General features: G+C 39.7%; 1 protein-coding gene across 1 annotated transcript; it reads left to right on the forward strand.

The window, feature by feature from the left end:
• Positions 1-4,414: 4,414 nt before the first annotated feature.
• Positions 4,415-27,669, forward strand: trmt9b (tRNA methyltransferase 9B; the record flags this gene model as incomplete). The annotated part of the gene is made up of 3 exons (XM_080845303.1): positions 4,415-4,568; positions 7,998-8,171; positions 26,714-27,669. The coding sequence occupies 3 exons, from the start codon at positions 4,415-4,417 to the stop codon at positions 27,667-27,669; spliced, it is 1,284 nt and encodes a 427-aa protein (XP_080701429.1).
• Positions 27,670-62,868: the final 35,199 nt, after the last annotated feature.

A 62,868-nucleotide genomic window follows, 5' to 3' on the forward strand; every position in this document is an offset into this window, starting at 1 on the left:
TCATTCAAATGGCGACGGATAGTGCAAGCTGACACCGTTTGTCTGCAGGGTAGCTTGAATTTATTTGGAAGTTGTTCTAGGTTATTTATCCACCATTCAAACTATATTTTGTTGCATTCTGTCATCAATTTTTCTCTTCCTTCCACATCCAGGGAGGTTAGTGACAATGCCATACTTGTTGATGACACTGCGCACAGTGGACACAGGAACATTAAGATCTCGAGATGAACTTGTAGCCTTAAGATTGTCCATGCTTTTCTACAATTTTGGTTCTCAAATCCTCAGACAATTCTTTGCTTTTCTTTCTTTTCCCCATGCTCAGCGCGGTATACACAGACAAACACCACAAAGGTTGAGTAAACTTTGCTCCATTTTAACTGGTTGCAAATGTGATTTCTATATTACCATTATCTGTGGCTCACCACAGGTGAGTTTAAATAAAGATTAAAGGACATGCTTAAAATACAATTATTTCTTAAGGGTGCCAATAATTTTGTCTGGCCCTTTTTTGAGTTTTATGTGGAATAAAGTCAGATTTGGCATTATTTCTCAGATTTTTTGAGTTTTTCCAACGCAAACTAAGTAAATAAACATGTGAATACAAAAGCATTTGTAATTGCAACACTTTTCTGGGAGTATTGGTGCATTATCTGACAGAAGTGCAGGGGTGCCAATATTTTTGTCCATGACTGTATGTTCAAACAGCAGTGGCTTGCGAGCAAACTAACAAATGAGACAATTCATTTTTCAAGTTATTTTGTAATCTTGAATAGCCACAAAGAAAATATCCACTGAAAAAAAAGTCTTTAATTATCCACAGAAGATTAAGTCCCGATACAGAGCATTTCCAGCAACCATATTGGATGTTCTTGAATTGTGTCTACTGACGGAAGTCCGGATGTTCTTGTAAAAAACTGTAGATAAGTTTCTGAAGTGCTCCACAGTGTCCCGTATTTATTTCAATGGGGAAAAGGGGAAGAAAAACAAGAAAAGGAGGAGAACCACTGGGGGGGATTGGAAACATTTTTACAGAAGCACTGCATGGGATCAGGACAGATGAATCAGAGTTGGACCAGTGTCGATATATCTAAAAAGCGGCACCAAAAAATGGGTGGAATAAAGAAAACAAAAAGAGCAGTAGTCATGCAGATGCAATCACACTTATAATTCTTTTCAAGATTTGCTTGTGAAACCGTATACTTACAAAACAATGTGCTTTACAATACAGTAATCTCTGGTCATTCCACCACTCCCTCACCACTTGCCTTTGAGTTTTCCCCTGAACAGACTTAGCGTAGTAGTAGTAGTAGTAAAGGTGACTGTCATGGTCATCGTGGATATTATTCAATTTGATTTGATGTATATAGCGCTAATAACAATTTAAATGGTCTCTAGGCACTTTACAGAGCCCAGAGTCTGAACCCCCTAGAGTAGGCACTAAAGCAAGGATAAACTCCTTCCTTTTTTTACAGGAAGAAACCTTGAGTAGAACCTTGGCTCAAAGAAGGGGGTAGCCTACTCAGTTGAAGGGAGTTTTTTTCATACCTTTCAGTTATTGCATGACATGAAAAGTTTTGTAATGATGTTGTCATTATATGGTATTTATTACTATCTTTAACTTCACTATGACAGTAATCAATATCATGTTTGCGGTTTCCTTACATGACCATTGTCAGTCAAGATGAGTTTTGTCATCTAATTTTAGACTGTAGTCATTATCATTTTGATGGCTGTAGGCCATGTGCTGTGTTTCTTACAGCTGCTATAATGTCAAGTTTTGCAATTCAGTGAACAGAGAATTCATGCAGAACTGAATGTTCACCCAGAAGGAGAAGCTGGGTTAGTATTATGTGTGTTCTGCAAGGCCGTTCTGCCCTCCATTTTAACCTTGAATGTTGTGCTTGCGGTGGTGGTGTCGTATGTACTGTAAGATTTTCTCATTATGGCAGGGAAGCATAACAATGTTAGTACATCTCCTTTTTGTCTTTCAACTGAAGATGGCAACACCAGGGACAATTGTCTAATGAATGATTGACATGATGAGTTGTATTCTAAGAGAAAATGTCTGAGTAGATCATATTTTTTGTGACACTGTAGGATGCATTAATCTTTCTTTTCTTTTCTTTCTCTCTCTCTCTCTCTTCTGTCCTCTCCTATCTCTTTCTTTCTCTCTCCTCTCCTCCCCTTTCCTCTATGTAACTGACAGGCTTTGCCTGTGGCCCTGTTCTATTTATGAAGCCCACAGGTCCTCCCTGAATACCCAGGCAACCACAGCTGGCAGATCAGGTTAAGCATATCCATGTGAGGTGTGCCTCATTAGAGCCTTGCAAAATGTCTAAATCCCTGGTAGCCAGATGCCAGGCATTCTTTGTTGGCATTTGATTCCAGCATATTTTGGTTGCCTGAAATTAGTTTAACTAGTGCCACAACAAATGCAAATATAAGGCCTATACCAGGGCTATACAGACATTTGTTATTAAGTTGAAATTGCAAATGAAATATTTTGCTCATCCTAAGATTCTTTGCTGACTTTGTGTATGTTTTAAAATGTTCAGTTAATAAGTAATGATGACAGCATTATGCTGTTTGATGATTTAATTGAATTGTCACTTTAAGATATTTAAAACGGTGTTCTCATATTTTGACTTTTTATTAAGATGATACATGGGAGGACAGCTTTTTGCTGTGTATGGTTGAAGCATAGTTGAAGTTATGTGAACCTGATTACAAAGTGATATATCAATTAAATACTGCAGTAGGCCTAAACAAAATGGAGCTGTGTCTTTGTTGAGTTTAGGAGTGCTACACATCATTCTATACTTTGAGGAATGACAGATCAGATGAGATGGTGAAGTTATGTGAAGAAGGAGAAAGTAGTGTGTTATTTCTGATAGCCCGTCAGCCAGGGTGTTGTTACATTCTGGTAGCCCAATGGGAACACTTGATTGTCCAAGGATGTCAGGTTAACGATTTTGCGAGCCCTGCACAGGTATGTTAGTGAGGGGCAACTTACATTTGAAAGGAAGCATTTTGTGGTTGTGATGGATTTGTGTAATCCTGATAGAACCATGCAAATGTGTGGTCTGCTCTGTAGTACCCTGAGATATATACAGAACGTGATGTGTGAACTTAAAGCAGAACTTAAATCGCATAATTTTAATGGTTGTTAATGGCAATGGCCATTAGTTCAGGTAAATGTATCACACAATATTGTATAGAGTCTGTAATAATACCTGTCTGTGTACTGTAGGCTACTTCTGACCAGTGTACCAACACTACCCTTCAAGCCATTCGCTAAGAGATAACAGATGAAAAGTTCTGCAACATCCCTGGCTCCTCCACAAAGTTCATGTTACAAAAATAAAAGTAAACCTTTGTATGGTAATCACTATTAGACTCAACTGCCACCAGAGATTAACTTATTGTAAAAATGCTTTGCCACAGAAGTGTGTTGTTAAAGGTTCCTGGTACCTTCCAAGCTTACTGCATTCTACATGGGTTGGAGGCCTGTGGTTAATCTTTGAGGCCGCCCACTGCTGTTCATTAAAGACCTGTTCACGTGTAGTGCTCTCAGGAAGACTGGATGCTGCCTCTGTGTCTAAGGGGTATTTTTTACAGGTTTAACCAGATTTAAAGATGTTTTTGATGGTAACTCAAATCATTTTTCTTATATTATTCTTGTCATGTTAAGGAGAGATGAACTTGGCTGTTCCAGCTGGCTGTCCAGGCTATACACTACGTAGTTTTATGCTCTGGGCTCGGAACCCTGCAAATATTGTAACTAAAAGCAGAAGTAGTTCTGTTCCAAAACTATCAAGCTATTTACCCAAACCAAATGCAAATTCCTTGCAAACACCACCAACAGCCCAGTTAGCACTGATAGAAGCTTGCCAACACACTAACATGTCTTTTGGCAATATAGCTGGCAATGTCATGCTGTGAGAGCTTTTCTTCAATTTTTGCAGGGTGTACCAGCCCAGAACACAGAACTACATAGTGCATATCCTGGATGGCTAGTGGGGAAGACACAGGTGTTTATCTGTCCTCCACATGACCATATGCTACCAAAATTAATTTCAGGATGGTACCAAAACAAGTTGTCCATAGAACCATACCACAAAAAGTGTCAAATTGATACATAATGTTGCTTTAACAGTTAGCAAGCTAGGTAGATTTGATCAGTGTCAACTGTCATTTGACCAAAATGCTATAATGCCTTAATACATTAAAAAGCATAAAGTAATTTGGTGTTTAACTCAGGACAGTCTGACCTAAAATATAAAGTTGTGTTTTGTCAGCAAAGATTGACTTTGGGTGTTATTGATGTGATGCTGGCTTATTGAGTAGTTGTCCCTTTATTGTTCTTCAGAGGTGGCTGTTCAGGGCTGATTTGTGAAAGCGTCAGGAGAGCGTGATGGAGGACGCAGCCTGTCAGCTTGAGAGAGACCATGTGCACAATGTTTATGAGAAGATTGCGCCTTTCTTCAATGACAACCGTTACAAAGCATGGCCTAAAGTGCGCAAGTTTCTTCTGGAGCAGGAGCCAGGTAGCATTGTTGCCGATGTGGGTAAGTAAGTCAGCTCCCTCTATTTTGAACACAATTTGTTTAAAGCCTTCATGCTAAAGGTTTTGCCCCCAATACAATGATTAATGGTTATCCACTGTTCTTCAGTCCTCCACAAAGGATGTCTCAATGCCACAGGGGCCCATATGGTCTTCAACCAGCTGTGCGCTATAGGTTTGTTCCCTTAGACCTTACAGTGGCTTGAAAAGGCTTGGGCACCCCCCGGTAAAAAATTATGTTACTGTGAATAGCTGTCAGCAAGTAAAAGATAACCTGTTTTCCAAACATAAAGCAAATGTTTGGGCATCCTAAATGGTCAGTACTCAGTAACAGCCCCTTTGGTAAGTATCGCAGCTTGTAAATGTTTTTCGTAGCCATCTAAGGGTCATTCCTTGCCTGGGGGATTTGTGCGCATTCTTCCTTGCAGAAGGCTTCTAGTTCTGTGAGATTCTTGGGCTGTCTTGTATGAATTGCTCTTTTGAGGTCCATCCATAGATTTTCGATTATGTTTAGGCAGGGGACTGTGAGGGTCATGGCAAAACCTTGCTTGCCCCTCTTGAGGTAGTCCGTTTTTGAAGTGTGTTTAGGATCATTATCCTGTTGTAGTATTCATCCTATTTCATATTCAGCTTTTTTGTAGACCGTGTGAAGCTTGCTTACAGAATTTGAATTGCATTAAATATTCTCTCTTCCAATGAAATGTTCCCAATGTCACTGGATGCAACCCAAGCCAAAAGCATGATTGATCCACCCTGTGCAGTTGGAGAGGTTTTCTTTTTCTCTCCAATTATACCTTGGTTCATCATTGCAGCCAAAAGTAAACTGCTAAGTATTGTGCTAATGATTACAACTTAAATAAACAACAAAGTGACTTATTTGCAGGCATGAGAATCACTCACCTTTCAGCGAAATTCGCCGTTTTGAAAACAAAATAGGTGACCTACGTGAATCGTGTAGATTCGATGAGTTTTGTTTTTGTGGGGGGGGGGGGGGGGTTGGACATATTTTTCATATTCAGATGACATGTACATTTGTACTGAACTAGTGCTGGCGGCGGCAAGGTGCTCAGTGTTGCCAGATTGTAAATTGCGTATCATATCAAAGGCTCAAAATGATCGTATTTGGAGGATAATGAATTATATCTGTCAACACTGGGAAAGTTTGACCAATGACAGAGCTCGCGCAAGAAGGTGGAACGTAAGTGATACCCTTTCCAAAACGTGTAAAGACGTAATAACTCATTTGTGAAAGACCCAGAGAAACAATAATATGCGACGAGGCAAAATCCCGGACAATTTTGGAATCCCTGCTGGACGCATTTTTTTTGTGTGACCGTAATGTTAGCATATAAAACGTTAAAACATGTGTTCGGTCACTTAACGGGATGATTCATTTCAAGGGGCATAACCTTCAGATACAAGTATGAAAAAGTTAGCAATGATGTGATTAGCCTGGTTACGAGACGGCTACGGTGTGAATAACTGATGGAGTAAGATAATTTAGCTACATTAACTCAAACGCCATGGAGACTCCCTGTTCTAACTTTTAATCGCTCTGTTGGGGCAAAGTGACCATTGTAAAAGTGTTTGACTACAGACTGTTAACGTAGCAAATAATTCCTACTATTTCAGCCAGTCAACTTACAAGCCTTGCAGGTATAAAACAAATCATGACGTCAGATGACCATTTTCAGTCTCGTTACCATAAACAAGACAACAACACTGACATGATAAGCACTTTGGTGACAAGAAAGGTGAGCATGGCTGCAAAGGGGACTCTTGTCACATGGAAGGCTTCAGTGATGCTCTGCTCAAAAAGGCCAAGTCGCCAAGCTATGAGGCAAAGCAGTCAAGAGCAAGTGCCACTGGAAGTAGATAGATGGATACTTTAATAGGAGCTTAACATATTTTTAAATATATATATATATCCAGTTATTCAACATAATAAATCAGCGGCGAAAAAAACAATAGAATCATATTTTCTTGACAAGAATTCCATAAATGAAAAGAGATCCTTACATTTTGCATCATTTAGTACTTCTAAAGAATATATGATTGTATTGTTTTTTTCGCCGCTGATTTATTATGTTGAATAACTGGATGATGCGAGTGCATGGAAATATTAACGCGAAGGGCCTCGCCAATAAAATGTATTGAAATCTGAATTACATAACATTGTATTGGCTGTCAATCATGATGGAAGAGTAGACAAGTTAAGTTACGGCATCTCTCGTGGGGGCTATGCATTAAGCCATTTGTGGTGCCCTTACCACATTGTGCCTCATATACTGTAAATGATAGACCCAGTGACAGGCTGGCATGAAATGGCTTGCATAATACTAAGTAAGGAGGCCAAAATATTTTTTGACTCATGGCTGAAGCTAAGTTTCTCCAGCTCTCCCCAGGTTGGAAAAAAAGCATCTCAAACTGCATCAGATTGACGCTTTAAAATATGGAATATTTAAATTTTACTTACAGGGGGGGCACGCCCCCGGACCCCCCCAGAGGGGTAATATCCTCCTCACCTTTTTCAGCCCTTACCCGTTTTCATGCCTGTATTTGGGAACATTTATTTGGGGCATTTCATTGGGGTTCAGCAGGCACCTTCTATCACACATCAGTATATACCACAACCACCATACTGATACTTACTATATTTAACAGCAACAACAAAGACTCACCCTCATGAACAGTTTACTTGGGTTATCAATTTAGTTAAATTAAGCACACAACACCCTACAAAAGGCTCAACAGGGATGCCTGGTGACTTTATGGCGATGGGTTAAGGCACTTGTTCTTTAAGCCTCTAAATGTTTGCCTTCAAACACAACATCAGCGTTGTAGCAGCTACATGTAGGAAAGTGGATGAAGTAAGGAAGAGATGGCAAGACATGAAGAGGTAAACAAAATAAAGGGGCACTTTTAACATGGCACAATTGAGCAGTACCGGTGCTAGTACAACTGCTGCCATTGTTTCTGGAAGTTTCCCCTATGTATGCATCTAACGCCTAAGATGGCTTGCACCTGCTTTTAAGAGGCAAAAATAAAATCACACAAAAACTTTGTGCATGCTTGCCTGCCGTTTTCCTACATAATGAGGAATATACTGTATAATTAGCCATGTTGTGCACATCTCCTCACCTCCTGTTCTTCTGACCTCATCTCCTGCTGTGCACATCTCCTCACATTGTTTTGCCTCAAACTCCCACTTTTCCCTCAACCCGCCCATGAATGCAAATGCAGAAGTAGGAAAAGTGCAGCTACCCAATCTGCAGGACACAGAATTCTGTTTTAGCCATGTGTAGTCAATATGTATGTTTTAATGCACGTAAAGGTTGGGACGTAATTTCACCTAAAACATGTTAGTACATCTGCTCCTGAGTTATATTGATTACTTCTAAACTCAACATTTCCTTTCCCCCTGTCATTATAGGATGTGGTAATGGCAAGTATCTTCACATCAATGAAAATGTCTTCAAGCTTGGGTGTGACATATGCCGCCCACTTGTGGAATCTGCCTGGAACCAAGGGCATGAGGTCCAGCTCTGCGACAGCTTGCGCCTTCCCTACCGTGATGGCTGTTTTGATGCCATTCTCTCCATAGCAGGTACAATTCTCAGCCTCAGATCATTCACATTCATCATTCACGTTTTTTAAATATCTCATCATGAAAATTATGTGCTTATTGTTCAGAAGACTGGTTTAGCTCAAGCTGTAACATACTTGAATTTCTCAGATGATTTTAAAAAGCTTTAAAACTTTCCACCCTGTAACGTGGACGTGGCTTTATGTTAAAAGGTTAAAAAAAATTATGAATGCATTAAATATACACTACTAGTATGTGTTTGGAATCACCCATACAATAACAATTTCCTGGATTTTTTATTAACCCATCAACGAAGGTGCTTGAAAATGTAATTACAAATATATATTTTCATTTGTTCTCTGTGATGAAAACACCTCAAATTAAATTTTACTGTCCATATTTTTTTCATCATTTTCCAAACATTGTCTGTTTCTTTTGCCCATGTTAGTCAGTTCCTTTCATTGGCTATTATTTTCTTTGTAATTCTGACTAGAGGGCCAGCATTTCAGGCAAGGGCGTAGGTTTGCATAGGGTTGGTAGGGACTAGTCACGACCAAAGTTTGGGAAAGACAAAAAAGTCCCTACCAATATTTTGTTAATTTGAGAAAAAAAATATTTTTCACAATATATTTGCAAACTCATTTGTATTATTATCAATACAATGTTCGTCGCCCAGAAGAGTTAGAAATACATTTCTAAGTTTTCTAATGTGCCCTCGAGCCTGTGAGACAAGATGCTGTCATTTAATTGGCTGAAGTGGCAGAGTCAGAAACAGTATGTGTGAATCCTGAAAGAGTGCTGCTAGTAGTGTGATACGGTAAGCTACTAAATTCGCCAGGAAATAATAACGCCTCATATCAGTATTTCGTTTGGTCTCAGCATTGATATTTTGACCCTTTTGTGCTCTGTAGATAGGGAAAAGCCAACTAAAAAGAAAAGAGATGCCAGAAGTTTTTTCCACCCATTGAGCTATCCATAGAGCTATCAAAAAGCCCAGGTCGCTGTTAGTTAGCTAGTCGGAAAATGACCCACATTGCGAAGCTGCTAACCCTAAATCGCCACCCATTGTACAATGGAAACATGTTTTGAATGTTGAAAGTGTGTGGGGCATGTAACTTTTGCTTGCATTACATCTCGTCTTGTTGAAGCCAGAAGGATAAGCTACCCTACCCTGTTTAGACAATTTTACCCATGAATGTAATCAATCACACTGGCTATTTTGAGAATACATGTTATACTTGAAGGTAGTAAAAAGGTGCAATAAATTGGGATGCCCAAATGTATGTAGCATATAATTCATGAATACATTATTTCATTGCACTGCAATCCAGATGATGTAGGCTTAGTACAGCTCTATAAAACCTGAACCAATTACCTACATATTACAAATGAATTTCAGAACAAACAAATGCACTGCATGTACTTCTCATTAGGTAATTTTGTTCATTAAGGCAATATTTTGAAATGCATTCAGGAAACTAAGAAATCCAGTGCAGATGTAGTGCAGGTTGAGGAAGAAGCAGCTGGACCATCAGGGCTTCAGATGAGGTCTTACTCATGTTTGGGATATCCAAAAAGGACAACAAAAACATGTGATGTCAAGAAATGTGGAGAAGGTTTAGTTTTTAAAATTTAAACTAAGGGTTTATTATTCTTATTATGTTTAAATCAGTTCCAAGTTCCACAAGTTAGTACACAAATTTAAATATATTCTTATAAAGTTTGCCTGTTAAATATAACATCAACTATTTTTTTTAAATTATGGTGGGCAGTCTGCCGGGCATTGTCCCTACCAATGCTGAGACCAAACCTACGCCCTTGATTTCAGGGCCTGATCAGTGTTGAAGGTTGGTGAAGACTGGACTGGTGTCTGGATTGCTGAAAAGTAATCGAGTCGCCACCTGGTGGTAGTTCCTAATGCTGGGTGAAATCAATAGGATTCTCCATTGAACATTTTTTAGAAAAATCATGGTCATTGTTGAAAAAGTAGTGGAAGGCTTTCATGACATATGCTTTGAGATTTTGGACTTGGTTGAATCTTTTGATGATAATTTGAATTCAGCCGCAATTTGAATTGTTAGAAATATTTTTGTTACAAGGCGTACAGGAGCTACAATAAATATGTCATATGATGTCAGATGATGGTTCATGTGCCTCTCTGAGCTGATTAATATGCAGATTTGTATTGCTTGGCTGGCTGAATATTTTTGTAATAATACAAATGCATACAGCGTATTGATAACCATCATAACAACGCGATCGTGACCGGGGTGATAAAAGCATGCAATTTGGCACACAGTTAGCTTTTACCCTACCAAATGATATTAGAAGGGGTGCCCAAGTGAAACTGCTTGTTTTTTCGTTTTAAGGAGAATTTTAGTTTTGACCGATATCAAGATATGCGTTACCTGTGGTACGATTTTCAAAACTGTTTTTTTGCCTAGAAATGCTCACCAAATAAGTAATTAAACTGTTATTCATGCATGTTTGTGTTTTATAGTTTGTTTTTTATATGTATTGGTTTAAACAAAGTAGCCAAATTAAAATAAACAGACAAAAATACCATGCAGGACTGAAGAAGTCTGTCTGAGTCTTTGATCCAAGGTCAGGTTTGCAGATAATCAGGAAACTTGGGAAAGTGTCCAACAGGAGAAATAGGTTTATTTCAGCAGGACAATACAACTCAAATGTTGCACGAGAGGTTCTTTCAACATACTAACATGAGCTCACGTCTTTTATACAGTACAATTTACAGGTAAGGGATATGGGAGGGAATGGGTGTGTCTAGAGGTAGGTACTAGTTGAGTGGATGATTGCTAATTAGGACTTTGACCTTGATTAAATCTCATTGAATACAAAAAGGTCAGGAGGCCAGCTTGATCACGTTAAATATACTGATATCTAACAACTCCCCCCTATGATCATCGATCAATCTTACATCATGGTCACAATAAAACCTAACAAAACCATAACGAACATAATCAGACATAGTGATCAAACAATCCAACATTGTTACAAAATCTCAACAAACATGTGTTCCCATAGTGTAGTGGTAAAACGTTTTAAAACAGAACACATGTTCTTATAGTGTAGTGGTATCAATGTATGTTCCTATAGTGTAGTGGTATAAATATTAATGCACATTGAAAACCTGCGTTGACTGTGGACAAGGCTCCTGCGGTGTCAGTCGCAATCTTGTCCATAATTGCCCCACCAGTGCCCCACCAGACCCACGAGATGGCGCTGTTGAGCAGAAGGCTCAATCCATTCCTACTTCGTGGCAAACTATATATATATTTTTATATGCAAAGTAGCGTACATATTTGTGTGAATAAACTTGACTCACAAGCATTATAGTCTTGTTTTGGAGTAATTTAATTTGTGTGTTCTACTGCCTGAGTGCTTAGACATGAATGAACGTTATGTCTATATTTCCGTTTCCTGTTTCCGGGAGGGCAAAGACCCACGCTGCCCCTCCGTTACCATAGAAACACAAATGTGCGCGAACCACACAGGCCAAAGTTAACATTGAGACTAGGGGCAATTTCAAATTTGTCCTAGACGTAAACTGCGTAATCTACGTATTGTACGTAATATAGACTGGGATAATGCGAAACCCGCGAGAACTCTACCCCGAGACTAAGCAATAAAAACATACAGTGAGAGTGAGATCAGGAGTTACAGGAGAGTTTGCTATCGGGAGATTTTACACAATTTTGAAAGAGTTTTTTAATGAATGAATAAGAATGAATAACGTAGATTATTTGCTGAGGGTGCAATTCAGCACATTGCCGCAGGAAGAAAAATTGGTAAATAAAACGTTTGGGACCACACAGTTCATGCTTTCTATTGAAAACACCTTCATTAATGGACTGCTGGATTTTAACGACAAAGTAATCGAGAGGTTTTTTCTCAAGCAAAGAACCGTCGAGCCAATTTCCTTAAGTGATCTGCATTGGTCAAAACCTTTTTTTTTTTTTTTTGGAGCTTAAGGAGATCGTCTTTTTGTTTTTACAAAGTTTTGTTTAATAAATTATGCAAGTTATTGAAGCTATGTGTCTGTCTAATCTTTTTACTTTAATGCTATAGTATAGTTCGTACCATGTTGGCGCTCTGAGATTCTTTGGAACGAAGAGTGCGTTTAAAATATAATGCAATATTATTATTATTGGCAACATCTTTGTGTCGTGCTGAGCGGTAAAGCATGTGAAATGTATTTGAAATAGGATGTCTGCAGGGGTGCAGGTGGTGGCTGTCGCATAAGGAGGAAGCGTTTGGGATGAGGGACATCACCATCGGGATCATGGTCGCCATCCACTCGATACGTCTTGGCGACGTTGTTCTCATGTTGATGGCTGATGTCGTCAAAAAATAAAAATCTCGAAGTAAAAAATATCTCGTAGTCAAGTTCATAATTAAGTCAGCATCTAAAATTCCCATCCAATCATCATATAATTGCTAAAAGTAATTATATGATTAACAAAAGGCATGACTTAAATTATCCGTAATCATAAGTTTTTTCTTTGCGCCCCGCCAGAGGTGGTTGTTTTGGAGGCATGCTCTCTATGCGGTTGGTGAAATTGTCCAATTTGGTTTCCCCCTTCACCATGACTGCAGTGTGGGAAGGTGACGGTGCTCTGTGTGTTTTTACACACTTCAAATTCTTCCTGTCACATGGCTGTAGTTGTCGTCTCGTCACTGCCGGTATCTGCACTTCTCCAGTGTTTCCTGGACAGTCTTGACTCTCAAAAATGTTCAGGTTGTTAGGATTAAAGGAGCAAACATCTTGGCCCTCCAAACCTACAGTTCTCTTTATAACTTCATCAACTTCGCCTGCAGCTTCCACTGACTCTGGTTCTATGTGTGTTCCCACTTCATTAGGCACACACACATCACCTTTATCAAGCCGCTGGCTTTCAGCCGCCGTAAGAGACCGTAAGGAGGGCAGTTTCCCGGAATCGCAGACATAATGGTCTGTCTCTGATGATCCATTAACTTCGCAAACCTTCTGAATATGTCTTCATCATCATTACTCTCCTCATCACCCTCTTTCTGATGGTTATGGCAAGCAGTATATCTGCCACGTTTCTGAGTGTTGCATTGTTTTGCCCAATGGCCATGTTTTCCGCATTTATGACATGTATCATATGATCTGTCCCTGGGTGCATACTGTGATCTGTATTGTTGATGTTGTCTAGGCTTTTGTGCATTTAAAAGTCTCAACATGCACTCCTGTTCCAAATTCGAATCCCAGGTGTTGACACATCTGAGTTTGTGTTCGACATCCCGTTCCACCCTTCTTGCCACATTGAGGAGCATTTCCAAAGTAAACGTGGTGTCCTCCCATGTAGGTGTGGTCAGCTTGACAGCCTGTTTCACCTCTGGATTTAGACTGTGCAACAAATTAGCCTTGAGAGCACCATTGTCGCTTGTTCCAATGTTCTCCTTTGTCAAACCACTCATGCCTGAGTGTCTTAAAAAGGTTTCATGGATCTTTGTGAAAAGTCATCAACAGCCTCATTAGTCTTTTGTTTGCAGGCGGCTATCTTTGTCCAATCAGTGCTGGCGTTAGTGGAACTTTGGATGTAATCACGTAATGCCTGCCAGCCCTCATCCATCTTCTGTTGACTGTCTCCTAGCCCTCTTTCAACAGCCCGCCTTATTTTGCTTGATTCAGAGGCATTGAGTACTAGGGATGGGTATCGTTTGGGTTTTTTCCGATACCGGTACATAACCGATACTTTTAAAACGATACCGGTGCCTAAACAGTGCCTGAACCAATACTTAAAAAAAAAAAAAAAGCACCAAACGAGGATTGACGACATTAAAGAAAGGCTTTTTTTATTGCAGAGGCCAATTTTTTTCTTCAAATTGAACAATATATATTAACTGTTTAAAGTATACTATGAATATAATTACATACAAAAACTTTGCTTCAAACTACAGCTTCAAACTATGAATATTATATTAACTGTTAACAACAGTTTATAGTATGCTTAAATAAATATAAATAAATACAAAACACACACACACACAGACTACAGCTTCAAACTTATGAGCATATTTGCCTATGTAGTCAAACATGTATTATTTAGTTTGCATTTATTTCATGAAATTTCACAATTTTCTGATTTGTTTATACCTAGCTATCTTTTCTATCTTGTTTACTTGAACACACCGATTGCGTGAAAGTGTACTGCCCCTTTAAGAGACTATAGCTCCGGTAGCCTACCTACAGTTTAAGTTTGCGGTTGCAGATCTGACCAAACTCTTGCCTTCTCTCCACTCTTTACACGCAATTGTTTTGTTGCATTTGCTGCACGTCGCGGTGTTTGAATCTTTTTTTTGCTAAATACAGCCACACTTTTGACCGTTTACTAGGGAATCAAATGATTAATCGACTTTAGATTAATTGTCGATTAAGAGGTTGCTCGATCAAAATGTATTAATCACGATTAATCGCTAGAGGGCGCTAGCGCGAGAGACTGGTTGAAAACAAAATGAAGCGAGCGAAAAGAAGTGCGGTGTGGGACCACTTCAACATTGTTAATTCAGGCAAAGAAGTCAAATGTTCTCTGTGTAATGCGGTATTGAAATACAATAGTTCCACTAGCTCACTCAGTTATCATTTGAACACTGTGCATGCTGCTGTCCTGCATGGCACCACCAGTTCACCTGGTTACTGCCGCGAGTTAAGGCTGTAGTCTTAAAACTCAGGTTAGCTATTAGTTCGTTAGCGGGCTAGCTCACCTAGACTTCATAGAGTTAGCTACCTAGCTCGTTAGCGGGCTAGCTCACCTTGCTATGAATATGAATATCTCTGTCTCCTCCCGCGCTAACGTGTGCCCGCGAGTTTGGCTCATGAGAGTTAGTAAGTAAGTAAGAGTTGAGTTGGCTATTTAGCTTGATAGCGGACTAGCTCACTCAGGCTTAATGATATTAGATACCTAGCTCGTTAGCGGGCTAGCTTACCTTTGCCTGATGGCTTGCCATTAAGAATGTAACTACTCTATCCCTCACTAACGTGAGCGCGAGTTAAACTTCAGAGAGTTGTGTTGGCTATTTAGCTTGTAATAGCCTAGATGCAGTTTCTTCATAATCTATCCACAAGTTAGATACAAGATTACATATATAGTTACAAGATAGGCTCAATAATATTCTGTTTGGCTCTCTATTTAATTTCTTCTATTCTTTTTTTTTTATGTCTGTTTCAAATGCAAGAACTGAGCCAGTCCATAATTTATTTCTTTGTTTTAAATTAAAGAATGTATTTTGTTATACCATAAAAACAACTTTTCTGCTTTCTTTTCCTAATGCATAATTACTTGAGGAATGTATAATAGAATAGAATAGAATATAATTATCATAATGTAATGTAATATAATAACTCAACTATTTAGCTGATATTTGTAAAGGCCCTATTGAAGGACTGAAACTCAGGTGAAAAACGCCGCTTATCAATTAATCGAAAGTCGATCGATAAGATTATCAACTAATGATTAATGAATGAATCGATAATTTGCATCCCTACCGTTTACCTTTCGCTATTTTCTCTGTTAAAAGGTTGATGGCGAGCTCTGTTTGTGCTTGCGCTGTTAAATGCTGCCTGCTTCACTGTAATAAGACTGTTGCTATGAAAACACCAATGAGCGTGAGCAGTGGCGGATCTTCCGTTAGGCAAACCTAGGCAAGTGCCTAGGGCCCCAACCAAATCTGTCTTTATTAGGGGCCCCCAAATCTGACCCCCCCCCCCCCCCCAGCCATTACTTATGTAAAGTAAAAAAAAAAAAACCATAGCATTTAGAAAAAAATAACAAAAATATCAACGCCAAACTAATGCCTAAATAATAATTTTCCAGCACACATGCCCCCCTCCATTGTGCATTGGACTAGTCCAGAATATGATGATGTAGTAACGCGCACAGCGCGAAATAACGTTACTTCAAACCAAAGCAGAGGGATCTGTATGCGACTCGGTGAAAATGAAGCGGGATTATGATAGTGGTTGTGCTAAACGAAAGAAATGTGCTGAGAAGAAAAGAATTGCAGATACAGACGAAAGACCGCGCTGTTTGTTTCTGTTGTCGGCTGTTTGGCGATTGCAATAAGCAGCGGTTCTGCACTGAGGGCATGAACGACTCTCTCTCTCTCTCTGTCTCTCTCGCTCTCTCTCCTGTCACTCACTCACTCACTCACACTGAACCACTGCTTTGCCTGTCTCTCACTCACACACACAGCCACTGTTATTCCTGTCCACACACAAAATCTTCTCATTGGTCCTGTTTAAATGTAAATGGTGGTTTTCATATCCATTTTGTATTTTAGTTCTGTTAAGTGCAAGATCATTTTGTATCTCTGGCAGAGAATGGAAATTCTAATCTCTCTCTCTCTCTCTCACGTTCTCTCTCTCTCTCTCTCTCGTTTGATCTGAGTAATAAACATGTAATTTTGGCAAAGGCTGGAGAAATCTGAAACTGATTTTACTGTGGAGAGTTGAGTGGCAGTGCGCTATGGGTTTATTGCGATTCTAAGAGTATTGGGATGGTTATTTGTTTTGTGTACGTGTTCCAAAAATGAGGGCCCCATGTCTATATTTTGCCTAGGGCCCCAAAATGTCTAGATCCGCCCCTGAGCGTGAGCGCCACAGGACAAAGTTAACATTGGGAGATGGGGCAGTTTTAAATGTGACCCATGAAATATGCATGGCAACAAAATAAAAGAGAATTCATACAGATCATACATACATACGCCACTCACGTTACTGCTAGCTAGCTATCGCTAGTTTTCTACTGTTGCAGCCTGAAATAATTCCTGTTTATAAGACAACATTTTACGTACGTTTTGTTCATTTAACTGCATAATTTGTTGCGGTTATTCATTCCAATCAGCTCAGGCACCGAAAGGAAGCACCGAAATCTGCGTGACATTTCGGTCCGGGTAGGTATCGGTTGTATAGTCCCGGTGCCATATTGGTACCGGTTCTCGGTATCCAACCCTATTGAGTACTGTACACATCATTGCCACGCCATCCAATGGGTGGAGTTGGTAAATGTTTCGCAGACGGTTGATTTTGGACCACGCCTCCATGCCCAACTTACGAGGATGCTGTATGTCTCTAGACCATTGATCAATGTCCTGGGGTTTTGCCGGTTTATATCCATACGTCACATTTCCACCGGCATGCCTGGTCGTTAAAGGTCTCAGTCTGGTTGGACCTCCCAAGTCCGTTGCGTCATCACTGTCATCACACACGTCGCTGTCTGTGTGGGGAGCCATTGCTGACTGCAATAGTTTTCGTGTTTCTGTCTGAGCTGCTTCCCTCATTCCCTGAAAGGGTTATAAGGTCTCGCCAGGTAGCGTCAGTTGATCAGAAGCATTAATCCCAGCCTGAATCATTAAAAGCTTCTCCGCCTTCCACGATCTCACATCTTCCCTTCACGCTCTGACTTTGTTTTTCTCCACAATAAGTCTCAGACTTTTCGGCCTTCAACTTTGAAAGCTCTGCAGACAATTCCTCAAGTATCTTCTCTCTCTCAGCCTTCTGGACAGCTTTTTGCCTACGTGTGACTTGACTCAGAATTATCAAGGCATATGGCAATTTGCTTTTATCCGACACTCGCTGCATCTGTCCCCACGCACGCTTTGCGTCGTCAATATGCCACACATTTTCACTGTCAGGCACAATGTCATATTTGTCTTCTAACTTATTTTGTAGCACATCTAACTTCAGATGGTCATTAATGAAACCTTTTACTGATGTAATTATGGTTTCTTCATCAATTTCAGGTACAGCTCGTCCACCCCTTCTATTTGTGGGTTTCTGTTTTCCAATCATTTTGGCTTTTGCCAATGGATGAACGGCTACTAGATTCTCCTGAAGAATCTCAATGTCAACAGATGGTCGTTTGTGATTTCAATCGTAATTCTTAAATTAAACGGCTGATTTCGACAAATTATTCCTACTTAATACAAAACGTCTCTATTAATGCAACCAAAACCAGTTATCTCATCTATCACAGTCTCACACACTGTAAAACACGGGAAAACTGCGATATAATTCTACAAGACCTCTAAGCATTAATTAAGTTGATTGTCAAAAATCACTAAACACCAAGCTTTAACACAATAAAACAGCTGAAGCCTTCTCTTCACTGAGTTAAAATAAGCAATCTCTCAATTGCAATTATTTGCGGTTTACTCTGCGTTCAACCCGCGCACAAGTGAATACTGGAAGCTATTTGCGCCAGGACTCTGTATCTTCTGTCCGATTGGTTAAACCGAAGTGCATACAATTAAGGATTAAATAGTACCACTTACTCATAAATGATCTGTCTCGGAAAACCAGGTTCACTTATGGGCCCAACCTTTACAAGTATTCCTTATATCTGTTAAATGGATCTGACGAACACAGCTTTTTCCGTTCTTTTTTTTTCAGCAAAGGAAAGATGAAAATATTCCGTATCTTCTTCTTTGTCCTTCTTGAAACTGGGGGCAAACACCAACTGAAGAAGTCTGTCTGAGTCTTTGATCCAAGGTCAGGTTTGCAGATAATCAGGAAACTTGGGAAAGTGTCGAAATAGGTTTATTTCAGCGTCACAGGACAATCCAACTCGCATGTTGCATGAGAGGTTATTTGAACATACTAACATGAGCTCACGTCTTTTATACAGCACAATTTACAGGTAAGGGATATGGGAGGGAATGGGTGTGTCTAGAGATAGGTACTAGTTGAGTGGATGATTGCTAATTAGGACTTTGACCTTGATTTAATCACACTGAATGAATACCTTGATTAAATCTAATTGAATACAAAAAGGTCAGGAGGCCAGCTTGATCACGTTAAATATACTTATATCTAACAACGAGCTCATCCTAGATTGCGGAATGACGTCATGTGGTACAATTTTCAAAACAGTTATTTTACCACCATTTAAAAAAAAAAAAAGTTGCATTTGGTCTTGTATATGTATACATACTGTGAAAATGTATCACAGATTTGCATCAACATCATTAAAATACTCCATACAGCGTATCAGTGGCGGTCCGTGCATTTCACGACTAGGCCTTCAGCGATGTCCTACACGATGTTAAACTGAGTGAATCCACCTCTTAATACCATCATTATGACGCCATGGCTCTCCAACCATATATTTATACAGAAAGGCAGTATAAGTGAGCATTGCATCACCTTAACATAGTCGAGTACAACAGACTTTATTAATATTTCCGGAGCATTTAAAATCAATACACCCGTTTTAACAATACATTAAGAGTAGTAAACTCTCAGTTATATGATCGCTTGGATATTACTGTCACAACTTAAAAATAAAAGGTGATTTTCAGGGATTAGTCTAAAAAGTTTTATTAAGTCCACCGAAAGTAGCCTATGTGAGCTTTAACAAGTTTGTCCACTAAACATCGCATTGTCCCACCTGCAAAGCAGTTTCATTAAACTTACCGGATCCTCACGATATCAAGTTTTTCTTGAAAGTTCCGTCTTGAAAATGGCGTTGTAATTGTATCAAAAACTGGAATTATCAAGTTGGTGTAAACTAGTTTATTTGAGTTGGTTAATGTTATTATATTTAGTCTTACCAATTAAAACAACTAGCATAATAAGCATTGAAACTGATTAACCAGAGGACAGCCAACTAAACTGAGCACTGAAGCACTGCGTCGGTCTGCCTCAGTATCCAATCAAAGGACGTTTACGTGTCATGTTCGAAGCGAGGACAGAAATCTTCCCTGAGGCCTTCAGAATTGACAGTGAATGCCCGTGTATATCTGATTGGTTATCACAACTGGCTGTTTCAGTTAATTTAAGTCGAATGAACTGAAACAGACAGTTGTGATAACCAATCAGATTTCGAGTTTGCGAATTTGGGCCAGCTAGAAGGCCCCGGAAGATTTCTTTCCTCGCCTGGTTAATTCTGAAGGCCTGTGGGAAGATTTCTCTGAGCCTGGCAACACATGATAGCTGAAATATGATTGGATTAAAGCTCTAACATAAATAAACAACGCTGGAAACTATGAAATGAAGAGAATGGACTATGGGGAATAATTTAATACATATTTATGAAAAGAAAATATTAAAATTAAATGTATTCTATTACATTTATTTTCTGATGATGTTTAGGCCAGCAGAGAAGGCCTTGCTGGCCCTGACGGACCACCACTGCAGCGTATTGATAACCATCATAGTCAGGTGACTTAACAACGCAATCGTGACCGGGGTGATAAAAGCTTAAAAATTGGCACACAGTTGTCTTTTACCCTACCAAATGATATTAGAAGGGGTGCCCAAGTGAAACTGCTTGTTTTTTCGTTTTAAGGGGATTTTTTAGTTTTTACCGATATCAAGATATGCGTTAAAAAAAAAAGTTGCATTTGGTCTTGTATATGTAAACATACTGTGATAATGTATCACAGATTTGCATCAACAACATTAAAATACTCCAAAGGCACATTAGGCTACCAGTAGTCGGACTAGAAAAGCGGTAAAAATGGCCGCAGAATAAGCCCGTCTTTTCGTAGGCCTACATTAAAACATCATATGAGAAATGTGCTGCTATAAATTGCTCCACGATTTGATCTCCACGAAGCATTTCCACTTGGGCACCCCTTCTAATATCATTGTGTAACCTACATGTGGGTGACCAGATAGGAAATCGTGGAGCAATTTATAGCAGCACATTTCTCATATGAAGTTTTAATGTACGAAAAGACGGTCTTATTCTACGGCCATTTTTACAGCTTTTCTAGTCCGACTACTGGTAGCCTAATGTGCCTTTGGAGTATTTTAATGATGTTGATGCAAATCTGTAATACATTATCACAATATGTATACATATACAAGACCAAATGCAACTTTTCTTTTTAAATGGTGGTAAAATAACTGTTTGGAAAATTGTACCACATGACGTCATTCCGCAATCTAGGATGTGCTCGCGCATGGTATTTTTGTCTGGATATTTTAATTTGGCTACTTTGTTTAAACCGATACATATAAAAAACAAACTAAAAAACACGAACACGCATGAATAACAGTTTTATTACTTATTTGGAGAGCATTTATAGGCAAAAAAAACTGTTTTGAAAATGGTACCACAGGTAACGCATATCTTGATATCGGTCAAAACTAACAAATCTCCTTAAAACGAAAAAACGAGCAGTTTCACTTGGGCACCCCTTCTAATGTCATTTGGTAGGGTAAAACTTAACTGTGTGCCAAATTTCATGCTTTTATCACCCCGGTCACGATCAACCCTAAATTGTGCATTAAGCCACCTGACTATCATAGGTCAGGGGGGGATTGCCGCTTCAGAGAGAGCTGACAGGTGGCATCAGGGCTAGCAGGAAGGACAAGGCATATCAAGCTACAGTGAACAACGCATGTGACATGAGTTGTAGTGTGTTTATGAAACTAAATTAAAGGAGCTATCTCTGAATTATGAAAAAAGGAAAGATATTTTTATAGTTTGTAGGTTATTACTGTACAAACACTAAACAAATATGTCTGTTCAATAACTTCACTGATATGACTTGGTAGTATTTTGTCTTATAAATCTGGTTTATGGAATTTTACATGCAAACTGCTCTCTGAATGCAACCACTGGGGTTGAAACACTGATGGTTGCGCATATGTATATGTGTTTGTATTTATTCCATTCAACATCAGTCATTTGCAACATCAGCGACGTGTGCACTATATTTCTGACCGTTATTTTCATAGAAAACAATGAACTACAGTGTGCATTTTTGCAAATGCCATAGTGTCACTTGGTTTACATATACATTTAATAATGTTGATGACTTTCAAGGGGTTGTACATTAATCCAGCCGACGGGGCCATCTTGTGGTTATTTGAGGAATCGCATTTTTAAAAACTGGGTTAATGGCTGAATTTTGTGAGAAACCGTTGGTGATTGCGTTCACGTCAACTCTACAGACATCCTCGGATTAAAATCATTATAAAAATAATAAATACGAGAATATTTGTATCATTAACAATTACGTTTATAGTCATGATTCTACAAGGCATCGTGATGTCATTAAATAAATAAAACGACTACACCAGGATGCTAATCCAGACTATTCTCATTTGTAGATCCATGTTGGTGGAATGAACATTGCAAATGTAAGTGAGTTAATAAATAAACACTAACCCCAATCGCGTTAAAATAGCCCTTGTGGAATAGAATGGACACATAACGTCCTGCAGTAGCCTACCTCCATGTCTGCCCCGGTTAAGTTAAATCTGCGTTCTTTGCTCGCCTTACGAGGTGCTTTCGTGTGGATTCGGGAGATTCCGACAGCACACGCTTCTACGGTTGCGTGCCCTAACAAGGAGCTGGCGGGGCGTGTACGTATGCGAATCCACTTTCACGAGAACGCGCATCAATTTAGGAAACTAATCCGGGGGAACACAGTTTAGAAGACTTCGACTGTTTATGAACGCATTTTCAAGCGTGCAGGAATGCGGCGGAAGTGTTTCCCTCACGTTTTTTTTTAACGAAGTTGTGTAAAACACATTTCAGAAGAATATCAGAAAATGATCGAGGATGAGGCCCATTGGCTCAATCTTCATGTAGGGGCACCAAAATAATATAGGGACAGTAGGCACCATCTATTGATCATAATGTTGATACTTCCCTCATGAGGGCCACACATATGATGTAACTACTAATCTGACAACAGCATATAAAATGTTGATGTCACCCAATTAGATAGGCATCAATTATTAAACAGCAGATCAGTAAAGCTGAACACATGGAGGCGCCCCACAAATCAGTGTTATAAATCAGTCTTGGATTTCAACTGAAACTTGTTTCCGTTTTTTTTCTGTTGTGTTTACCCACACCCAAAATGAGCTGATACAGGCAAAATGAGCTATCGTCAGCTATCGTCAGCAATGATGGGTGGGAAAACCTCAAGTTGAAGAGGGGTAAAGGGGTCAGTCACAGGTGAAAGACTGTATGACCAACACAAATCCTCGTTGCGAAATAGAATTAGTTCAGTTTGTTCCATGATGGTGTGTAAACACAGAAATAAATTGCTGTCTAGTAAAGTAGGACATCGTAGGGGAACGGAACTGTGGAAGGGGTGGAAATATGGCACACGCATGAACACACGTGTGAGGTCGAAAACAAAGGAGTGTGTAAAGCAGGAGCTTTGAGTTTTGTCTCTGTGTGTGTAGCAGTTCAAAGTTTGTGTATGAGATCAGTGTAAAAAAAAATGGTGCCAGTATAGGAATGATGGTTAGTTTGCATGCAAGACACTGCGTCTGTATGAAGCATAACTAACATCAACTCACTTATGGTGTGGCAAAGCCAACTACTTCAAAGTCCAATGAACAAACAAATCATAAATGAACATTGCAGTAACTAAAATTAAAACATTTCTTGCTTAGCCATACTGTATACAAAAATATGCTATGCTAGCTAAACATACACCCAGTAATTCTGTTACCAGTCCTGGGGGGAAACTGGTGTGCTGCTCTGTTAACTGGCGATTCCAATGTTTGTTGATGAGCCAGCTGGGGAAGAGTTCTGATGTTGAATGCAGCCTTTGCTGTGCTTCCTGATGTTATAGATCCTGATGTTGTGAATGTATAGGCCTATAATGTAGGTAGATTGACGAATGAATGACGTGTCCTTAAATCAGTCGGACTTACCAGGATGTCATCCTGAGGTGGACAGTAGGATTTGTAGGGTGGGCAACTAAATTCAACATCTATAGCTAATGGCCAAATCTTCCATGCCTGCCAAGTACAACTTCGCAACATGATGATTAACACTAAATTATTCTACTATGATGCAATCGAAAACTGTCAAACTCCTGCTTAGCAACCATACAAGCTAAAAAAGTGAAACTTAAGAAAGACTTGGCTATGAAAAGACGGAAAGAACTATAGAAATACATTGTTTACTGTTGCTAGCTAGACACCATGGGCCGTATTCACAAAGAATCTTAGGGCTAAAAGTAGCTCATAAGTGGCGAATTTAGGAGAAACTCCTAAAAATAATGGGCGTGTCAGTCTTAAATTTAGGACTCCTATTTTTTTTTACTAAGAGCAATTCACAAAATATTTTATCCCTAAAAGTAGCACCTAAGTCTAGGACAGCTTAAAACTCCTCATGAGGACTCCTAAGTCACTAAGACCTATTCACAAAAAGTCTTAAAATGGCTGAAGCCAGACGTAACGTGTTGGAGACAATGAACGACTCTGAATTGTTGAGAAGATATCGTTTAAACCGTGAAGGCATCAACATTTTACTAGAATTAGTGCGGGATGCAATCACGTCTCCAACTATCCGAAACAACCCAATCAGTCCGGAAGTTAAATGTTTGATAACATTAAGATTTTTGGCTACGGGGAAAATGCAACTTTGCAACGCAGACGACTTCAGAATATCGCAATCAAGCCGATTCATTCATCAAACAATCACCGCACTCTGTAGACCACACATTGTACAACAGTTTATCCGGTTCCCTTTGGACAATCGCCTACTTCAAAGGTTCAAGGTCAATTTCATGGCGTTTGCAGGAATGCCCGGTGTCGTGGGTGCCATCGATGGAACACACATTAAAATAATTGCTCCATCCAGAGATGAGGACGTCTTTGTAAACCGCAAAAAGGTACATTCAATTAATACACAGATAGTGTTTGATCCAAATTTCACAATCATGGCTATTGTTGCGAAGTGGCCTGGATCTACTCACGATTCGCGCATTTTAATGGAGAGCGCGGTCTGCGCCAGCTTTTTGAGCGGCACCATGTACCTGCTGGATGCCACTTGTAGGCTGACAGTGGCCATCCATGCAAGACATGGCTTTTGACACCCTTCCTCAATCCACAACCGGGAGCACAGTTGAACTACAACATGCAAGTATACGCATGAGGCCTATTTTGGTGACACAATACCTGTAGCCGCGACGGCTCTTTTAAAGTCCACTCCGCAATCTCCATCCTACATTGTGACTGGAGCGCATACCACCGCTTCTCGCAGTCATCGACAGAGCGACACACGGCAGGGAATGAAGCATTTATGTTAACACATAAGTCCTCCCATGCCTCACGCATAGTTTGCAGGGTGCTTTAATCATTACTTCTTTGATTTCATGCAATTTCCGTGTTTTTTTCGGCAATTTCTCTTTCTCTTAACGTGCAAAGCGTCATTCTCGTTGGATGCACAAACTTGTCATCATGCGTGTGCATTCTGCTAAGTGCACTATCCATAACTATTTAATATGACTTCATTTGAAGCCTAGGTTATTCTCTTATTTTCTGTTGATTTAGTGGGATCGTTAGGGGGATGTTAGGACTGAGTTTTGAATGAGAGCGCCTGTCAGCAACCAATCACCGTACGCACCGCTTCTAAACTCGTGCATGAGAATGGACGTCATCCATAGCAACGGAGTTTTTATCTTAAGCTTAGGAGTTGGTATTATCCTTAGTATGAGTAGGTCTCAGAGCCGTTGTGAATCACTTTTAAGAAATTACTCCTACGTAAAAGGTTTTAGCGCGAGTTAGGAGCACTCCTAGTGGTAAGATAAAAGGCTTTGTGAATACGGCCCCAGATTTATAACATATTAATTTGTCAACATCAGCAAAACATTTGGGCGAACAGAACCTCCCAAGGGGAGTGAATTAGCTTACTTTACCTGCTAAGGTTGCTAGCATCTACGGTCACGATGTATCAAACAGACCCAGAGAAGGCTTTGGCCACTGATGTTTCCAATAGATTACACCCTTCTCGATGGAATGGAACCAACAGATATGCTTCCATTTTTTTGTCTTTGTTAAAACCGAATTCTCTGGAACACAGAACTCAGGACACATTTTATGTTTTGTATGAGCATTATAACCAGACATTTTGACAGGCTTGTTTGTAATTTATATAATTTAACCAGGCAAACACTAAGGGAGTGTAGTGGCCAATTCTAAGTATTTAACTATTTTCACAATCAGAAACTCAGACAAAGGACACGTTGTTCAAATGGATTTACTGTAGTAAATTAAGCCACAGTAAAGAGATGAATACCCGAAATTACATCTGCCCGTATACATTCGCGCTTAGACATTTAAACCTTAGCCTGACACTCCCACTTCAGCCCTGAATGGCTGACCCTGTAACCAACCAAATCCTAATTTCTAGCCTGATTCCACCCAATCAGAAGGCTCTAAAGTGAATCTAATGACCCACCCATTTTCTAGGTAAAACCCCTTTCTGACATTGTATTGTGTGTGTGTGTGTGTGTGTGTGACTAAACCTCATACTAATTAGATGAATTATCTAACATTCCTCCAGACTCATATTAAAATAGCCCACAGGAGCAACAATTTGATCTGAGGGGGCAGTTGTGTCTGACACAGTGATGAGAAAGACACAGTCAGGACATTTTACATTGGTCTTCAAATAAATGAGAAGGAGTTGTCATTAAGTACTAATAAAATGTACTTTTCCTTTTACTGTTTCATACAGATGATTGAATATAATATTGTTGTCTCTGTCCTGGAGTATATCTAATGGCAGATCATTTCTTTGTCTCTTTTCCTGTAGTCATACATCACTTTTCCACCAAAGAGCGGCGAATTCGAGCAATAAAGGAGATGGCTCGTACACTACGGATGGGAGGGCGCATGATGATCTATGTATGGGCCATGGAGCAGAAGAGACGGAAGTTTGAGAAGCAGGACATCTTTGTCCCCTGGAACCCCAACCTGCCCTGCTGTCCAAATTGTGACCAAACCCTCAGCAGGTACAGAGCTCAGGGAGAGGGCTTGCAAGGTGATGGCACTGACAAGCACAGGAAAGTGAAGAGCACATCCTCCATGTTGGACCGAGAAGAGTCTCCTGTTTCCACCCAACCTCGGATGCAGAGACTATGGTTTTTCTCCAGGTCTTTAGACTCAGTATTGGACTTCGGAAGCCCTACTGTTTCTCGGCCCAGTTCACAAGAGCTCAATGCAAAGTGCCCCCCAGCTGAGGAGAGGGATGGCAATGGGGCCAGGTCGGTCTCATGGGGCAGAGGAGGAAACTTCATACAGCAGGTGTCTAGTCTCTTCTCCTCCAGAAGCAGCCTGGAGGAAGACATCTTTGGATCTGTCACAGATCTCTGTGCAGGCCTAAGTCCAAAAAAAAAGAGTAATGATGGTTCTGCTATGACACAATCAGTCTCTTTAGTCCAAGAGTGTTCATCCATGCCACTGCCTGATCTAGTGTCTTACCAAAAGGATATTCAGTTAGAGGAAAGTGAAATAGCTGGCAACCAATGTCAAGAGAGCATACATCCCCAGCAGAAACTGGAGGACGGTACAGGGTGTGTGGAGACATGTTGTGAGTCAGAGGGAAGCGAGAGGTTTATGCGTTACTACCACGTCTTCAGACATGGGGAACTGACTGAGCTGATTGAAAATAATATAGAGGAACTTCATGTTATGCAGACCTGCTTAGACCATGCAAACTGGTGTGTGGTTGCAGAGAAGGTGAAAGCTTGCATAAATAAACCATTTTAAAATGTTTTATTGATGACAGTTCCAGCTCTGGATTTTGTATCGTAACCCGACCTATTTCCGCCATCTTGCGGGTACGTGTTACTTAATACTGATTTCTTTGAAAACCAGGATAATGGATTTTAAACAACATACGCTCCTCCCCAAAAGGGGTATTTAACTTGTATGTGCGCAGAAAAATTACACTTGTAGAGCGTAATTAGGTGTACTAGACAGCAATGTATTTCTGTGTGTACAAATCGTCATGGAACAAACTGAACTAATTCAATTTCGCAATGAGAACTTTTGAGGTTCATACAGTTTTCAACCAACAGTGAGACCTCTCTCCCTCTTTAAATTGAGGTTTTCCCGCTTATCGCAGCGACGACAGCTGACTACAGAGTAAGGAGATGTTCATGAGAGGTTACTGATCCTGATAGAGATCATACTTGATCATATTTGTAATGTTTTGCTTATTTTTGGCTAATCTCCTCACACCACTTGTATCACCGGTAAATCACGAAAGGGTGGAAATGGGCAAAACCTCCTGTATCAGCAAATTTTACATGTTGGTTTACACAAAAGAAAAACAGAAAACACATTTCAGTTGAAATCCAAACAAGTTACCAGTCGTTTTCTAGTCACCCACCACTAATGTAATATTGATTGATGAAGCCTTCTTGATCTTCGACTTTTTAATAAGCTACGGCGGAAATAGGTCTGGTTACGAGTGTTTTCATTCTTGCCACTATCAGATCAGCATCAAGTGGCAATGGCATTGGAATGATGAAAATGAACTGTTTGAAGACTTTTTTAACGCTGCTAAAAGATTGAAGTCCTTATACACTGAAGTCTTGCCTAATAAACTAAACTGAGTTTGAAACAGTTCAATGTGATTCTATTGATCTTTCCAGCTTGTTATTGTGTAGTTGACACTGTCCTTTGCTCTGCCTGCCTGCTGATAACTGAAATAGCACATATTAATTGTTCAGCATAGACATCAGGTATTTTAGTGTTGTTTGTGATCTCGCCTTCATAACATCAGGAATATTATCTGTAATGTGTGTGAGAACATCAAAATGTTTACATGTATTAAAAGATAATGACATCTAAACAAATGTGAAAAGTGTAATAACTCTGGATGTCACTGCTTCTAGGCTCTCTAGTTTCCATTAATACCTCACATGCTGAGAAAATAACACAATCTCAGTATGAACATTTGCATAGTCTTGATGGTAATTATTCAAGGGAATGGATCAACAAGATTGATATTTGATATTGATTCCAAGTGAAATAAATGGCCAGTATTTAATTCATTAAACACTGGTTGTGCCAATCGATCTTTATGAGAATTTTAAACCTGTTCAAATTTTGTCTGTTCCGACTTAATAGTAATCAATATGCCAAAGTATTTTTTTGCAGGAGATTCTTAAAATGAAATCGGTGTAAAACATAGTTAACAGATATTTGTCTCATTTGTCAGTAAAGAACAGATGTTTTTCACCTGCAATAACACAGTGCTAATTTTATTTCGTTTTTGGTTGCCGTGGTAAAGCTCATGTCACAGCCCATCTTCATTTCAGACCTGAAAAAAAATGGCATCATTCCTGCTTATAAAGATGAAAGGATTCTGTTCAGTGTCCACTATTAATAAGAATGATGTTACTCATTACTGTAGGATTTGTGTTGTGTCTTTGTTCCTAGTACGTTTGTTTGATCGTCAAGTCGTTTTCAATATCCCCTTTGACTCTGTTTGCCTGTTAACTCTTTCTGGCTGCCTCTGAATAAACTCTGTTACCGAAAAGTCGGTGTCTCGCCTGAAGTCCCTGACAGAAGGCCAAACCACTTAACATGGAGCTAGCCAGAGCTTCTTCTCCTCACGATGACCATTCCAAGGCTTGGTGGAGGAACCTCGCCGTAGTCTTACTCCACCTCTGAGCTCCGCTCCTCCTACCACCAGCTTGGCCCCGGTCTACAGCCCCTCTCCCAGCTCAAGGGTAAGGCCATCCAGTGGGCCAAATTTGTGTTGTGTCATGGAGGTGACCAAGTCTTCACCGGCCATCTCCAGGAGGTGTTTGAGCTGCCAGTGGTTGATTCATCAAGCCAGGAGAAGCTCCTACGACTACACCAGGGCCAGTCCTCCATTACCGAATACATCCTTCAGTTCCATACCCTGGCCCGCTGAAAGTAACTGAAACAAGCCAGTTCTGATCACCACCCTAAGGCAGGGGCTGGAACCCTCGCTCCGCCTGCACTCCTCCGGGAACGACGACTCCTGAGTCGTGTCCCCTTTTCCGTCAGCTCAATCAATGGTAAGCGTCTGTGTCGAGGGCTAGTCAGACACGTCACCGCCCCTGTTCGTCTTGAGATTCGCCTCTTACACAGAGAGGACATCTAGTTGCTAGTCCTCAAACTACACTGCCGAGATCATCCTTGAGTGACTGGCTGGTGCTACATGCCCCTACCCTAAGTTGTGAGACAGGAAGGGTGACCCGGTGGGGGCAGGACTGCTTTGGCTAATGCCTCCCTGCCAAGCCATCACGTAGGTTCCCCATTTTTTGGTCCCCCAAATTTCCCTTCCAAGCCACAACCAAAGAAAGCTCTGTTGAAAATATGTGTGGTATTGTTTACATTCTTTAATTCATTTTATATATATTTTAAGTTAGTTTAATAGTGTGAAGAGTTAAAGTACAGTTAGTTTTTAAAAGGTATAAGGGGAGGGTCGTTAGACTTAGGTTAGAAGCCTTCTGATTGGTTGGAGTATATGAGGTCATTTCATTGGGTTAACCCTTTCATGCATGAATTATGAAAAAAATGGTCTAGATTTTTTTTGGATTGATTTTCTTACTCAAAATGAACCTAAACTTGAAATTCAAATAAAAAAAAAAAATGAAAAAAAAATTATAATAATAATTTTATAATGGGATTTAATACCCTCTGATGCATGACGTCCACATACGTGGACAGTTGGTTTTTAGGGTGTACAAACTATATTTTACAATATTTTCAACTACTGTCCTGGAGGACTGAGTTTCTCATTAACAATTTCTGCCAAATGGATTGACCTGGGGATAAATCAGAACGTCTTAAAATCACACCTATGGGCCTAAAATGATATTTATATATTATAGGACGAGATTTTAGCAGCAGAGATCAGTTACATATTTAACAAGTAACCTTTGGAAGGATCTTCCCTGGAACAAGCTAGCTCCACTAGCTCGTGGAGTTCCAGCTCGTGGTGGTGGTGGTGTTTCAGTGGAAAAAACAGACACAGAAAAAGATGTGGCAGAGGCAGAAGCCGGTGAGGGTCGGCGCATGAACCCAAAAGCAGGAGCACCAGCAGCGGGTGGAAGGTGCTCTGCATCGCCGTGGATTTTTCGCCTGCGATTAGTTAGATTCATTATTGAAAAATGGCCTGCTGGCTCTGGAAAAATTGCCGTGTTGGAGTCGTCTGTGATATAAAGACTGCTGCAACTGACCTGTTTAATAGAATTAAATGAAAAATACCATAAAGGATTAAAAAACATTGTAATTAAATAGTACAAATACTAATGCTAATCCCGTGTTTCCATAACAAATATACATCACAGGTCAACATACTTACAACAATTCATCATGCATGAATTATGAAAAAAATGGTCTAGATTTTTTTTGGATTGATTTTCTTACTCAAAATGAACCTAAACTTGAAATTCAAGTAAAAAAAAAAAAATTAAAAAAAAATTATAATAATTTTATAATGGGATTTAATACCATCCGATACCTCTGATGCATGACGTCCACATACGTGGACAGTTGGTTTTTAGGGTGTACAAACTATATGTTACATCAAATTTCATTTTTTTTAACACAGATTTGTTCAACACACTTTCCTCTACATGCTAATGTTTTTTTGGGACTGATTTGGCCTTCTTGGGTAGAAGTTTTTAACAGATATGCCTGGAGTATTCAGCACATGTTCAGCACCGTCAGCCATCTTGACTTAATGATGTCATTACACAGTTAACATTCCAAATACAAGATTATACATATTGTTATTATATTGCTCTGAGTCTACTGTCACTGCCCCTATGTGGTTTGGAGAATATTACTATGATAATGCGAAACAAAATGAAGTTTAATGAACTGTCCACGCATGTGGACACCATGCACGAAAGGGTTAAAGGGACAGCCAGTCGTGGCTTGAGTGGGAGTGTTTTAGTATGTTTTAAATATGAGCCGCGAAACTCAGGTCGGCAGAAATTCTACCGGTGTGATTTTCTCTAATTGTGGGGTTAAGCTCCTCAATTAAACCGCACTGAAACCAGCATTTGTAATCCGTAGTGATGGCGAAATGAAGCTTCATGAACCCTCGAAGCTTTCCAGCCAGACGTGTTGAAAAAAGGTTCACTACTCGAAGCGTCGTTCGCTCTCTAGTGACACCTGCAGGTCAATAAAAATACGGTGTAAGAAAGATTTTCTCGGGACAGTGAATTTGTTAAATTTGTTGTGGTGCGCAAGGCCTGCTAAAATAACATGCACACAAACGTATGGTGGAAGAAAACGTTTCTCCATTAATTCAAATTTCATAGTAGGCGAATACACTGCAAAAAAAGGGGGTCTTCAAACAAGATAAAAAACACACAAAATAAGGGAAAAAGTACTCAAAACAAGTGAAAAAATCTGTCCATGCAGCAAGATAATTTCACTTGGTAAGATTTCTTAAATCAAGATTTTGGGAAGACTTGTTTCTAGATTTAATAAAGGCATTTGGAAGGCTTAAAATAAGACAAATATGCTCATTCTAAGCCGAAATGACTTGAGATTCAACTTTTTCTAGCCCTGAATGAAGTGAAATATACTAAATGCAAGTTTTAATACCTTGAAAAGCAACTTTTTGCAACCTCAAAATGAGTGAAACATACAGAAAACAAGCATAATAAAATACTGGTGTTAAGATTATACATCTTGAAAAGCAACTTTTTGCAACCTCAAAATAAGTGAGATGTACTGAAAACAAGCATTTACATTTTACTTCCTTTGGGAAATTAAGCCCAATATTAGTAAAGGAAAAACTAAATGTAGACTAACCCGAATATTCCAGAATGACTGAACTCTGTCTTAAACCAAGATCCATGATGATCTTGAAACAAAGCATTTTTTTTACAATCTACATAAAAAAACAACCAGAATGACTTGTAAACATATTCACCATTTATTATAACCACTCTTTGTTCACACAAAAGCACAATTCTCAGCTCTTATGAAGCAGCATTTTCCAACATTGTATCCTGAAATACAGGCTTTGAATAAATCTCTTCACATTTCTCAGTCCTTATGAAGCAGCATTTTAGCATGGTATGCTAAATACAGGATAGGTAAAACTTAAGGGATACCCCACTCCCAGGTGAAATTGAGCCTTGAAATAGTAACCTTAGAGTACAGCAACTACTTTAAAATATAGGTGACAATTGCTTTGCTGAGCACATTTGCTGTTAAGGTGGTTGGCAACGCAAAGACTGTTTAAGACCCTGTCTTGTACCTTCAGAAGCGTCCTCTCTATTATGATCTTTGATGGGTCAGATTCAGACAGTGGCTGGGTTACCTGAAAAACGTTTCTGCTCACTTGCGCAACTCCAGGGACTATGGCGAGTGACTCAATTTCGCTTGGGATTGGGGTATATGTTTAAGACAAACAACTTAGATTTACTGGGTCCCCAGTAATATAAACAAATAAAATTCTCAGCCATTATGAGGTAGCGTTTTTCCAACATTGTATCTTGAAATATAGGCTTTGATTAGGTAAATCTTAAGGAATACCCCACTCCCAGGTAAAATTGAGCCACTCACCAAAGTCCCTAGATTTGGATAAGTGAACTGGAGTTTTCCAGGTGACCCAGCCACTGCCTCAATTTCACTTTGGGGTGGGGTATTGGTTTAAGACCAACACCTTAGATCGACTGAACAATAATAAAAAAAAAACGCAATTAACTAATAAAACAATGCAATAGTAACATAATTAGTAACCGACAACTGACAGATTTACTTCTCAATGAATGCTTTCCACTCAGCCATTGCTTTTTTGTATGAACTAGTGGCATCTCTCTCGTGGAGGGCGTCACCAATGACCTCCGTTTGAATAACAGAGAGCAGGGTTGCCACACATTTGGGGTACGTTAAGTGCAATGTATAATAGTACACCATCAACACCAAAATCCCTTCTGAAAAATCTTCTTGCTTGAGGGTTGTCACAGGTACGTTACCAACAGCCAGGATGGTAGTTGAGCCATCAAAGAGGAGAACTGGGGAGCAGAGAGGACGCTTCCGCAGGTAGAGAACAGGGTCTTCGTTTGACTGGAACAGAAAACAAGAATGTGCAGAGAGAGAAGAAGGAAAAAAAGGTTAAACATCCGGCAACCATTGGCTTGAGTCCCCAAATGAAATTCCTGTATAAAAACTTGCAGATTTTAAGACTTAAAGATTCTAAAAACATCATTACTTTACAATAGGGGAGGAAGGAATGCATTAAGTATGATTCCTACAACTTTTAAGCTCATGTCTTTCTGCATTTCATCAGAATTATTACGAGTATGGCTGAAAGGATGCAATTTTCGGCCAGCTCAGAAGTTATCCAAGTGTCAAAAACAGCTGACTGCACTGGGTAACAGACATATCATGTAATAAATGTAGTATAGCTTAATAACCGACAAGCTAATGCAAAGTTGTAGATTTTTTTGTGGTTTTGTGAATTAATGAATTTGCATAAATCTGGAAAAATATTTGCTTACCTTCAGGATATGAATAAGTGCCTCACTGCAAGCCAGCTTCTTTGGTGGCAAAACGGATGAGGGGAAGAGGAGTGGCAGTGCATTGAAGAGGGCCAGTGTGAAATCCACTAAAGAATAGAAGGACTGGTCAGAACATACTAATACATGTAAAAAGGGCTCTACAATAACACAAGCAAACTTGAAATTTCAGTTTGGTTGATAGAAAAGAAAATGTACTAGGCATTAGTCTGGTGATGGGAAAGGGTTCATTTAGAGCCCTGCATGTACATATAAATATGAAACAGTAACTTACCACTGCGAACATCCAAAGGAAAAGGGGGTTTGAGGACTTTCTTCCACACGCTGTAGAACTGCGCCTTTGTGCAGAATTCTGTCCATCTTCCTTTTACTTCCTCGATGTATCTGCGGTTAGTGCCATCTACTATGCGCCGTAGCTCATCCATTGCCTGAAACGTCGTAAAACACTTAATAATGTGTTCAAAACCCTTACAAAATACACAGTAAGAGGTTCAGGTAAGACGAAAAAACAAACACACATTTAGAACATCTTTAAAGCATGGATATGCATCAAGGATTTTTGCAGGTCGGTCTTCTTCCTTGGTAACATCTGAATCAATGAAGGCCCGTCTGGCCTCAAACTCAAGGTCCAAAATTTGCGCCACATCATTTTGATTGGGTTTTGCATTAGGCTTGTTGTACATGTTGCTCAAGGTTTTGTAGTGTCTGGCCTGCATCTTCAGACTGTCGAGGCCCACTTAAATGACAATAAACAAAGACATTTTAATGTTATCATCACCACAGGGGAAACGACACATGATTAAAATACAAATAATTATGTTTTGCAAAACTTATGAACAACGATGACAGGCTGAGATGTGCACTGAGGAGGGCTTACCAGCAACATCTTTTGCAGGCATGGTTGGTGAAGCAATCATAGTCATGGGTGCAGGTGAGGAAGAGTTGGATGATGGCGTGGATGCTTTGGTGCCACTTTTTGCCTTCTTTGGCACAGGGGGATCTCGTGGTGGGGACGCTTCTTGAGGAAATAATGGGGACAAAATATACATATTATGGCCTCGTAAACTAGCCCCACCTGCAAGCGGCCAAAATTATTTTTGCCTGCGAGTGGGTCTTGCCTCAGACAATGCCCAAATGCCCTGAATCTGGCAAACCAATCACAACACAGGGGATTTGTTTTAAATCTTCGGATGCAAATCGGACGGGGTTTTCAGGGAGTGACGACAAAACGTTGGCAAATAGGCATAGACACAGTTTGAAAAACAGGTTGTTCTTATCAACAATCTTCCGATGCCTCATTGATCAGGGCCAAACTAAATATTCACATTTAGTCTTGCTTGACAGGCTATATATATTTTACACTAACACACACACAAGTAATTATGTTTTGCAAAACTTATTAACAAGGCTGACGGGCTGAGAAGTGTGCTGAGGAGGGCTTACCGTCAACATTTTTTGCAGGCATGGTTGGTGAAGCAATCACAGTCATGGGTGCAGGTGAGGAAGAGTTGGATGATGGCGTGGATGCTTTGGTGCCACTCTTTGCATTTTTTGGCACAGGGGGATCTGGTGGTGGTGACGCTACTTGAGAAATAATGGGGGGAAAAATATTACACACCATTATTAAAATGAATACAACCAAAAATCAGGCATAGATTAAGTACAGTGCAACTTTGGTTCAACAAAGAACAAATAAAACAAAAATAAAAATAGTTTCATGACTTGACTATAGTCATTGTTAGTTTTGCACACCTGCACTGGAGTTGTCCTCACTGAGGTCATCACTGCTCTCCAGAATGACAGTATCAGCCGAGCCGCTCGTGTCTGTCAAATCCGTGTCAATGTCGCTGTGGTCTGCACTGAAGAGAGTCTTTGCTGCGCCAAGAACGGAGCCCTGCCTCTTTCTTGGGGATCTCATATTCTGGAGTCGCTTGAACATTTTGGTGTAGACGGCCAGCTGTGGTGAAAGAATGTTAGGTAAGTAGTCTGTTTTTTGTTTGTTTTGTTTACCTGTTCGTGGTTCGTTTTGGTTTAGTAGAGAAGAGCAAGTTTATTTGCCTGGCACAAAAAGTACTACTATATACTACACATTTCAACAAAAGAAACAGTCATCCACAAAGTTAATGGTAATCCAACAAGGTGTCAAATACCCTGATAAGATTAGTGGTAGAGTGAAAGGGTTTCAGTGACCTGAAAGATTCACTATTAATTTAGTGCAAGAATGAGTCCTCATATGACAGAGTGGTATGGCACATCAGCAAGTAGTACACATTCCAATTGCACAAGACAGAGTCCTAATGCACAGTCCAGGTAGATAGCTAGTGCAGTATTCCACCCACACACACACCCACAGCCACAGCCACCCCCCCCCCCCCCCCACACACACACACACACACACACACACACACACACACGGTGGTGGGTAAGAGCTTGTAGAAGGAGGTAATTTAGACATTACCAAAGAGATAGAAGGCAAAGAGATACATCTTTAAGAAAACAAGATAAAGATAACATTACTTACATATGGCATATTTGGATCAGCATCACGTAGCATGGGGTAATATTCAGTAATCTTCTGCGACATGACTTTCACTTCCAGTTTGGAGGGGTAGCTTGCTTCTTTTCCCATTGGACTTGCGCGCAGGATTGCAACCATGCTCGTTATGGTGTTTCTTATTAGTCTGCAACACAGCTCCTTCGACATCTTGAAGCCCCTTTCCTTCCCATTCCGAAGGAGTGCGAAATACTGACCCCGCACCAAATCCAATTCAGAGTCGGTGTACACGACATATTCTGGAGGGTCTGGCATTTTCATCTTCTTCTCATCAGATATGGGAGTGGAGGTTTGAGGTTGGCACAGTTGCACAGAAGTAGTTGAGGAGGGCATACTCCTGTATTCACGACAAGCACTTGCATCTTGGTCCGTATCTCCAGACTATTAGGATTACGCAGGATGTAAACAAAATGCATGGGGACAATTAGAAATACGGTTAATGTTTAACACAATTTAATGTTCATAATATACAAAGATAGATAGATCTGATGTAACTTACATTTTCATTGATAAAATCCCAAAGTGTTCTCCTTCGAAGGAAATTTTCAGGGCCAGGGAAAAGGTCTTGCAAGTCCTCCCGGCTAAGGGCTTTCAAGGTGCGTTCATCAACACTTGCAGCTGTAGACGACAAATAAATATATGTTGTGTAAAGCAAAGCCAAGTTACAGAGCCAAGCAACATAAAAGGTCACTTGTCTCTCTCAGAGCTCCAATACGTGTATAAACGCTTTATCTAGTTGCCTGTGCTATGAAGCCTCTTAAAAGTGCACTGTGTAATATTTCCTCTCTTTTTTATAAGTTTCCAGAATTCATGCTGCACATTAATAAATGTTACCATTTTCACAAATACTTGCCAACATCAAATTCTAAGCGACTGGGCAACTTGCAATTTTCATACATGAAAAGGGGGATCTTCTTCATGTCCACCATTTTGAACTTCCAGATATAGACATTTTCAGCTTCAAAACCTGTTGTACTTTGGTCATACTAGAAACTATGAGTCTATTATTGAGTATATTCATGAAAAGTTCAAATATGACAATAGACAGCACAGTTTCAATGAACAGCATAGCAACAATACCTACTCTGGTCACCATCCTACACAGTGCAAGTGTAAATAAGCCACAAACAGAGATGTCCCTCCCAAATGAAATCAATATTTAACTCTGGACTTGAACTATTCAACGACCTGTATGCACCTGACCATCTTCAGCGTTGGTGATCTACATTGTAAAATGACTTAATTATATAAAATATAAATTATTATTAGTGACTTACCGTCCAATACAGAACGAGTGGCTTCGTCAAAGCCATCCATTCTCATCAGGTTAGGCGGCGGGCTATAACAAAAACAGAAAGCCAGAATTAATTTGCAGGAAAAAAACGTGGATGCACACTTACACTCTCTGCTGTAGGACTCGCTGTCCAATTGGACTTGAAAATGGCGATTCTGGAATTTTCCATCACGACAGGCTCACAGCGAGTCGTGATGGAAAATTCCAGAATCGCCATTTTCAAGTCCAATTGGTTGGAGACACCGGTCTAACAATCTATTCGGGTTGCCCCCACTCTCGGTCATGGCTACTGTGAATGTTAGCTGTAACATACACACATTTGCTTACAAATTATACCGTTTGTGTATACATGATGAATAAAGTTGGTTGTTCAAATCGGAAACAGATGCCCGCGGGCGTTGCTAATGCTAAAATGGCCGCCAAACGACAAGACTAGCAACTCTGCTAGCAGTGCCCCATTAGTCAACTCGAAAAAACATGCGGCTCGAGTGTTAACTATAACCAAAATACACCACCGCGATGAAAAGCACATGCATCTAATACAAATAAAATACACCATCGTATGAACTACGTACACACTTTTGTTAATAGCGCGAACGTGTTTTGGTGGGGTTTCATCCACCAAATAATCCCTTTTTCAAAGCTGGAAGTTGGCAGACATGAATGCACGAGCAAACACCAGTTAGCTTGCTAAGCAAGTGACCAGGCAAGTCGAATTGAGAAACAGGAACAGTCCCAGAAAACCCCTTTATAAAACACGATTTTAGTGAGAAAATAAAAAAACAGTTACGCTTCATTACCTTGATTGAGCCGCTCCTTCGTGTGTCTCCTTTGTCTTCCAAATATTCTTAGCTGTGTACGTGTGGAAACTCACGCGGTTTCTTCATCTTCTTCTTCTTTTTTTTTTTTTTTTGGGCGGTTGGCAAACAACGGTTTGAAACTCAACCTTGAAATGACTTGTGCTAACGTAATCGACGTCGGAACGTTGGATGATGTGAACTGAGGATGCGAATAAAATATCACATGTATTATGGAATTTTTAAAATGTTAAAAGTTTTTACAACAACATATTCATAAAATAAATTAAGTGAAACGAAACTGAAGATGTTTCCTGTTAAAATAACCAAATACAAATGACCATCCACCCCATGCACGGTCATCAGCCAGCGACACAATAACAGTGCAGCCAGCATTAATCATAAGAAATGCGACAGTTGGTCGGCATCATGGCGGCCTGGAGGTGTTGGATATGTTTTGTCTTTGTTGCTCTTAGTCTTAAAGTCTTATTAAGCCATATTAATGCAAGTCATAGTCGCAGCCCGGATTTTTGGGTTTACTGTGGTATCGATGGATGTGAAAAGGACTTTAGAGTTTTCAACTCTTTTTTTCGCCACATTAAACGGACGCACCTCCAGTATTACAGGACTGGACGTCCACCACGTTGGAGTACAACTGATTCTTCGGAGCAGGAAACATTTGGTGTGTCAGTTTTTGCCAACTGTACCACTCTTGCAGCGGGCACAACTGTGGTCGCTGCTCCAGCTGCCGTCCCACCTGTTGCCTCTCTACCTGAACCTGACGTCGGTCCGTCTGTAAGTTTCCATTTATTTCAATCTCTCAGTGCCAATGACGATGATCGTTCCTCCTCATTCAGATGTGTGGAAACAATCTCATAGACTGCGCTATTCTTGTGCTTTTTAATTGTAAACAAAGTAGTGTCTTGTGAAGTTAATGTGAACTTGTACAGAGCCGGGTATTTACTTGCTTATTAGGCCTATCACAGCTTTAGTCAGTTTTACACACAAACCTCATTGTGTTATATTCAATTCAATTCAATTCAATTTTATTTGTATAGCGCCATAACAATACAATTGCCTCTATGCTTTCTGAAGGAGGATGCTGTTGCTGTGACATCCAGAGCCGGACCTGATATGGCAAGATCTGCAGCTGCATTTGCCATCAGCATCCGAGAACAGGGCCACTTGTCACAGGTAAATTTGGCTCGATACAGATGCTGAACTAATGATTTAATGGTAAATAATTTGTTAAATGTTTTTAATACGTATACATTCTATTGTAGTTCCTTTCTGTACTATAATGTTAATTGTGGGCCTGTAATCAATAGTTATTTGAGGGTAATTTTTTACACATGTATTTTCACAGAGAACTGTCAGGAGTGTCATCTCAGGGGTGCAACAGTACCAAGCTGCTCTCCTTCACACACTAAGGGACAGAGTCCAAAGGGTGTTTGAAGACCATCCAGAGACAACTGCTCAGCTCCAGAATGAGGCTTTGGCTACATTTGATGCATTCATGGATCCTTTCTCAACCACAGCATATGGACAGAATAAAACCATCAGGGAACTATTCAATCCAGTCAACCCAGAGGAAGTTGTAGTATCCCAGAAGATTTGCTGGGTAAAGCGTGGTCATTCAAGGGTCATGGCCTTGAAGAATAAAAGTTTTTACTATATACCACTCATTCAGAGTCTTAAGCAGTTATTGAGCAATTCTAGAATCTTCTCCATGGTGACCACTATTCCACAAAGAAGTAGAGAGGGATTCCTGTATGATTTTACTGATGGAGCTCTTTTTACATCCCATCCATTATATTCTCAAAGGCCAAATGCTTTGCAAATACTATTGTACAGTGATGAAATAGAAATCTGTAACCCTTTAGGGCCCCATGCCTCTACAAACAAATTTTTTATGTTTTATTATAGTTTAGGTAATATTGATCCCAAATTCAGGTCCAAGTTGGCTGCAATAAGGCTCCTTGCTATTGCCAAGGCGAGCGATGTTTCTCAATGGGGTGTTGATGTTATACTAAAAAGAATCCTGGAAGATCTAGCACTTCTTTACAATGGTGTTAGGATTGAAACCTCAAGTGGTGAAATTGAGTTATTTGGTGCTGTAATAGCCGTTTGTGGAGACACACTTGCCCAACATGACCTTGCTGGGTTGAAACAAGGTGTAGGGTTTGCTTATAGCAAATGTAGAAACTGTGAATGTTCCTTTAATGACATGCAAAGCATGTATGATGAGAATTCGTTTACGGCAAGAAATTTGGAAAAACACATCAGGCAATGTGTTGAAATAGACAAAGCAAGCACAGAAACATTGAAAGCATCCCTCAAAACCACTTATGGGATTAACAGAAGAAGCAGACTAATTGATTTTCCAGCATTTGACATGATAAAACAAACTCCACAGGATGTAATGCATGTACTTTTTGAAGGTGTTGCACCAATGGAAATAAAACTTGTGTTGAAAACACTTATTCTGTCAGGACATATACAATTAGATGAGCTTAACTCAGCTATCATACATTTTCCTTACTCTCCTCTGGATATGAGAGATAAGCCATGCCCTATTAGTGTCAACACCTTAGCTGCCAATGACAATAAATTAAAACAGTCTTGTGGACAAATGTTAATACTTTTAAAAATAATACCTTTTCTTTTTAATGATCTGGATAATGAGCATGTCACATTTATTCTCAATTTAATTCAGATTGTTCAAATGGTCCTTGCTCCTGTTATTTCATTACAAACTGTATTACAGCTCAGGCACATGATTGAGCAGCATCTGCACCAATTCAAAGAACTCTTTCCTGAAGCCAATGTAATTCCCAAGCAGCATTACATGCTACATCTACCAAGCCAGATTATATCTCTTGGTCCTTTAGTAAGAACTATGTGTATGAGATTTGAAGCCAAGCATAGCTATTTTAAGCAATGGGCTTCCAAATTAAATTTCAAAAATGTTTGTAAATCACTTGCAAACCATAATCAGTTCCTTGAATGTTGCAATGAAATAGGCATTGAGCATCCAATTTTTGCTACTGAGGGAGAATCAGGGCCTGTCTCTGCTGTTAAAAATGTTGATTATGTTAAGAGAAAAGTCAGAGATTTTTTAGGCATAGAGGTCATTCAACATGTTGTCTCTGTAAAGTGGTACATCCTTAATGGCAATAAGTACATCAGTGGGAAATCTATGATTATCGTAGATGTAGATGATGTTTTCCCAGTGTTTGGACTGATAAAAGACATCTTTTTGATAGATTCTTCTATTATTGCTTTTGAGTTCCAGCGTTATGAAACACTAAATCTGAGTCCAGAGTTGCTGGCATATGAAGTGGCGATTCCCAATACTGCCCAGGCCACAGAATTTGTTAAAGATCTAATAGACTGTCTCTCCTATTTTTCAGTTAGTTTCAAAGACCGTACCTTTGTGCCAATAAAATATAGTCTTTCAGATGTTATTGCCCACAGACAGTAATATGGAGGAACAATAATATTGGATGTTTTTGTGTGTTGTATGCCAAAAAAAGAGAAAAAACTAACCCTACTTGGCATATTTGTTCTGTATTTTCTGTGCACTTTGTATGTGCAAGTGTTGTATTATGTCCTCCGTTATAAGTTGCTTTATTAAAAAGCGTTTGCCAAATGTAATGTAATGCAAGGGTAAGTGTAACCTTCAAGCACACTTTCAACTTTTAGGTCAATTTAATAAAAGGGAAAATGTGGATTTTGTTGTTCATCACATTATCCAATTAAATTGTTTTGTCACTGACTTTGTCATATGCTTAAAATCCAAGGAATAAAGTCTGTTTTCAGATATTTTTTGTGTGACTCTTGAATCAAGCATGTTGAGCTTGTTGTTGAATCTTAAAACAAGATTTATTTTGATGAGGAGAGGAGATGATGAGGAGGAGAAACATAATACATCTTATTTTAAGTGTTAATTGTCTCATTTTAGAATTTCCTGCCTCTTTGAGACAAAAAAGTAAAAAAATGCTTGATATAAGATCACACTGTTAAATTGAAGACTTAAAATAAGAAATTAATTCTTAAAACAAGAAAAAATATCTAACGCTTCTAAATGTAAGTTTTTTTTTCTTGGTAAGAACCAAATAATTTGCAGTGTACAAGTACAATAAAGGCTTTATTTTTGTATTCTTTGTTCTAATAATAGTTCGATCTGTAAATTAAGGATTACATGGTGGCACAGCGGTAAGCGACGTCGGCTGAAATGTGGGACTGTTTAGTTTCGAGTCCTGACCATAGCGAATTTTAAACGGTGCTTTACATTAAAATAAAAGCCTGTAAATTATCTTTACTCTCTATGCCGTTAGAACAGAGTGAAAGTGCTTTTGGAATACTGGTCAGTACTTTGGTAAAACCAATAAGTGCTTCTGGACAACTGGTCAGTGCAGGGCACTGAAAAGGGGGAGAAAGTGCTTTGAGCAACTGGATCAAGTTCTTTCTCTTTCTAACTGGCTCTATAACTCTATCTCAAATATTCTATACTACCAACAACACCAAACAATCTAAATCTCCAACTGTCGCTTATTCTCCAACCACTGACAATAACTACCACGAATACAAGATGAGTTTTGGGCCGTCGTATAGTCGAAGCGTGCCGAGAAAAGTGAACTAACGAACCACTTGGTGAAGCACTTGATTCAAATGAGGCTTCAGACGTCGTCGGTGACGTCATCTCGGCAAAACGATACAAGCCTCGATACGCGCTCCGGTGAGGTAGTGCTTCATTTTCGCGACACAAGCTCCGAAGCCTCGGGTTCATTTGTAACATCACTAGTAATCCGTCTTCTGATTGTGAATTAGTTTATAATACTTAGAATTGGCCACAAAATATGTCAGTCAGGATATTCCAGCCCGGTATCACCACCTCTGTGACATCTTTTGCGCTAAGAAAACCTTACTACTACCACCACACCGACCATGGGATTGTTCGATTCAATTCAATTCAATTTTATTTTTATAGCACCAGAACAATAAAGTTGTCTGAAGGCGCGTAACAGAGCCTGGACCCCCTTTGTCCAAGCACATTGGCAACAGTGGCAAGGAAAAATTCCCTGTTCGTCAGGAAGGAGCATTAAGCAGAACCACGGCACATAAGGGGGGACCCATCTGCTTGAGGTCGAACAACTGCAAGGAGCCAAGGTGTTCACGAAACTGGATCTCCGCAGTACATACAACCTGATTAGAATACTGATTCAGTGTGTAATCAGCTACCAAACACCATTATTCCCCTGGACAGGGTAGCCTTCCAACGCACCCGCCGTCGATCATTGACTCCAGCAGAGAAAGAAGGTCTGGAACGAGGCATACCACCACCTCCAGAGGGCAGTCCAACGTCACCAAGGGCAAACAGACGTCCAACGATGGCCAAACCCAACTACCCAGTCGGACAGAAGGTCTGGCTGTCCACCAAAGACATCAGAATGAGACTGCACTCCGAAAAGCTAAATCCTTGTTTCACTGGCCCCTTTACCATCATGCAGCAGATCAATCCCGTTTACTTACTGTCAAATTCTTAGGTTTCTTGTTTACTCTGGCCTAACTTGAAATGGCCTGGTACATGAACCCTCAATATTTATATTTTCCTTATCTGTTTGTTGTTGATGAGTGGTTTGTCTATTAGGTTGAAAACTTTCAAAACACAAAAAGCATAAATTATACAAAATTGTCCAACAATTTCAATCCAACAAATTAACTAAATAAGTACCAAGGATAACAACAGGTGGAATTGCTGAAATAATCCGGACAAATGACTGAAAGACTGTTTAAATGAGTGCAAACAGTATGCAGCATTGGCCAGTCCCCCAAGGATTTTGCGGGCCTTTTTTGTGATAGTTGCGGCCTAAAACAAAATATGCGGTGAAAGTTGCGGTGATTTTAAGGTGTGTGTTGCGATGAAATTGTGGGAGCAAGTGAAAGTTGCGATATAAAGCTGTGAATTTCCCTCTTTGTAATTAAAGTTGAGTTATTTGTTGAAAAATAAAAAAAATAATAAACAAACATTCTTTAAAGAACAAAACCATTGAGAAATGGTCCTCTAAATAACCTTACCAACATGCCAAACAAAAGATTACCAGGACTACAAAAATTTAGCAAAATAGGCTGTTCTGCCCTAGTTGTTATGGAAACGAACACAGTATAGTATAGGACTTTTACTTTTGACGTCATTCAAATGTTCGTATCGTGGGAATGGCAACAGCTGTTAGACAGTTATCTAGGGCTAAATGCACACAGAGCCTAGTTTCACTGAATCGGGTTCATTTTTCACACAAATCGAATCTTTTAATTTCGTAAGGACGCAGTCTGGTAACGAGAGATTTGCGTAAAAACTGACACTTTGGGATTGAGATGAACTGACTGTAGTACATCCCCCATGCCTGTTGGTGGCGCTTTATTTTGCTTTTTTTTGCTACAGACAACTGAAAAAACGTAGAAGACAGGACCACATGGATAAACAAGCCATTAGTCAAGCTCCTATTAGCAACGTGTAGCCTAGCCGCATAGCCTACATTTAATCTGCACAGCAACACATTATGGTGGTTAAGAAAATCAGTGGTCAGAGCAGACTGTAGGTTATGCGTAAATTAATTCTATTTTGTATTGATAATAAAGAGTTTGGAACAGTTCAACAAAGCAATGTGCAACATGAAATGTCTGAGTTGTCTTGGAGAGTTTGCTTGAGTACGAGAGACCACAATGCAAGTGGTGTGGTTTCATAACAATTGCTTCCTATTTCATGGTTCTATTACTGACAACACATGTATGCTATTGTTGAGGGCTTTGTCCTTCACGTAATGTAGCTCTGAAGTGACGTTAATGCTAGCTATCATTGTCTGAAAGGACAAGAGCTAACTTAGCATTCATCTTTATTATAGAACGTTTTGAAACCTTCCGTCTATAATACATATTTGTACGTCAGATTTGCTCATATAGGCTATTGCTGACACTTTCAAAAAGGGGTTTTGTACAATGGTCTAATGCAGATAGATTAAACAGATAGATTAAAGTGTTGATTGTCAATGTTATCCCTTTCTAACCACATCGATTTAGGTAGATGGGAGATACACTTGTATAAATGCCGTTAGCAAAATTCACGTGAAATAGCAGCAAGGTAAAAGGAAGAAAGTATTATTTTTTTAAGCTGGAGTGCTGCCTCACTGGCTGCGCCATGGCAACTCATTCAGTTATTAAATAATGCTGGTTGTGTCAGGTGTTCTGGCTGGTCTCAAAAATTGCGTGGCTAAGTAAGACCACGAAAAACTATCCACATGTAGGTAAAACAGCACACGATCCCAATAGAAACAACCAAGCACAGTAGAAAAAGGTAAGTCACAAAAAAGGAGCCACGTCATACATTTAAATTGTTGTTGCTGTTATGAGGGGAAGTAATGGGGTGAATAGGCATAGACATATACTGAATGTCTATGTGAATAGGGGTTCAGCTTGAGGTCGCGATGCGATCACGTGGGACAATGACATCATCAGGTTGCGTGAATCTGTGCACAGGAACACCAGCCCCCGTACCGATTCAAATCTACTCACTTTCTACCCCCGATTCGGATCGTTGCGGATACCGTGTGCGGATAGAGAGTGTTCGTCTAAATGATAGGGCTATCTGTATTATGAACAGTTCGGACGCAGACCAACTAGACTTCGTATAAACAGCACTTATAACTCGACCATAGTCTGCACTTGGGCTTGACTTCATGTGCCTAACAGGAACATGGCATAAACCAGGGGAATACTCTGTGCTTAATGAGCATGCCCCCTTGGATATAACTTCATGGAGAAAGCCCGCAGCTCTGGTCGTGGTGGTGGGCTAGTCATCATACACCGGGCTGAAATAAAACTGTCTCCTCTGCCAATGCCTGAATTTTCGTCTATGGAATGCCTGGCCTTCAAATGCAAACCTCCATACCTCATGACTGCTTCTCATTTACCATCCTCCAAAACCTAGCCCAGCTTTTCTACCTGAGATAAGTGATCTGCTAACCTCACTCTGCACTATGTCAACTAACATTGTCATTGTTGGTGATTTAAATATCCATGTTGACAACCCCTCCTGTCAGTTTGACCCTCCTGAGTATGCTTGAGTGTCTTGGCCTGCACCAGCAAGTTGAAGTTCCTACTCACGCCCAAGGGGCACACTCTGGACCTGGTTATCACTGACTCTGCTCCCATCAGTAGAATAGAATAGAAAAGCCTTTATTGTCATTGTATTTACATACAACCAGTAGCCTACAGGTGTATGATATCGGAGTGTCCGACCACAAGGTGGTCTCAATGGCCTTGACTTTTATGCTGCCTACTATTAGACCTAAGCGTCAAATGCCTTTCCGGAACTCAGCCACCATGACAATGGATCTCCAGCTCATCACCTGCCCAGCCTCTGCATCAGTGGATGAATTAGTGGAGCTCTATAATACATCCCTAAGCAGTGTTTTTGATCTCCATGCCCCTGTCAAGACACGTGAGGTCAATTTCTCAAGCTCTGCTCCTTGGTTCACACATGAGCTGCGCAAAATAAAAACAGCTGGGCGTGTCCTGGAACGACGCTACAGACTTTCTGGGCTGACTGTGCATAAACTGGCCTTCCGTGAGCATCAAAGGGCCTACTCCAACTCCCTTAAAGATGCTCGCTCACAGTTCTATTCCAGCTTAATTCATAAAAACCCTGGCAACTCTCAACAGCTTTTTACCACCATAAACCATCTCCTAAAGCCACAACCATCCTCTTGAACTGAGGCTACAGAGGAGCAATGCAACAGCTTCATTGACATGTCAGTTCCAAGGTCAACAACATTCGCTCTCTGATGTCAAGCTCTCCAGCTCTGCTTCCCTATGACACCAACACCTTATCTGTGAGTGTGCGGTCTTCGGGAGAGCAATGTTGAGGAAATCCTCAGAAAAATTAAATCCTGTACCCTTGACCCCATTCCCACTGCTCTGCTCAAGTCACACATTCCCACTCTCAGTCCTTTCATCACTTAAGTTGTTAACCTTTCCCTTCAGGCAGGCTATGTCCCACCTGCTCTCAAGGTTGCTGTCATCCGTCCCCTTCTCAAGAAGCCCACCCTGGACCCGGAGGTTCTAGCCAACTACAGGCCTATCTCAAACCTTGCCTTCCTGTCCGAGGTGTTAGAGAAGGTAGTTGCTTCTCAACTTCAGGACCACCTCAAACACAACAACTTGTTTGAATAATTTCAATCAGGATTTCGTTCAGCCCACAGCACTGAAACAGCTCTGCTCAGGGTGACAAATGACCTGCTGATGACAGCCGATGCAGGATCACCCTCACTCCTCATCCTCCTGGACCGGACTGCTGCATTTGTTACAGTGGACCACACTATCCTCCTAGAGCGCCTCCACACCACCAGTGGACTATCAGACTCTGCACTCAAGTGGTTTCAGTCCTACCTTTCTGGCAGAACTGAATATGTCTCACTGGGAAGATGCAAGTCCAGACAGCTCCCTGTCTCCTGTGGTGTTCCGCCCCATCCTCTTCATTATTTACATGCTCCCTCTCGAAAGTGTTATGCTGATGACACACAGCTTTATATCAAAACTGCCCCAAACCCCACTGCAGCCATGTCATCTCTCAACGCCTGTCTTGGGGAGATAAAAGCATGGATGAGCAACAACTTTCTCCAGCTAAACAGTAGCAAAACGGAAGCCCTTCTTGTTGGCACTCCACACCAGGTTCAGTCATCCTCATTGACTCATCTCATCTTCGACAGCCAGGTCATCCCCCTCTCCTCCACAGTCACTAATCTCGTTAATTAGGTCTAGTAAGGTTTGATTCTCACCTGACCTTTAATGACCATGTAAAACACCTGTGCAAAACCTCCTTTTATCATCTAAGAAACATCTCTAAACTCCGCCCACTTTAACCCTATCAGATGCAGAGAAGCTTGTCCACGCCTTCATCTCCTCAAGACTGGACTATTGTAATTCGCTTATCTATGGGATCACTGGCAAGAACATCCAGAAGCTGCAATACATCCAAAACAGCGCTGCCAGGATCCTGATGAAGGTCCGGAAATATGAGCACATAACACCAATACTACACTCACTACACTGGCTCCCTGTCTCTTTCCGGATTGACTACAAAGTCCTTATACTCACCCATACATGCATAAATGGGCATGCACCTCCCTACCTGCAGGAATGAATTACTACCCAAACATCCGCCTGCACCCTCAGGTCTTCAAACAGCTTGCTCCTCCGCGTCCCCAAAACCAAGCTCCACACCATGGGAGACCGGGCCTTTTGCTCGGCAGTGCCACACTTATGGAACAGCCTCCCGGACCACCTAAGGGCAACGCAGACGCTGGACTCCTTTAAAGCTGGGCTTAAAACATTTTTATTCAGGAAGGCATTTCCGGCCTTGTGTTAAATCTAGAACCACTAAGTTTTCTATTATGCTTATGTTAATTTTTTTTTATATTATTGTATTATTATAGTTAGTTTCTAATATGTAGGCACTCTGAGATTCTTTTGAATGAAAAGTGCGTTAAAAATAAAATGAATTATTATTATTATTATTAGAAACATAGCTTGTTATGCTAAACACGTAGCGGGAACTGTACACAGGATTTACTTATCCACAACAAAGTGCACCTGTTGGTATTACAAAAGGACCACAAGTAAGACTGAATAAAATGTTATGAATATCTCAGCCTTCACATAAAACAGAAAAAAACAGCCTGTATCACTGATCTTTTTCGTTGTCTGATGTCCTGCCTGCATTTCTGCTGTTCTCATTCTATGCTTATCAATCTGTTTTGCTATCCTTGTTGATTTCTTTTATCTGTATAGGTGTTTATGATGTTCAATTTCATATATTAATTTAAAATCGTCCAATTTTAAGTATTCCATTCTTCTACACTGGCTGCTACCTTATCTTCAATCGAAAGTAATGTTAAATCTCCATGGCCACAGCTCTCGAGGGTTTGGGAAATAATCGGATGTATTGCTTCCTTCATTATTCACAGCAAAATAAATAATGTTCATTACATTTCATAGATCTATTACCAGACTCTATGTACAAAATTGAAGCCAGATCTATTTCTGAATCTTCAGGGGCCGGTATTTCAAAACTTGTAATCCAGATAAGAATGATCCGGATAACCAAATCCCCCTGTCTTCAGCCACGGATCAACCTGATCTATCCCGGTATTTCAAAACTTTGCTGGATTGGATCAGAGTGATCCTGATACCGGCAGATTGGGATGTCCAAATCCTACCCGCCCCCTGGATCACAGACAGGAAACAGGAAATGGAGCGAACATTTTACCCGAAAAAGGAGAAGCTAGCACAACTATTGGCTCTAAATTAAAGTATAATCTTGGTAAGTGTTGATGCGTCCTAAGACTAGATGAAAGGCAATCATTATATTGAGTTAACCAATTACGTAAATCAGCACAAAGTTGAAAGAATATCTCGGCTATGTCAAATAAAGCTGAGATCTCGCTAACTCCTAGTTGCCTAGTAACGGGGACGCTGGCGAGTCAAACGCCGCTCGGTCTGGGTTGTTTTTTTCAGTATTTTTTATATTTTTTTACGAATACATTTGATATTTTGTTAGATTTTTAGTTTAGTAGTTTAGCTAAGTGTAAAATTTATATATATAGTCACTTTTCCCTATTAGTTATTTTTTAGTTTTCCTTTTTTTTTTACGTGTTTTGCATTTCGGCTGGAGTCATCATATAGTGAAGCGCTGACCTGCGCTTCTGAAATTGGTGGACGCCAGAGAAGTTTGACCGAAATAGACCATTGCCAACTGCAACACTGACTGGATTAGCCTAAGGATGAGGCAGCAATACACACCGAGTGAACTTTACAGCTTATGGGGAAATTTTGAGCCTCCTGCAGAGCTCCTATTCCAACGTGACATTCTCCGACGTCGGAAGTATATCCACCGCGGATCCCGTTGTAACAAAATTACCAACAAGGCGATTCCCTCTGTCTGGTCTGCCAACCGCTGTAAAGTGAAGCCTGATCGACGAGTTGATCACCGTGTACTAGCCTTCTTGCCCAGGTCAAATGTGCACACTCACTTCAACCGACGAAAAGTTGGACTTTACAACATCAGATCCATCTCCAACAAAGCTCCTTTGATCAACGAGTTTATTACAGACCATGAAATTGACTTTTTGTGTCTCACTGAGACGTGGCAGCAAAGCAATGACTTCTTCCATCTGAATCAGGCTGTCCCGTCTGGATTTGTTTACATCTGCAAACCTCGCACCTCCGGGAGAGGGGGTGGTCCCGCCGACTGCTGTGAAGTTAGTTTCAGGTTCCATATTCGACAGATTCGCATATTCGCCAAAACCATGCAGTACCAATTGAGAGGACACCAGGGGCGCTAATGCGCTTAGGGACCGTCATTAAATTACCACTCTACATCCATTTTCATGAAATTACCACTCTGACAGCAGCGCTTCGATGCAAAATGGTTAGAAATACCAAAATATTTTTTTTTCTATTAGGATTTTTTTTTTCTATAAGGATTTTTTTCATTATTTTTCTATTATTTTTTTTTCTATCATTTTTTTTTTTTTTTTTTAAGCTTTCATGCTTTGGCTGCATTTGACACACCACAAACCAAAATGGTTAGAAAAACCAAAATGCATCCGTTTTTCATTAAATTACCAATCTAACAGCAGTGCTTCGATGAAAAATGGTTAGAAATACCAAAATACATTTTTTTTCTATAAGTGACCTTTTGGGCCCAAACTTTGTATAAGGCTTTGGTTACATGGTAGGAACAAGATACGGCACCACTTGTTTGGATCTTTAGCCCTCTTCAATGTCTATCCACATTGACTATAAATACCATTGTTTCCTATGAGGACATTTTTTTTTTCAATAGCTTTCATGTTAACTGACTTTTGGGGCCCAAACTTTGTATAAGGCTTTGGTTACATGGGAGGAACAAGATACGGCACCATTTATTCAGATCTTTAGCCCTTTTCAATGTATATCCACATTGACTATAAATACCATTGTTTCCTATGAGGAAAATGATTTTTGAAGAGTTGTGCAAAGGAGTTTCATACAGGTGATTCAGACTTATGCAAGGAATCTATACGACCTGTGAAAAGACGTTTTCCTTTTGTTTAGCACGGGAAAACCAATAGAGTTTGGGGTTTTTGAATGACATCTATGTTAACTGTTTTGCAAAAGGGTGTGAGAAATGTGTGAACCCAATGAAAATGTATGAACACATTTGCAAGAGATGACTTCTGCTGTGCAAAGAAAGTAGTCATGAAGACCAAGTGGGTTCTAGTTTACCTAAGCAGGTAAAAGCAATCGAGAAAAACTGTATGTGTCACGTGGACCCCAAACTTTGTATAAGGCATAGTTTACATGGGGGTAACAAGATACGGAACAATTCATTTTGATCTTTAGCCCACTTCAATGTATCCACATTCACCAAAATACCTATTGTATCCTATGAGGAAAATGATTTTTTTCAATACCTTTCAAATTAAGTGACCTTTTGGGCCCAAACTATGTACAAGGATTTGGTTACATAGGAGGACCAAGATACGGCACCATTTATTCGGAACCTTAGCCCTTTTCAGTGTATATCCACATTCACTAAGAATACCATTGTTTCATATGTGGAAAATTACTTTTTTCAATAGCTTTCACATTAAGTGACCTTTTGGGCCCAAACTATGTACAAGGCTTTGGTTACATAGGAGGACCAAGATACGGCACCATTTATTCAGAACCTTAGCCCTTTTCAGTGTATATCCACTTTCACTAAGAATACCATTGTTTCCTATGTGGAAAATGGCTTTTTTCAATAGCTTTCACATTTAGTGACCTTTTGGGCCCAAACTATTTATAAGGCTTTGGTTACATGGGAGGAACAAGATACGGCACCATTTATTTGGATCTTTAGCCCATTTCAATGTATATCCACATTGATTATAAATACCATTGTTTCCTATGAGGAAAATATTTTTTTTTTCAATAGCTTTCATGTTAACTGACTTTTGGGGCCCAAACTTTGTATAAGGCTTTGGTTACATGGGAGGAACAAGATACGGCACCATTTATTCTGATCTTTAGCCCATTTCAATGTATATCCACATTGATTATAAATACCATTGTTTCCTATGAGGAAAATTATTTTTTTCAATAGGTTTCATGTTAACTGACTGTTGGGGCCCAAACTTTGTATAAGGCTTTGGTTACATGGGAGGAACAAGATACGGCACCATTTATTCGGATCTTCAGCCCTTTTCAATGTATATCCACATTGATTATAAATACCATTGTTTCCTCTGAGGAATTTTTTTTTTTTTCAATTGCTTTCATGTTAACTGACTTTTGGGGCCCAAACTTTGTATAAGGCTTTGATTACATGGGAGGAACAAGATACGGCACCAAATATTCAGATCTTTAGCCCATTTCAATGTATATCCACATTGATTATAAATACCATTGTTTCCTATGAGGAAAATTATTTTTTTCAATAGGTTTCATGTTAACTGACTGTTGGGGCCCAAACTTTGTATAAGGCTTTGGTTACATGGGAGGAACAAGATACGGCACCATTTATTCGGATCTTTAGCCCATTTCAATGTATATCCACATTGATTATAAATACTATTGTTTCCTATGAGGAAAATTATTTTTTTCAATAGCTTTCATGTTAACTGACTTTTTGGGCCCAAACTTTGTATAAGGCTTTGATTACATGGGAGGAACAAGATACGGCACCAAATATTCAGATCTTTAGCCCATTTCAATGTATATCCACATTGATTATAAATACCATTGTTTCCTATGAGGAAAATTATTTTTTTCAATAGCTTTCATGTGAACTGACTTTTGGGGCCCAAACTTTGTATAAGGATTTGTTTACATGGGAGGAACAAGATACGGCACCATTTATTCGGATCTTCAGCCCATTTCAATGTATATCCACATTGATTATAAATACCATTGTGTCCTATGTGGAAAATAATTTTTTTCAATAGCTTTCATGTTAACTGACTGTTGGGGCCCAAACTTTGTATAAGGCTTTGGTTACATGGGAGGAACAAGATACGGCACCATTTATTCGGATCTTTAGCCCATTTCAATGTATATCCACATTGATTATAAATACCATTGTTTCCTATGAGGAAAATTATTTTTTTCAATAGCTTTCATGTGAACTGACTTTTGGGGCCCAAACTTTGTATAAGGCTTTGGTTACATGGGAGGAACAAGATACGGCACCATTTATTCGGATCTTTAGCCCATTTCAATGTATATCCACATTGATTATAAATACTATTGTTTCCTATGAGGAAAATTATTTTTTTCAATAGCTTTCATGTTAACTGACTTTTTGGGCCCAAACTTTGTATAAGGCTTTGATTACATGGGAGGAACAAGATACGGCACCAAATATTCAGATCTTTAGCCCATTTCAATGTATATCCACATTGATTATAAATACCATTGTTTCCTATGTGGAAAATTATTTTTTTCAATAGCTTTCATGTTAAGTGACTTTTGGTGCCCAAAGTATGTATTAGTCTTCGTGTTTAAGGCTTTGGTTACATGTGTGTGTGTGTGTGTGTGTGTGTGTGTGTGTGTGAGAGAGAGAGAGACATACAATGGTGGCCAAAATTATTAGAACACTAGAAATATTTAAGAGTTTTCAGTTTTTTTTGTTGAATTGATCATTAAAAAACCCTAAAAACAAATTCAATATCTACAAAGTCATCATTATGCTCTATAAACCATAGAATAGAGCCATCATAATGAGATTAAGGTCATTTTCCGTACAAAAATAAGCTAGGCCTATTTCACTGGCAATGTCACACAATCATGTTCCTGCACAGAAGAAGCCAAATTACTTGTGTAATCATTGTCAGGTGTTATTGTGGTTAAATTGATGGTGATGCAAGAGTCTTAGGACACAGCTCGGCGATTCTTTTGAATGTACAAGGCCTATCCTGCTCATTAAGTGATTGGTAACATCAGGGTTTTGTCACTGAGGCCACACCACCAAATGGTATAGATCCAAAGCCTCTAGAAGCAGTCTTGAAGCACATGTTGCTCTTTGAACATGGCTAAGGTGAAGAAGGAGCTAACGAGTGAGCAACGGGTTTGAATAAAGCCTTTTTTTGATGCTGGCTGGAGTTACTGCCACATAGCCAAGGACTTGAGATGCAGTCCAAGCACTGTAAAGTACACTTTAGACCACCATGGCACCAGAACCGAAAGGGGAGAGGTTTCAAAAGGAAACTCTCAGACACACAAGTGAAGCATCTCAAAATTCTCAGTCTTCAGGACCGAATAAAGACTTTACAAGAACTATGTGATGAGATCAGCATCACACTGACTAATGGTGCAACAGTGTCTTCAAGAACTGTCCGTCGGAAACTGGGAGAAGGACTTTTTGGCAGAATAGCAGCAAAGAAACATTACTAAAAGAGAACAATTAGGTGTAACGCCTGAAATTTGCAAAAGAACACAAGAAATGGACAAAGAAAGATTGGTTTAAGTGTTGTGTGTACTGATGAGTCCAGGTTTGAATAGTTTGGCAACAAGCAAAGCGTGTATGTTCCACGAAGTGAGGGGGAGAGATATAAAAATGTGTGTCTCTTGCCAACAGTTAAACAAGGAGGGGGTAGTATTATAGTGTGGGGTGCAATCTAAGCCTCAGGAACAGGTGACTTTGGCTAAATTGATGGCTTCATGGATACAAAAGAATACCACAACATTCTGGTGAGGCATGGAGTACCTTCTTGGAGACGTCTTATTGGGCCTGAATTTATTTTCAAAGAGGACAATGACCCTAAACATTATTTTAACTATTGCCGGATCTACCGGCGACAAGGAATCTGCTGGAACATTGAAAATTATGGACCGGCCCTCTCAAAGTCTGGACTTCAAACCCATCAAGCAAATTCGGGGCAAGTTGGAAAATAAACTCGACAGATCTATTGTAAATTCCAAGGAAAGCCTTTGGCTTGAGTTGCAGAAGGCATGGGATAACATTAGTGTTGAAGTTCTCAAGAAATATATTGACTCTATGCCAGAGAGATGTGCTGCTGTAATTGCTGCAAAAGGTGGACGTACCACATATTAAAGTTAAAAGTGGATAAAAACAGTAGGACTCACTTCATCTGATATTTTTGTTGTGCTCAGAACAGCCATCTGCATGTTTCATGAACATTATGAAATGAAATCATGTTTTGGAGGCAAAAAAAAGGTAATTATTCTCAGATCTGTCAGGTGTTCTAACAATTTTGGCCACCACTGTATATTCACAGAGCCTGTGCGTGCGTGTGTGTGTGTGTGTCTGTGAGAGAGACATACATCCAGCCTCCAACCTCTGCCTGCCACCTGCCCTGCCTTCAGCTACCTGCTTGTGCCCGGCGGTCATCCACAAAGTCTACTACTACATCTGACCTGCCTGTGTTTTGTTTGCACCATCCTGTTTGTTTCAGTTTATTGTGTTTTTATTGTGTTCAGAAAACAAAGTGATTAAAGCCTTCTTTGTGTTTTTTTTTTTTTTTTATCTCAGAGTGCCTCTGCTCTTTCATTATTGTTACTATAGTACTATATGGTGCAAACAAATTTGTAGAACAAGACATTAGGGTTGTGCAACCACATCTAATCTTAACCTAATATTTACCTGGCACATTTTAATCTACCACAGCTAATCACACTGCTGCTTGAAATTCATGCATAAATTAACATTGACTGTTTTGTATGAAAATGGTAATAACATAACTTAATCCAAACAATGGTGCCATTAGCGATGGTCCATTAGCTGTGGTTGCACCCTCTTGATGGTAGTAGTACCACCTGACTGCTATTAGAAATGTCAGTAGCGCATAGTCCAAGGTGTCACATGAACAATAAGAGAATCATTGGTGGATACACACACACACATACAGTATATATACAAATACTTTTAGTGCTCTTGACATCACTTAGCATATTGCTTATACAAAGTTTGGGCCCAAAAAGTCAATTATCATGAAATCTATTGAAAAAAATAATTTTCCTCATAGGAAACAATGGTATTTATAATCAATGTGGATATACATTGAAATGGGCTAAAGATCCGAATAAATGGTGCCGTATCTTGTTCCTCCCATGTAACCAAAGCCTTATACAAAGTTTGGGCCCCAACAGTCAGTTAACATGAAAGCTATTGAAAAAAATAATTTTCCTCATAGGAAACAATGGTATTTATAATCAATGTGGATATGCATTGAAAAGGGCTACAGATCCGAATAAATGGTGCCGTATCTTGTTCCTCCCATGTAACCAAAGCCTTATACAAAGTTTGTGCCCCAAAAGTCAGTTCACATGAAAGCTATTGAAAAAAATAATTTTCCTCATAGGAAACAATGGTATTTATAGTCAATATAGATATACATGGAAAAGGGCTAAAGATCCCAAAAAATGGTGCCGTATCTTGTTCCTCCCATGTAACCAAAGCCTTATACAGAGTTTGGGCCCCAAAAGTCAGTTAACATGAAAGCTATTGAAAAAAATAATTTTCCTCATAGGAAACAATGGTATTTATAATCAATGTGGGTATACATTGAAAAGGGCTAAAGATCCGAATAAATGGTGCCGTATCTTGTTCCTCCCATGTAACCAAAGCCTTATACAAAGTTTGGGCCCCAAAAGTCAGTTCACATGAAAGCTATTGAAAAAAATAATTTCCCTCATAGGAAACAATGGTATTTATAGTCAATATAGATATACATGGAAAAGGGCTAAAGATCCCAAAAAATGGTGCCGTATCTTGTTCCTCCCATGCAACCAAAGCCTTATACAGAGTTTGGGCCCCAAAAGTCAGTTAACATGAAAGCTATTGAAAAAAATCATTTTCCTCATAGGAAACAATGGTATTTATAATCAATGTGGGTATACATTGAAAAGGGCTAAAGATCCGAATAAATGGTGCCGTATCTTGTTCCTCCCATGTAACCAAAGCCTTATACAAAGTTTGGGCCCCAAAAGTCAGTTAACATGAAAGCTATTGAAAAAAAAAAAATGTCCTCATAGGAAACAATGGTATTTATAATCAATGTGGATGTACATTGAAAAGGGCTACAGATCCGAATAAATGGTGCCGTATCTTGTTCCTCCCATGTAACCAAAGCATTATAAATAGTTTGGGCCCAAAAGGTCACTTAATGTGAAAGCTAATGAAAAAAGCCATTTTCCACATAGGAAACAATGGTATTCTTAGTGAATGTGGATATACACTGAAAAGGGCTAAGGTTCCGAATAAATGGTGCCGTATCTTGGTCCTCCTATGTAACCAAAGCCTTGTACATAGTTTGGGCCCAAAAGGTCACTTAATGTGAAAGCCATTGAAAAATGTCATTTTCCACATAGGAAACAATGGTATTCTTAGTGAATGTGGAAATATATTGAAGAGGGCTAAAGATCCGAATAATTGGTGCCGTATCTTGTTCCTCCCATGTAACCAAAGCCTTATACATAGTTTGGGCCCAAAAGGTCACTTAATTTGAAAGGTATTGAAAAAAGTCATTTTCCACATAGGAAACAATGGTATTCTTAGTGAATGTGGAAATATAGTGAAGAGGGCTGAAGATCCGAATAATTGGTGCCGTATCTTGTTCCTCCCATGTAACCAAAACCTTATACATAGTTTGGGCCCAAAAGGTCACTTAATTTGAAAGGTATTGAAAAAAGTCATTTTCCACATAGGAAACAATGGTATTCTTAGTGAATGTGGATATACACTGAAAAGGGCTAAGGTTCCGAATAAATGGTGCCGTATCTTGGTCCTCCTATGTAACCAAAGCCTTGTACATAGTTTGGGCCCAAAAGGTCACTTAATTTGAAAGGTATTGAAAAAAAATCATTTTCCTCATAGGATACAATAGGTATTTTGGTGAATGTGGATACATTGAAGTGGGCTAAAGATCAAAATGAATTGTTCCGTATCTTGTTACCCCCATGTAAACTATGCCTTATACAAAGTTTTGGGTCCACGTGACACATACAGTTTTTCTCGATTGCTTTTACCTGCTTAGGTAAACTAGAACCCACTTGGTCTTCATGACTACTTTCTTTGCACAACAGAAGTCATCTCTTGCAAATGTGTTCATACATTTTCATTGGGTTCACAGATTTCTCACACCCTTTTGCAAAAGAGTTAACATAGATGTCATTCAAAAACCCCAAACTCTATTGGTTTTCCCGTGCTAAACAAAAGGAAAACATCTTTTCACAGGTCGTATAGATTCCTTGCATAAGTCTGAATCACCTGTATGAAACTCCTTTGCACAACTCTTCAATGAGCAATCAGTCCCTCTCCACCTATATAGGTGCCACGTCTCTTTGCAAGCATGGATCAGAGAACCTGTCTTCAGAGAACCATGGCTCTTTTGTCGTAAACGAATAGACAATTACTAATTTGAACACAGTTGTTACTGTATATTCCCATATTTTTCATATTTTTCTCTGTATTTCAGTTTTCAGCTAAAGTTTTGAGAATAATGGCATGGAATTGTTTCTGATTTTGAGTATTTCTGTGTGAAGTATAACTATGTAAAGCAAGGAAATGCCACTGGCATGTCAACAGGACTGCACTGGTTCATATTGATGGCCATATTTTTTATTTTGTTGTCCAGTGTGAAATGATTGATTAAAGAGTGCTTTTCAATTGGCAACAAGTTGTAGTGTTTGAAGGCAAGATTTGCTTTTGCTGCATGGTTTAAGTGTTTTGAGAGAGTAACAGCCTTTTGCAAATGTGTCATTTTGTCCAGAGTGCTTTTGTTCAGACACAGGTGTTAACTGTTTTGAGAACGTGATGTCAGAGTTGACACAGGTAACAAAACGATTGAGTAATGTAATGTGAATAGTAATATTTCCTTTTCCCCATAGGCAACAATAATACTTAAATTTGATGTGGACAAACATTGAAGGGTGCTTAAAATCACAATAATTTCTGTTGTGTCAAATGCAGCCAAAGCATTCCAATGTCACTTCATGTGAAAGCTAAAAAAAAATAAAAATAATAATAATTCCTCATAGAAAAAAAATACAGATGTATTTTGGTAGTAAATCACAATAACAAAAACAATTACAACAAAAACATTTCCTCGTAGAAAAAACGGATGTATTTTGGTAGTTCTAACCATTTGGCATTCTGGTGTGTCAAATGCAGCCAAAGCATGAAAGCAATTCAGCCAAAGCATTCGTGCTGCTGTTGGAGTATGCATTCGCGCTGCTGTTAGAGTGGTAATTTAATGACGGTCCCTAAGCGTGCGAATATGCGAATCTGTCGAATATGGAACCTGAAACTAACTTCACTGCGCCGTCTCGCCCTGCTCTATCGCGAGAACATCAAGTTAACACCGCTCACTCTGCCTGATCAATCCTCATTTGAAATGCTGGCTGTCGAACTTCAAGGAGCTACACCCACCCACATTATTGCGGTATTATACAGACCTCCAAAACCATCAAGTGTGTTTATTGCTGAACTGTCAACTGTCCTCACTGAACTGAATGCAATGTCTCCCAACATTATTTTGGTGGGTGATTTTAATATACACATGGATAAGTCAATTTCAGTACTGCTGAACTACCCATCTCAGACCAATTAGAAAATCAAAAGTTCAGCGTGTCATGTCTTACCGCAACATCAAAAAGGAACATAAACTTGTTAATATGAAGCTGCACAGGCACACTGACGGGTAGCCATAGCAACCCAGAAACTCAATGTTCATTGAAAAGTTTAATTTCCCAAAATCAGCTCACCAAAGGACAGTCATGAACTTAAAGTGATCACAACTTTTAATGTGGACGGGAGGGCTAAACGGAAAAATATTTATGAGATTTTATATTTACCCGGGTAAGTTTGCTGTAACTTCGTTAACCAAAAGCTCTAATCCTAATTTTAACTCATCATCCATGGTGGCAGGAAAACACAGGCTATGTCTACCCTATTTTAGCGGGCGCTATTAACACTAATGGGCGGGTTTAAGCGCTCATGACAAGACGACGTTCTTGTTTGATAAATAGTATGCAAAACATCGTGCAGTATTTTGTGCTTTGGCAAAGGCGCAGCTTAAGCTGCGGTCGCAATGTTAGGCCCTGAGGGCCTGATTTATTAACATGTGACCGCTGCTTAATCTGCGTTCGCACATTAACGCACTGTGTTTTTCCGCATTTTCCGTGGTATTTATCAAACCAGATCTGCGCTGGGCGAACTGTGTTTACTCCGCCCTATATAGGGCCTGATTTACTAGCATTGCGACCGCTGCTTAAACTGCATTCGCACATTAACTCACGGTGTTTTTGCGCATTTTCCGTGGTATTTAGTTAGGAAGAGAAAATGAAGCTTCAGCGAAGTGGAGATAGATATATTGGTTCACGTTCGCTCAATCACTGAACCTGATTCAATGTGTGCGCTGCTATATTGTTGTTCTGCCCGCCATCACCTACAGCGAGATGTTTAAAAGAACACGATTATAAAGAATATGCTATTGGTGGCATTAATGCATAAACTGTCTATTATAACAATATAGATGTGTACATGGCAAGATTAATAATTTCTACAAGGGACATGGGTTCACTACAATATATATGGACGTGGGTGCAATCAATGGTTCATATTTCGTTCGGAAAGTTTGCGATTTAAAAAAAAATCCTGTTTGATGTCTCTAATTTCAGCTGTGGCAGTGGGGAAATGTATTGACCAGTGCCCGTAGCAATGCGTCGAGTACCTGTGTGAATATTTGGCTGAGTAAAAGCTGAGATATACCAACTGCTGATGCTATAAATGTTTGAAATGATCCGATGCCAATATTTGCAATGTTGTCCAGAGTCTACCAACTGATTCAATGGAATGTGATCTCCGGTTGGAGTGTTAGATGTCTCGATCTGGTTCAGTAATTGAAGTATTGCGTGGCTTTTAACCTGTACCATCTAATGATTTGTGGTTCATTTAACTGAAAATGTGTTATACGAGTTGAAAAAAATATTTCTGTGTGCTGTCTCTGTCTTCTTTCTTCGCCTTCGCCTTCGCCACTGCTGCCATATCAACGTTTTCAGACTCAATGGAAATGCGCTTGCTGGTTAAGACGTGCATTTATGAGGCGGAGAATTAGCGCGCAAATCGGAGACTTGCGCTCGCCAGGCAGTTTAGTAGATAACACGCAATACATCATTAGGTGTATCACTTACCTTCTCTCCTCCCATTAAAGTGCGCTTCACGCCTACGTTACCACCAAAGTCCACGTAACCTCCCCTGTTCACACCCACAGGCGTTAATATGCGCTGCGCCCCCTTAGTAAATACCGTTTTATGTTTACGACCGCTATTTTACGCCAGAAATGTGCGCAATCCTGTTAGTAAATCAGGCCCTAAGACTAAGACTAAATCTAAAATAGCTGCCAAAATGAACACTGCATAGAAGGTGGTTTTCGGAAATTGTTGGTGTTCCTGGTGGGTTTATTTTATTGAATAATAAATAAAAAAACAGAAAGCATAACAGATGCACTTAAAACCATTGGCAAGTCGCAAATTCCCAAAGCTTTCCATGAAGATTTCAGCACTTTATAATCATTCAAACATTGGTCCTCTCTGCCAAACAGAAAGCGTTCAAACATGATGTAATGATAGTGACCATTCCCAAGTGAAGCCGGTTTGACTCCTCCTGGATCACCTTTCCTTTAAGTACACAGCTACACCTTGTCTTGCTTTACAGATAACAAGGGATTTTCAACTTTTAGACCACATTTA

This window comes from Sprattus sprattus (assembly GCF_963457725.1).
Source record: "Sprattus sprattus genome assembly, chromosome: 9".
Taxonomy (NCBI): Eukaryota; Metazoa; Chordata; class Actinopteri; order Clupeiformes; family Clupeidae; genus Sprattus; species Sprattus sprattus.